Source organism: Aptenodytes patagonicus, chromosome 14 (assembly GCF_965638725.1).
Source record: "Aptenodytes patagonicus chromosome 14, bAptPat1.pri.cur, whole genome shotgun sequence".
In the NCBI taxonomy this organism is placed as follows: domain Eukaryota; kingdom Metazoa; phylum Chordata; class Aves; order Sphenisciformes; family Spheniscidae; genus Aptenodytes; species Aptenodytes patagonicus.
In genome coordinates, this window is record NC_134962.1 from 2,296,427 (window position 1) to 2,366,761 (window position 70,335).

General features: G+C 48.5%; 2 protein-coding genes across 3 annotated transcripts; one reads left to right on the top strand and one right to left on the bottom strand.

Annotated features, from left to right (window-relative positions):
* Positions 1 to 9,768: 9,768 nt before the first annotated feature.
* On the top strand, positions 9,769 to 24,007 carry OPRL1 (opioid related nociceptin receptor 1). Of its 2 annotated transcripts, XM_076352136.1 has the most exons (4): positions 10,295 to 10,421; positions 10,924 to 11,177; positions 20,257 to 20,612; positions 20,888 to 24,007. In XM_076352136.1, the coding sequence occupies exons 2-4, from the start codon at positions 10,951 to 10,953 to the stop codon at positions 21,409 to 21,411; spliced, it is 1,107 nt and encodes a 368-aa protein (XP_076208251.1). In that variant the 5' UTR covers positions 10,295 to 10,421; positions 10,924 to 10,950; the 3' UTR covers positions 21,412 to 24,007. The 2 variants fall into 2 exon arrangements, with proteins under 2 accessions (XP_076208252.1, XP_076208251.1); XM_076352137.1 differs by lacking the exons at positions 10,295 to 10,421; positions 10,924 to 11,177 and adding an exon at positions 9,769 to 9,806.
* Positions 24,008 to 34,794: 10,787 nt separating this feature from the next.
* NPBWR2 (neuropeptides B and W receptor 2) lies at positions 34,795 to 35,793 on the bottom strand. The gene has a single exon (XM_076352163.1). The coding sequence runs from the start codon at positions 35,791 to 35,793 to the stop codon at positions 34,795 to 34,797; it is 999 nt and encodes a 332-aa protein (XP_076208278.1).
* Positions 35,794 to 70,335: the final 34,542 nt, after the last annotated feature.

Genomic DNA, 70,335 nt, shown 5'->3' on the forward strand with positions numbered 1-70,335 from the left:
GTCATGGCTCAGAGGTTGTTGGGGCAGGGAGGAGAAATTGCTCCCAGGATTGTCCCCGACCTGTGCAGCATTTTTATTATGTTAGAACTAGAAAGTTTCAATCGCACATCAGGGGTGGTAGCTGGAAGCGTTCAACATATATAGTAATAATAAAAAATAAAAGACGTGTGGCAAAGCTCTCCCAAAGTGTCCTCAGAAATGAATTCAGTGGAATTCATTCATTCCCAGAGGAATTAGATGGCTGAGACTGTTTCTGCATTCTCCAAGGCAGCTCTGTCACTACTTTATCACTCCAAAACATGCAGGTTTGGTGCTCAGACGACTAGGTGAGACCTGAGGAGGGAATAGGTTCCCTGTCCCACAGAATATGCCGAACGATTAGAGAACCTCCCTTACTTACTGGATTGAATGAGAGACACTTCTGGGTAGTGCAAAAAAACCCCAAATCAATAGTAAGATTTCACAAAAGCATGTGAAATTTCCCAGTTTCATGTGTCACAGCTGTTCCACCCTTTGATGTTGCTGAGATCTGAGCAACATGATATCTGGGCATGCCCGTGGTCTCAGAAAGCTTTAGCACTTGCGGATGCTATCAGAATTTCTCGGCAATCTGGGATGGTTTCCAGGGGAAATCTGATCTGGTTTGTATTAGGGTTGGACTGTTTGGAACAGAGCAAATAAAAATTCCTTGAGAGGTTGTGATGTGAACTGAGCAGGGGATGTGATAAATGGGAGGGGGAGTGGGGATCCTCGTGCCTGGGCTGCTGCTGGCGAGGGGATGGGTGGGAAAACCATTCGGGGTGGGTGCCCTCGTCCGTCCAGCTCACTGGTGGGACGCTGCTTTCAGATGACGGTGCCCTCGATTTGGATGGCTCTCACGACTGCAGATCTTCTGGCCTGGCAACAGCACTTTGGAAGGCTGGGACGTTTTTACCTCTCTGGGACGCTCCTTTGCTCTCACCTCCCGCATTTTAGCCCCAGGGTCCTGGTATCTCTCCCCCTCCATCCATCTTGTAAATGAGTTTGCAGAGTTTGCAGCACTGTCTGGGTTTCTGCAGGAGAAGCACAGTATAAAAAGTCAATCCTTATTTCTGTGATTAGTGTACCTGGCAGATCCTGCCTCCGGCACTGAGCTCATGCTGCTCTGGGAGATGGACTCAACCCGACACTGCCTCAGAGAAGGTGACAGAGGGTGCAAGTCTGGAAAAAGCAGAAGATATGAAGCAAAATGGTCTTGAGGGCAATTTGGGAGAAGTAATGAGAGGTTCAGAACTGGGACTGAGCTGGGGACGGGCCTGGCAGGAGCATCTCCCTGTGTCTGAAGGAGTGGATGAGGTGCCGAAGTGCAGCTGTACGCCGCCGACCACCCAGGGTGGCTTCTGAGACTTGCGATGGTTAGCAAGCGATCCAACCATTTCTGCAGTGGATCACTCTTTGGGAAGGTCTCAGTCTCTTCACCTCTGAGAAGCGTCTGATATGACTCCTCTCCGAGGCTGCCTTGCTCTGACTAGACACACCTTCGGCACCTCCAGCGTCTTCCTCAACTGCTTGCTGCTCCTCGGGCTGAGCCGAAGGGGAAGCAGGGGACAGCACGGGGGAGCAGAGCAGGGTGTGAAATGGCTGATGCCCGAGAGCTGGGTGCAATGCCAGGGGCTCATCCATCCCTTCCCACTGCCAGGAACATTTCCAGAGCACTGTTCCCGTCCCTCCTGCTGCCTCCAGTCCCTCCTCCAGCGCTAACCTGCAGCTCGGCACACTCATGCACAGATCTGATCGGGGCAGAGCTGTCCCTCGCCCCAGCTCCTCTGTGAAAGAAATCACCCGAGAGTGCAGGCAGGGACCTTGCAGCCCTTCTTCTCCCTTCCGCACAGCCACTTCTCTCCAACCCCTATCTTGGTGGTTAACCAGATTTGCCAGCGCATCTGGTCTTGTTTATGCTCAGCGCTGGCATCCCCTTGGTCCTGCAGCTGCTCGCCCTGCACAGGCTGCCCACGAAAGCACGGAGGGAGCCATGGCAGGGACCAGAGCCAGGCTGATGAGTCCTGACCCGGGGTAATGCACGGACATACAGAGGGGTTTCAACTGGAGTTCCCAATTCCCTTTGACTTGGGAGCTGGGTCCCTATCCCACACCCCAAAGTGTCCAGATCTCTTTGCAAGGATGGCCGGGAGCCCGGTGTTAGACGTCTCTGTGAAGAACCAATCTTGCTCTTGTTCGTGCCAGAAGCAAGGTATTCCTATGCCACCCATAATTTCCCAGCTCCACGGCTGTGCCCAGCTCTCATTTACTCCTCATCCCAGCCCTCGAGTCAACCACAGCATGAACTGGATGCAGGGCAACGCTGTGCTGAGAGCTGCCCCGTCGCAAGAGGACCTCTAAGGATCTTTATGCCTCCTGGTTGGAAAACACTTAAATAACAGCCCCAAATTTGTTCCTTCTGTGTTTCTGAGGGCCCAGTAGTGAAAATTGTGGTAGGGTATCTATTTCTTAAAGACCTTTCACACAATTTTTCACATTCAGAAGAGGAAATTGCAATAGGATATGTGTTTCTCAGGGACTTTTCACACAATTTTTCACATTCAAAAGCCTGGCCTAATCACACACACTCAGTCCCACCATCGGTGCTTTTGCTGAAGCAGGTCTGAAAGCCTCTCACAGTTCCCAAGCCACCATTGCACCATTTGTGCACCAAGCTTTGCCGAGGCTGGAAAGATCCCATGGAGAGGAGCAGCCCCAGGTGACACGATTTCATCCCATGATGAGCGCAGGTGATGTGGGTTGGGTGGGCGAGGAATAAAAGGGCTGTGTGGGGCTAGGGAAGGAGCTTTGATGGTGTGGAGGGTGGGGGGTATGTGGAAACAGATCAGCCCTGGTGAGACCAAGCAGCTTCTAGGTAAGGCTTTGGCTTGGGGCAAGGCAGGAGAGGTTCTTGATGGAGGTTAATTTTTTTTTTTTGTGGGAATGGTACAATTTCCCTAGCTGGGAGTGACAGCTGAGCAGCCCAGGATGCTGGATAGCCCCTCTCACGGTCACCAGTGCACTTCTGCACACTCAGTGCATGTGTGCTCATGGTCCTGTGGCCAGGTGTGGCTGGGCGCAGTCATTGGCATCTCTGTGACACAAATTTAGAAGTGTTTTCCTATTCTGTCAAACCTTCAGGCCCTGGTTTTTGGCTCCTGTGAAGCAGCACAGCTTTGCTGGAACCAACTTATCTCAGCAGGGCCATTGACTCTCAATCCCACATAAAATTATGGGGATCTGGAGCGTATGTACAGTACTTCTGGCATGGCTCTTTGCATGACATCTTCAGAGTGAGCATGACAGATGCGTAAATAGCATATGTGAGGAGACATTCCATATCTGCTGCTTGTTGCATATTATTTACATACATATCCTCTACCTAGCTGATGGGTCTTCCTAGTTATAGATTTGTTAAAGACTGGAGTCTTTTCGAGCCTTTGAAAAACTGATGGAAATATATTTCCCTCTACAGCTGCTTGAAATTTTCAGTAAACATCTATTGTTTCCTCTTGCTAGAGAATGGAACAAGGGAAGGCTTCTGAGACTGCATTTAGGTGGTTAAAAACTGTGAAAACAAACTGCCCAACAGTGAATTATCAGGTATCAGCTGCTATTGATCAAAATAACAGCAAGATCTTGAGTGATAGCTCTTTGGGGAAAGCAAGCTCAGAGGGAAGCAAACAGCAAATGGACGCTGAAAAGTGCTAGACTTTTTTTGCAGTGAATTTGTTGCTCTCAAAGCTGTTCACTATGTAAGATGACTTCAGTACAGAGGTGATAAGCAGATCCTTACTTTGAAGGACTTCTGTGAAAATCACCATCTGAATACAGAGATGTTTTCCTCCCTAAGGGATAAGAGGTTAAAGTGCTAGGATGGAGTTTGGAGGATCTGAATTCAGCATCTGCTTCTGTTTCTTACCGAGTACCTGTGTAAATCATGCAACCATCATTTTCTTTCCCTAAATCAGAGGCCCTTCCTCTTTCAGCGTCTGGGCCGTGGGGACCCCCAAACAGTGAGCCCTGGATGCGGGGTGCCCACTCCCAAAATGGTGGGGGGAAAACAAAATCAGTGTCCTGGGCAAGGGGATAGCGGGGGGAAGCAGAGTTTCTGTCTTGCAAGAGTGGAGGCATTTGCTCACTTTAAGGTCCACGGGTTTGAGATGCAAAGAGGAATAAGACTGTAAAAAAGAACATAATGTTGTAGAGAGGATTGTTAATGGCCTCAACCACAGTCACCTGAAATGATCAGTCCCTGGAAAATTGCAAATAATGATGGCAAACAATAGAATATCAGTGAAGTGGGTAGCATTGTGTGCTCTCTTTTTCCTGTTAGAGCTTGAGGGATTATGCTCTAAATGAATTTTTGGTGAAAACAGGACCTATTCTAATTATTTGTAAGTAGCGAGGATCAGGCTCACCACCGTACATGGTATTCTTCAAAATGCAGGTGGCTGCTGGCATTAAGTGCATCTGGTCATTCTCCTTACCGTGGACCTTGTAGCTTAAGGGGGTGTAGGACCTCTGATCTTGGTGGCTGCTGTCCTTTGGACGTGACTGAAGGGCATGAGCAAGTCATGGAAACACGGGGGAGACTGGAATAGGACTGAAGCAACTCTTCCTGTGAGTTCGTCCTCAGGTTTTGGGAGCTAAATGGCTCTTTCTTCTCCCAGTGCGTGGTCCCAGGGAACGTGGCAGGAGCTGATGTATTTCTTGGCATGGTAACTCCATGGCTTTGGGAGCTGGAGAGCAAATGAAAGGAAAAAGATGGGTAGAAGGGAAGTGGGGAGATTTCCTTTGTATTTGTGCTTGAAATGGGCATGAATGATACTTGTTTGTCCTGCTATTTTAGAAAGAGGAATCAGTTGACTGCAGCTCTGTTAGCTAGGTGCCCCTGGGGATCAGCTGTCTCTTGCAGGAGATTGTTTTATTGTATAATATGCCTGTTCCTATGGATTAGTTCCTTGCTTGCAGCCTCAGGAATGGGCAGGGAGGTACCCAGCCAGCAGCAATGTTGGGTTTTCAGGGTACGGAGGGTAGCAGGCACTGACCCCATGGCTCTGGCACAGCAAGCATCGAGAGCAGGCAGGTGGAGCTGCCTTTCAGGGATGTGGGGATGGATGAGCTCAGCTGCCTTTCTCTGCTGGCTTGAGCTAAAGGCTGTGTGCAAGTGTCTGGGCTTATATTTATGGCGAGGTCCAAGAGTAGATGGGATGTACTGGGATCAGTCCCCTGTGATGTGGATTGGACCCTCGCCATCACCCTGCCATGTGCATCCTGAGATCTTGTCTCAAATGTGCTCTCCCCAAGAAGTTCAATGATCATGGAAGGGAAACAGGGACTTTGAAAGAGGTGGGGACATGGCCTGTGATGTCCTGCTGATCCCATTCCCCTCGGTGGCTCTGGGTTTTAAGTAGTGTCCCAATGCAAGCTGAAGTCAGTAGGAACCTTTTTTTCCCCACAGTGTGTTTGTTCCCAAGCCTCTGTTTGCTCCTTGTGAAAGCTATTCTGTTCTTTCTTTGTTCTGATGCTTAGCATTGCAAAAGAGGGTCTGCAGAGATTTCTGTCATCTCTAAAAGGAGTCTGATGGAGCAAATACAGAAGCTACAATGAATATGTATTATTGCAAATATTGAAGAAGCCAGTGTCCCCCTTCTTAACAGATTTTTTTCTCATTCTTTGAACAAATCCATCAGTGATAGAAAGCAGATAGTCCACTTCTGGAATCTCTCTTGCCTTGCATTGTTACGTGATTTGTAACATCATGCAAGGAACAGAATTTGTCACCACCATCTCTGTGAAGGACCGCTGAATCCCCTTGTAGAGGGGACTCTGGGGAAGTGGGTTTTGGGGCTCGAGAGACAATTTTTATCATTTTGTTATGACTTTTCATTCATTACTTCCTGCCAGTTTCTCTGATGCTCTAGTTGTTTGCCATAGATCTGATATTATGTAAAGCAGTTGGAGTGTTCATGTACTGAACCCAACACCTCTTGCTCTTCTGGAGCTGGTGCACGGCTGAGCAGTGACTTTCCTGTGCTCTTCCATAGTGCTCTGGTTCTCCATTTCACCCTCTTCACCATCCTAGACATCATTTTCCATGTCTGTTTTGCAGGTTTTCCAGCTCTGGAAAAGAGCCCTTGCTCTAACTTCTCTAGCTGTAATGCAGTTTCTTCTTTTTTTTTTTTTAAACTAAAACCCAGTACCTGCTCTGGTTGTTTCCTTAGTGTTTAATGGTTTGCTGAAAGATGCAGTGCCTGCTGGCGCTGCTCTGCCTGCTCAGCTGCAGACATAATTAATGTCCCTGCTCAGCACCAACCCAGTGAAGGGAGCAGTGATGCTCAAGGACCTCCCAGTGCTCGCTGGTAACGCTGGCCTTGGGGAGGCCACGGCTAGCCCAAGCCACTGCTGGGCTTTCCTTGACTTGTACATATGCTTAGCAAAACCAGAAAGCTGGGAGAGAGTGAGCAGAGCTCAGGGAAGCACTTGCGAGGCCGAGGCTGAAGAGGGTGAAATGGGGAACCAGAGGGAATGGTCTGAGGATGCACTTCTTGCTGGAGGGGTGAATCTTGGGGGGTTTTGAGCAGCCAACAGCTGACTATTGAAAAGCGTGAACAGTTGATCAGGAAGACAAGACCTTTTGTGCTTTTTTGCATAAATGTTTAACAGCAAATAACAATTCTATCTGCCTGTCGTATCTGTTTCTCATCCTACCAAACACCTTGAGCACAGTTTTATGATACTCGAAATGAATGGGTTCACCAATGGTAATGCACTGCCAGTGCCATCAGTTTTGATGAGTGGTGGTTGTGTGTATTAACCAGAGATGTTTTCAGTGTTTATGGTTTGGACAGTGGTGGGAGAAATGAAGCTGTGTGTCTCCCTGTGTGTGCCTGTTCTTGGTTGCTGAATTTGTGTGATCATTAATGTCCAAAGAACAAATTTCACCCACCACCAGTGGCTGTGGTACAAACTTAGCTAATTAGCCTTTGGCATGTGGTTGGCAGGTGCCCATCATTGCAGGAGTGATGGCTGCATTTTTGAACCTTTGCTTTCCAGGCTCTCCAGCACACTCTATCCCCCCCCGAGCCTTCCTCCCTCTCTTCTCCAGCCCAGGTGCTTGTTCCCTGCATCAGAAATGATTTCACGTCTTGCAAAATTAATTCTCTGCTCATGATGGCCTTGATTAAACAGATTAGCAAACTGTGCTAAAGGTGGCAAAACAGCTCTGATGTGCAGATGTCTTCACCTCCTGAAAGGAAAGGCAAAAACCTGTGGGCTGTTGCTATTAGGAAATGCAGGTGGCCATGGGCTGTTTGCTGCAAAAGCAGCAAAAATTCTTCACGTTTAGGAGCAGTGCCTGTAAAGTTAACCTGGTTGAAACAATGGTAGATGTGATTATTGGCACTAGAACTAGATCAGCTTGAAATAGATAAGGTTTGTTCATCCACAGCTGGATGGACTGTACTGATGCTCCAGGAGTTTGGAGATAGATATGTTCTAGGTATGTGGGGAAAGCCCAGGGTCCTGCCTCTACCAAGATATATCCATTAACCAAGCAGAGAACAAGCCTACTTGGGCCCCAGCTGTGGTTCTTTATCATGTAAGCCTCTGAAAATTTGCAAACAAACTCCAAATATGCACAAGGCTCATTTTCAGACAAGTTTTAATTTTCAATGGATATTCTAATTATTTACCCAATTCATCAAAAACCTTTTGTATCCTTTTGAATCTTATTTTGTGGATATTTAATAGAAAGTGGGGTTGAGGAAAAAAAGTTATTTGCACCATGAATGTTGTTTTGACATGTTGATGCTCTGGACACTTTCTTGTAAATCTAGCACCTATTCATGGCGTGTCACCTGCTGCCTTCATGCGCGTTTTCTGGGCAATCATCGCCTGGAAGAAGGGTGGCATTTTTGGCTTGTTCTTTCTTGGCTTTGTTTACCTTGCTGTCTGCATGGAAACCTTCAGGCAGAAGAGTTGATCTGTTTTTCTAAGAAATAGGCTGGGAAAAGTCCTTTTGGATCATGCAGATGAAATCTTGGTGGCCTTCCTTCTCAGCCTTGGTGCATAGACCCCAATGGACACAGGGAAGACTTCTGATGAGCAAGAAATCTGGCCAGTCTCCTGCCCTTGAAATGACTGTCCCCCTCTCTTTCCAGGGACCCTGGGAAGAGTGGAAGGTAAGGTATCATGAGATGTTCTGGAAGGACAGATCTCTTCATGGTTGAATTAGGATTGGGGTCAAATCATGTAGAACAGCAGGACTGGGACTGAAAATGCAACATGAACATCCTGGGCTTTTTCCTGTGCAAGAGAACAGGGCTGAACAGCGTGAAGATGCTAGATGGACAGCAGGAGAATTTTTGGAAGAGTTTTTGTCCCAGACACAAAACATGTCTTGGCTGTCAGTAGTTCAAGGTGGCAATCCTGATCCCCTTTTACAGCATCATTCCAAAACACTAGGCTGTGTCGAGTCAAAACAAGCACCGCAACAAGATAAATAGGTGAACACGCTGTATTTGCTGCACTGAATTAACATAAAATGAGTATGTGAAGGGCTAAGTGCATTTATTGGGGTGGGAGCCAGCAGAGAGGAGCAGAGCTGAATTTGCAAACACTCTCTTCCCGTAGACTCCTGGGCTGTCCAGCCGGGCGCTCTCGCACTGATTTACTGCTGTCCTTCCTTCAGCCTTTGAAAATCAATCCATTAACAATTAAAGTAATGTCTAGTCTAGTATTTATTTCACACTCTCGTTAATGGACTGACCAAAAGAAAAAACTTCTTCAAGCACTAAGACTCTTGTGAAATACCAGAGGGCTGTGTCTCTGGGTCATGCTTTTACCCTTGTTACCTGTTAGAGCCGAGACCTGCTCTTATGGAAGCATTTGGGAAAATTACCATGTGTTACCATACCATACTGTTACATTTCTTGTAAAGAAGGTGCAGCTTCTGTGCTAAATATCCCCAGACATCCATTAAAGGAGAATTAGAGCCAAAAGGGCTAGCCCTGGATGTGTCTGCTGGGCCCAAGCAGCTCTGCGTTGGACTGCCTGTGGGCTCTGGAAGAGAAGAAGCATTTGCTGCCCAAGAGCTCATTTTCCTTTTCTCCTTCTCCTGGGCAATAGCAATGTGCCCCAAATTGGATCTGACCCATGTGTCTCTGCTCGTGTCCCCAACACAAACTGTTGGGAAATGGCTTCAGGGAAACACCACAGATGGCCAGAGACACCAGACCATGAGGGTCTAGTTCTCAGCGGTCAGTCTGCCCCTGATCTGGGATCAAGCTGGGGATGGACCCAAAAGACCTCTCTGCAGTCTGTTTGGAGGGGTGGCATACCTGGGGGGCTCTGCAGCTCCTGGGCACTGATTCTATCAGGGTCAATGTCCCATGGCCAGATTGGGGAGGGCAGGGACCTGTGGGGTCTGCATGGATCACCCCACGCTAAGGTAATGAATTTGCCACTGCGGCTTCTTAAAATAAATGTGCTACTCTAACTCTGATCCGAAGTGCAGGATGTTTTGGGTTACAAAAATGACCTTTAGCGAATGCCACTATAAGAATACTAAATAATAACAATTTTCTCCCTCCTCAGTTCTCAGTCCTCCTTGTATTTGTGCCAGTTTCTAGGTCAAATTCCCCACTCTGCTTCTCCTGCGCTAGCACAGCGTTCAGGTTGCACAATTGCAGAGGAGGGAGGAATTTGCTTCCCGAAGCGGTATCTTTCCCAGTGCCCCGATCCTTCCCTTCTTCCCAGCGCGTCTGGCTGGGAGCCCGCCCCAGGTAGGATGCGGGTCCCCTCCGCAGCTGGGGGCTGCGGCAGGGTTTGGGGGAGGGGGGGGGGGCGGCGCTGGACCCCCCCCTTCCCGCTCCGGGGGTGGGACGGGGGGGGCCGCGGGGGGCCGCCAGCAGGTCGGAGCGCCTCTGGGAGCGGGGAGAGGACGCTGCCCTTGGGCTCGCAGGTGCGGGCTCGCTTTCCGTTTGGTGCCTTTGGTTATTTATTATTTCCCCCCCCCTTTCCTCCTTTCTCCCCCCCCCGCCCCGCTTTTCTCTTACGCAGTGGGAGAAGCCAGGCAGCCGGGGCTGGCTCTGCCCAGCCGCCGTCCGTCCTCCCTCCCTCTCCCCCATCCCTCCCTTTTCGTTAAAAACGTGGGCTCCGGGGTGCAGCCCCCTGCTCCGGCAGCATCCCTGCCTGCGAGGAGCAGCCCCTTACACCCCCCCCGCCTCACCTTCCCCTCCACCGGCTGCCTCCGAAGCGGAGCCTCCGGCCGTGCCCGCAGCCCGGCTTTGTTCCCCCCCGCCCCAGCCCGGGGGGTGCCTGGATGCGGCCCCGGGGAGCGCAGCCTCGCCCGGAGCCGCGGGGCAGCGAGCCGCGTTAGAGGGGAAACCCGCACGCAGGTAAGCAGCCAGCGGGGGCTTATTTTCAACTTTGGGCTTTTCCTGCCATTTTATCGGGGCGGGGGGGGGGGGGGGGAGATCGTGCCCCAGCGGCGGGGCGAGCCCCCAGCCCCGGTGGGAGGCTGCGGAGGCTCTCGGAGGGGGGGGTGGGAGGTTTGGGGGCACAAAGCCGTGTGTGGGGACTCACCGACCCGGCAGGGCTGGGAAAGGCAGGTAGGAGCATCCAACGCTTGGGAGGGATGGCGTTGTGCAGCCCGCATGTCCCCTGAGCTGACGGTGTGGAGATATGCGTGAGCTCCCTGTGTGCTGAGGATGCACCGAGCTCTCAGGGTTGCATCCCATTAAAATGCTCTTGGGGAGGTTTGGGGGGGGGGGGGGGGCTGTGCTCTCCCCGGCAATAAATCGTCCTTCTCCCCCCGCGTTTCTCTCACACATGCTTTGCTACGGTCCTGTCCCACCCGATTGATCAGCGGATCTTAAAACTGTCTCTTTGGTGCCCCAGGTCCTTGGCACAGGCTGGTGCTTCAGGATGGACCCGCTCTTCCCTGCCCATATTTTAGAAGACCCTGACCTGAGAAAGCTGCTGAACGACTCCTCTATGCTGAACCTGAGCTTTCTCCCCAGTAACTGGTTCAACAACGGCACGGGGGACAGCTTCCTGCCGCTGAGCATCAAGATCACCATTGTGGTTGTCTACTCCATTGTGTGCATTGTGGGGCTGGTGGGCAACTGCTCCGTCATGTATGTGATCGTCAGGTAGGACACGCAGGCAGCACTCCAGGGAGGCTCCGGGGAGGGCTGCGAGTGGGGCAGACCTTCCCCCCCCCCTAAATCCCTGCTGCGGGTGAAGCAGGCAGGCGCTTCCCTGGTAATTGTGGTGTGCTTTAGAGGTAACGATGTGGCATTCGTTTTATTGTTTTGGTTTTATTTGTTTTTCTCCCTTCCTAGGCTGTGATAAAGGTTCCCACCAGCTTTCAGCTGCCCTCTAGTGCCTCCTAATGTTTAACCCAGAGAATGGAACAGAGCGATCAGATCTGCTCAAAAAAATGGGACTTTTTTTGCAAACAGCCAGGCGGGGGGCTGGATGTCCCTGGGGGGGACAATGTGCTAGGAGCATCCTGCTGCCGGGGTGTGCTGGATCTTTAATGGGACCTCTCCCTCCTGTGCCGTGTCCGGCACCCCAGCTGTGGCTGCAGGTGCTGCTCCATCTGGGAGCTGGCACTTTCCAAAGCTGAATCTAGCTGCAAAGGAAAAAGCCTGCTGGGAGGCTCAGTCTTACTTTTACAGGGGAAAAATCACGAATGTAGCTCTTCCAACTCTTTGGAAACTACAGACATAAGAAAGATGTGTCAGGATGCTGCAGAGATGAGGGCAACTTCTCTGGCTTTTCCCGCTGAAGTGGGGAGAGCCGGGGGGGACCTTTGCAGAGGGACAGAGCACGGAGCCTGCACCACTCCAGCAGCACTGTCCAGCCTCCCTGCATGTTCCTGGCACTTTAAGTGTCCCTGTCTGGTTCTGCTGGGGTTCAAACCACCCTATTTCCTGGAATTGGAAACCCTCTTCCCCCCGTAAGTAGAAAATAAGTTTATGCAACCATTAGGGCTGTGATTCTGTGTCAAACACCAGCAACCCCCTTCTAATCTCTGTACCCTGTATGTTAGGAGTGAGCTTCCATTTTATACATGTCTCAGAGCAGAATCCTGGTGCAGGTGGATGCTGCCAGCACAGAAAAGACAGGATCAATTTGTTTTCTCCTCCAACAGAGGACAAAAATATTTAGCAGGTATTCAGACACTGAGATTAAGTCTCGCTCCTGCCAGGAGCCCTGCTGCTTCCCAAGCGTCTTTCCCTTGAATACACACAACTCGGCTGGGGGAGATGCTGCAAAATGAAGCCTGGTATCAGAGGCTGGTGAACAGCAGCCAAAGGGCAAGGCGACATGTCTGTTCGTCAGGCTGCCTGTCTGTGCTCTTCCTGCCGAGGAGTTTATGGCAGGGAGAAGGGATCACATTAGTCTCGGGGAGTCTGGAGATGGAGAGAGGAGGTTTGCAGTGCAGCAGTGCCGCGTTTGGAGAGCTCGTGTTTCTGAGTGCAGTAGCAATCATTCGAGTAGGCACGGTGTTTGTGGGTGCATGCAAGTGTGGTGAGCAGTGAGGCTCTGGGAGTGAGAAATCCTTGTCCCACGGTGATGCAGCTCCCTGGAAATGCCAGCCAGTGTGCACGCAGGGGAAGGGAGTCCGTGCCCCATGCGTGAACCTTAGACGTGTATAAGAAGTAGTCTTGGCAGAAACCTTCTCCCTGTCTGCAAAGGTCTCGTGGGATGTGGAGAGCAGGACCTGCTGGCCCCTGCCCGGGGCTGTGACCAGTGTATGACCAAGAATATGAATGTCCCAAACTGGCATCTTGGTCAGGGTGAATGTGTGCTGTGGCTGTGCGGGGCCACGCTTGCAAAATGGTGGCTTCTGTTCTGCTCCTTTTTGGCTTTGATACCTTCCAGTTGGATAAATGGGACCCAAGAAAAGAAAGCGGGATTTAGCACTGGCTACCTCAGCTTTTTTTGTGTCCTCTGGTTTTACTGGTTCTAAACAATTGAAAACTGAAGACAGGTGTCACCCCGATCTCCCCCAGGCCTTTTCCGCTTCTGTTTCCCCTTTATCCAGTAAATCCCTATATATACAAAAGAGCTAATAGAAGTTTTAATTATTTGGGTACTCCTTTTGGGGGATTCACCTCTTTTTCCCAAAAAACTTCTATGTGAGCCTGGAGGGGCCACTTGAGTAATGTGTGCTGGGGAAGTTATAACTGAGCTAGAACACGTGTAGAAGAAGCTACTGTTTCTCTCCACCAGTGTCTCCTGGGAGCTCAGTGCGGGCTGAGACTAATGCTGAGTTACACCCAGGGAAATGACCCTTCTTGGTTTCGTGAGTAACTGCAACTTCTGGTTATTTCTGCCCAGGATTTTTCTCTCCTTGCCCTGTCCGTTAAGGTCAGGAGCAGGTTTGGTGATAAACTGGATGCAGTATCTCAAACTCTTGATCCTGGGTGTATACGCAGGTTCAGGCAGAGCTGCCAAATTAGTGGCCATGCAAGGAGGATGTTGATGACTTCTCAAGCACAGGTTTTCTCCCCAGGCTGGAGCGTTGGTGCTTCTGGGCTTCATGCCTTAAATAACATCTTTTTTCAGTAGGTTGAATGTTGGTTGCTGGTAAGTCAACACGGGGCTTTGGGACTCTTTTCCATTAATGGAAGACATGTATCATTAAAAGACTGGCAAACCTTCTGTGCTGCACCCCTACCATCTATAGGTATGGTGCGCCCTACAAAAGCTGGTTTTTTTCTTTCCATGCTTATATTTCACCAGGGATAACCAGACTTCAGCATGCTACACAACCTATAAGAAATCGGTGTATTATCTTCCAGAAAAAGAATAGTACAGTGATGTAGACAGTAATTGTTTCCTGTTTAAGAGGGAGTTGGGAAATACAGAGACTCTAATATCAGCACTCGAGGAAATTGGAGGCGTCAGGAAGGCTTGTTTTCTGTTCCTCTTGAATGAGTTTTTTGCAGCACCAAGGGAAAAGTTTAAAATCTCCCGGTATTTCGCACAAAAACACAAATTCAAAGCCTCCTCTGGGTTTTCCCCTCTGTTGCGGAACCCGGGCTACATCTCTATTATATTTGGAGTGATTTAACATTTGGAATGACTTATTTATAGAGACAGTCATCATGTGACTGTCAATCCCCTTCTAGTGCCGAACAGCACTAATTGGATAAGACCGAGAAGGGCTCTCGTCAGGAACACGATTTCCTGGACAGTAAAGGGCCTATTGTGGAAACCTGCCTTGTCTGCGGCTTTGTTCTGCTTGCTCATTGTGGAGTTCCTTGCCAGTGGAGATAATGCCTCCCCTCCCTCCTTCTCCTTCTGCTGTTTGCTCTCTTCTGCATATATTTCCTGTACTGCTTTTTAATGAATGTGAAACAAGGAGTAGAACAGCACGAGGCAGAGAGGGTTTGGGGGGAGAGTGGGGGGAAAACAGGCTGCCGAGGTCGCTCTTATCTATTAACTGAATGCTGCAAGGCTGGATGCCCGAGAGCTTTGTTTTTAAGAAGAAAAGAGAAGGGGAATGTATTGCTCCTGCGATGGCCATGGGGTTGGATGGGCCATGGGGCTGGAGGTGATGCTGGCCCATACATGAGAGCAACCAAAGTGTAGCTGCACGGGGTGTGACGGACCCCCAAGCCTCCACCGGTGTGTCGGGGAAGGGACCAGGGACAACGTGCAGCTTCTGGCCCAGGAAGTCCTCTGTTGTCCCCTGCTCCATCACGCTGCTGCGATGCTCAGCAGTGATGATCTGGAGGACTCCCTTCCTCAGTGCTGGCTCTGCTTGCCTGGATCAGGCCCCTGGGGGAATGATGCCTGGTTCTAGGGCACTTCTCTTTGCCGTGGCAGCTCTCTGTTGGGAGCTTGGCAAAGTACTGGGGATGCTCAGCTCTCCCTATTGAAGAACACTGTTTCAGAGCATTTTAAGCAGCTGTTTAGGCAGATTAGGGCTGTTAGGCCCCTACACTTTTATTTGCCGCTTCCAGGTGAAGCTTTAGGAAGAAGGCTGTGATGGGGAGGTGTCTGCACCGAGCAGCTGCCTGGGGATGGCTGTGCCAGCCGTATTCTGCTTGAAAACTGCATCGTTCCCTGAGAATAGGGTGAGGGCAGCTGGTTGTGATGAGACAGGGAAAACGAAGTTAACTATGACATTGCAGAGATGCTGATTTCTTAATAGAAAGCTTTCTAAGGGAAGAGCCTCGACCAGCTGTGTGTCTCAGAGCTGAAATCGAGTGAGCGTTTAATGTGGCGTGGACCCAGCGGATACTGGCAGGGCCATCTGAGACCTCAGCTCTCTCCTGATCCCCCTCTTCCAGGTTTTCCTGGCCAAAAAAAAAAAGGACAATTGTTGCAATTTGTAGAGAAGGGAAACCCATGCCAAGGGCTCTGTGCTGTGCAGAGTGATTGGAGCGGGGGGAGGATGGCAAGGTGAGCAGGAAGGGGACCTGCTGCAAAGGGCAGGTCTGCAGCTCCCCAATTTCCAGGCCCCCATGAGCCCAGGTGAGCCGGGCTCAGCCATGTGGTTCATAGCAGCCGTGTGTGGCCCCTGCTAACACAGTTCCTGTGACTCCAATGTGTGCCGGAGGGCTCTTGGTTTCCCCTGGCTTCGGTGGGATGAGCGGAAAGGAATTACCCATGTGCAGCAGTAATTCTGTGATGTTTAATGTGGGACTCTGTTCCCAGTGCTTTTCAGGGACTGGGCGATTCCCAGCAGCATTTAGGACACAAGCAGTTCAGCAGAGGCAGATCCAGCACACCAACAGGGATGGGAGCATCTTGCTGCAGGACGGATGCTGGCAAATGCCCTCCTTAGACTGAAGCACTATTCCTGGTGGCCATGCGCCCGCTTGGGGTTGCATGAGCATCCCTGCGAGCCCCCGGGCAAGTTGCAGAGGCTTTTCCAGCAGCAGCCACCCAGCCTCTGCCTTTGGCATGGCAGTGATCAGGGTCATGCAGTGTCCCCGTCTGCGCTGGTCCCCAGGGCACCAGTGTCACCCAGACATGGCAGCAAGACTTAAAGGGCAAGAAAATCAACTGTCCCAAAGTATTGCTGCTTACCCTGGCTGGTGGCAGGCTCCTTAAGCCCTGCTAGTCAGTCACTGTTGTGCCAGGTAATTAATAGGCTTTTACGTGCTGGTGTTGGCTGGCTGGTTTTGCTGTAGCGTCTGGCTTCATGGTCCAAAGTGATTTAAATTTGTCCTTCTTAAATTCTCTGGGTGTTTTTTTTTGTGGCCTGTTGAACCATTAAAAATAAACTGGCTTGAATTGGGTAATTTCAGGATGAGGGGGCTTTGAAAAGGTGATCAGAGTGGCAGAGACACGGAGAGCATGGTGTGGGTGTATGGCTGGGAGGACACAAATCACGATGGTACGTGCCAAATCAAATATCAGCTTCATACAACCTGTGGGCTAAGAGCAGGTTGGGAGCAGAGATGTCAGTGAACTGGTGCTGATTTCCACCGTCAGAGGTTGGGAGCAGCTTGGCAAAAAACCTCCCTGAGCCTTTTCTGCTCTGTTTTGCTCCCCTGCGTGTGTCCAGGAAGGGCAGCGAAGGCTGTCTCTGATGCCAGGGCATGGGGTGGGAATGGAGGGAGCTGCTCAAGGTGAACAGCACTGTCTGCATACCAATTAGCTGGAGCTACGAATATCAATCAAGAGGCAGAGAGCTCCTGGAGATAATGCTCACAGTTCCCCAGGGCTGAAGGCTTTGCTCTGGTCCCTCCGCCCCTGGTGCCTGCAGCCCCATTTTGGGTTGTAGGTTCGCTGCAGCCGGCTGGTCCTTAGCCCTGGGGAATCTGGAGCTGCTTGCTGCCCTGCAGCCTCGCGGTGGCGGGGTGGAAAGGAGGGAGTCATGCTAAAACAAGAGGTTTGCAGCTCAGCCAGGGACAGAATCTGTCCTTGTGAAAAACAGGACCTCAAAGCCCAGTATGTGGAAGAGCTGTTTTCTACCCATCTCCTCCTCTCCAAAACTGTGGGTTCCCCTCGCTGTAGCACAGCTTTGTTCCAGGTAACGCTGCTTGAGGTCCACTTAGCAAAAAGGAGGGGGAAGCCAAGTGCTGAGCTGATATCCAGATGTTTTTCCTCTTAGGCTTCAGCAGCCGGGAGAACAGGAGAGCAGAGCAAAGCGATTACTTTTGTGACAAAGGTGGAGCTGGATGGAGAGCTGAGAACCGCCCTGTGGGAGATGCTCCATTAGGAAATTGCCTCCGTGACCAAGTGCAAGAAAGTGGCTCAGCGGGGAGCTAGTGTCCTCCTTAGAGGCCACAGGCTTATCTGCCTCGGAGCTGTGCTGTGGGGGCGACCTTAGGTGCCTCCTAAAGCCCGAGAGTTTAATTTCTTTTTTGTGCAGATTAAGAAAGAGAACACTCAGTTCCTGGAGGAAAAGAAAAAAAGGTTAATCCACAGAGAAGTGGCTAATTGATTTTTTGTTTGTACTGAACATTCTGGAAGTGTTTGGGAATATTGGTTGGTTGGGATAATGGCTGTTGGCTTGCTGAAGAGAAAGTGGAGCTAGAAGTAATCAATTAGGTGTAAATTAATTTCCCCACGTTTTGAGAACACAAAAAGCTTCAAAATCCACTTGAGGGTGGGTTGAAGGAGGTAAGCGGTGGGCCAGTCACCCCAGCATGTCCCCACCTCGGAGGGAGCAAGGGAAGGCAGCTCTGCTGTCACCTCGGAGGGAGTGAGGAAAGGGGCAGCAGAGAGATCTGTGCACTGGGGGAGAGCGGATTTTGCAATTGCACCTGGACTCTGAATTCTTGCTGAGAAGTGTCTCGGAGGAGAGGGACCAGCAAGGTCCCCTGGTGTGGAGGGGAGCAAGGGGAAGCTGAAGGTTTGCAATCTGCACACCCCAAGCTCAGGGTTATCTGAGATGCCCCAAACTTCTTACTGTGCTGGGGACACAGGAGTGTGTGTGGAGGCAATTTTGTCCCCTGTGGATGCTGGATGGGTGGTAGAAGTGGGTGGATCGCTGCTTGTTTCTTCCACTAGTAAAAAAAAACCCAAAACTTTTAATTTTTTTCTGTTTCACAGTGGTGAAGTTGCCCATCATGGTTCAAAAATGCAGTTGTTATCCCCTCGAGTTATAACATCAGTAAAAGCAGTCAGGGTTAGAGGCATGTTGATGAATTGCCACCAAGTCCAGTCCTTCTGGAAGGATGGACCAGAACAAGCTTGACCTTTGGGAAGCTTGGGTGAGCCCAGCCAGGTCTGTGGTATGCAGAGGATGACTGCAGCTCCTAGGAGACCTTTGCTAACAGTCTTAGGTGACTGAATAATTTCCTGAAGCCTAAGCTGACAATTTTTGTCTGGGCTGATAAAGAACAGTGATTTAATTTCTTAATTTCAATTACCCCCCCTGCTGACCTAGAGGGGAAAGTGTCTGAATCCATTCACAGACCCATCTCGTGCTCCCTGTGTGCATTGCCTCATTTATGCCAACTGCATGAATTCGAACAAAAAAGCAAAACTCGCCCACCCTGAGGTGCTGCTGCTCTGGGGTTCACAGCACTGGAGTCTGTTTCTGGGTAATTCTGCTTAGGAAGTCCCGAAGCTTTAAAGCGCTGGCAGCTGCCTGGTTGTGTTGGATTTGCAAAGTGTTTTGCTTGTTCATCCCTTCACAATAGGAAAGACACTGGTATTTTTCCTCTACTGCTTTTGGTTATAAAAGTTTATCTGATCTGGGCTGGCTTTCTAGGAACCCGCTGTCTTGCTCGGCTGCTGTGATTTCTGGTCCAGGAGGAGCCTGACTCAGGCTTATGTGGGGACCTCAAGTGCTTCCATCAACATTCACCTGCTCCAAAAGCTTCCCTTGGCTTTCAAGGTCAAATGTAGGATTGTTTGTTCTTGCTTTCCGAAGCCACTTTCAAACATCTGACTTCTAATACAAACACAGCTTAGAGCTCTAAGAGGGGTAAAAAAGGTAGACTTTATATTCTGGATTGTGGATCCCCTGGCTGTTATTCTTGCAAACCTGGCTATGTCGCCATGTGTCTCAACAGAGTTCAGAGCGTGGCAGTGATGATGTTCCTCCAAGCATTCAAATAATCTATCAAGAGCTGAAGCTCAGATTATCAGACGGGGGGGTGGTACAGTGCTGAGGAGTGCAGTTGTGGGTTTGCTGTTCTGAACCAATTTGACAAAAAGAGCTTTTTTTAGGTCAAATCAGACCCCATGATATTCCAATGCATATCAAACTGCACATAGTGCAGTAGCTTATGGGTTTAAGTGTTACCCTCAAATGAACTTGCCCTCTGTTAATAACACACATCATTGTCTGCCATTTCTGGCAACGTTTCTGCAAAGGCCGTTAGTTTAGTAAATGATAGATGAGCTGTAGTTTTAAAATTATACCTATTTGAGCTCTTATTTTGCCCATGAAAGGGAACATCCTGGAGCTGAAATGTTAGATTCAGTCAGAGAGTCACCATTGAATTTCCATTTCTGCAGACTCTGCGTGTATCCTTGGGTAGGTAATCACATCTTTGCATCATTTCCCATGTGTAAAAAGGAGATGACTACCATTAGAGCAAGGTGAATCTTCTTTTGGGGCAGTTGGTTCATGCGATCAAAGGGGTTTTGTCATTTCTATATGACTTTTAAGTAGAGTTGACTCATGACTTTATCCGCAAGCTACCTCTTTCTTTAGAAAGATCCATTATGATATTTTGATTTCTGATACAAACCTCATTCCTCACCAGTTTTTAGCTGCCACTGGCCAGGGCTGGCCATCTTGCCCAATCTGATTTGATAGCTCGCATTACCCATAGTCTTTGGCTATGAGCCCGTATAAAATGGCTAATCAACATACCCCTGGACCATATGATGCCTTTCAAATCAGCTTACTGGGTACAGCTCTCACCAATATTTATAATAATGAAGCCATATGTGATGAAATCCCAGATTAGCCTTACTGAAGTCATTTTTCAAAAAACATGGTCTGAGTTGACAGCCTCAGGCTTTCATGGTCCTTGCTTGCAGTCTAAGGGGATAAGCTTCTCCTGCCCGTGAAACGTTGTGAAGGTGCCACTTGTATTGTTGTAGGCGCTGGGTTGAGCTGTGTGTTGATAAGCACGTGGGAGGTAGAAAGGAAAAAGTGGTGTTCAGTCTCTTGTTACAGAAGAAAAATACAGCATCTCCTTCCTAAAGTGGCAGAATGCCCTCTTCAGTAGGCTTCAATGTCTTACCCATCGTGGTCAGGTGGAGCTCTAACCATTGCTCATTCCTACATTTCAGATTCACCAAGATGAAGACAGCAACCAACATTTACATCTTTAACCTCGCTCTGGCTGATACCTTGTGTCTGATGACCTTACCCTTCCAGGGTACAGACACGTTCCTGGGCTTCTGGCCCTTTGGCAATGTCCTCTGCAAGATTGCCATCTCTATAGACTACTACAACATGTTCACAAGCACCTTCACCCTGACGATGATGAGCGTGGACCGCTACATTGCGATCTGCCACCCTATCAAAGCACTAGACATCCGCACTCCCCACAAGGCCAAGGTGGTGAATGTCTGCATCTGGGCGCTGGCTTCTGTCTTCGGCATCCCTGCAATGGTGATGGGGTCTGCAGAGAATGAAAACAACGGTTAGTAAAAACGCATCCAACAGGTGGGAGGTGTTGGTGGCCAGGAGAGCCCGTGGGCTTGGGGAGCCATTGGAGAGGGGTACCAGTTTCGTCAGTACGGTGAGCTCTCTGCTGTAAAGCCATCTTAACCCTTTCCGTTCTGCCCTTGCCTCTCTGCATCAATGCTACTGCTTTTCCGGTATTAAACATGCCTATACTAAGCTGAATGTGCAGACGCTTTTCTTCTTGATATGGGTTTGCTGATCTTTCCTTCCTTTTTATTTTTTGACTTGCAGAAATTGATTGTCTAATTAAACTCCCTTCACCCGTGGATTACTGGGATCCAGTGTTTGGCATCTGTGTCTTTCTCTTCTCCTTTATGATCCCCGTGTTGATCATCACCATTTGCTACAGTCTCATGATCAGACGACTCAAGAACGTCCGTGTCCTCTCAGGCTCCAAGGAGAAGGACCGAAACCTGAGGCGCATCACCCGAATGGTCCTGGTGGTGGTGGCAGTCTTCATCATTTGCTGGACTCCCATCCAGATTTTCGTGCTGGTCCAGTGCTTGGGTGCCAAGGCAGAAAGCGAGCTCGAGCTGGCCATCTCCTGCTTCTGCACCGCGCTGGGGTACGCCAACAGCAGCCTGAACCCCGTGCTCTACGCCTTCTTAGATGAGAACTTCAAGGCGTGCTTCAAGAAGTTCTGCTTCCCCACTGCCTTCAGGACCGAGCTCCAGATGTCCAACAGGATGTGCAGCATCGCCAAGGATGTGGCCTATGCCTGCAAGAACTCGGAGGGGACTAACAATCCGGCCTGACTAGGCATGGAAATTCCCATGGTGGCTGTCGCCCAGCAGAGTCCAACCACCCCCACGTCAGAGCTAACTCAGATAACGGCTCTTTAGCAGGACCTCAAAACTGAGAGGCAAGAAACCAAGGAAACAATTTTGGGGGTTGGGAAAACCAGATACTGCAAGAGCATGCAGAAAAAGTGAGCCCATTTGATGCTTTTTTAGTTCCAGTGCACCCTGCACTAAGGAATGTGTTTGAAATCAGCTCTTTGATTCCTGTGAAACCCTGGTGGTTTGCAACAGTATTGAGAATTCGGGAATTAAGGGTTTAAAACAGGCATTGCTCCTGGGACTTACACTTTTGCTGCTGGGAGACAGACAAAATGCAAACTATTCCGTTTCTTTTTTCCCTCCCTGAGTTGTTTAAGGCGCTAAAAGCTCATGTGGCTCACCAGGCGCTCGGGTGCGGGTTTTATTCTTGCGGCATCGCTCTGAAATTAGACTTTGCTGAAGACAAAGTGGGCAGCAGCTGTCAGACAAAAACCCAAGATCGTCTCCAGGATGAGTCATCACAAAGGGAAGGATGCGGAGAGGGAGAGGAGGGAGCTGGTGGAAGGGAAATGCAAACTGCCCTGAGCCAGGGCTAGGAGCCTGGGGAGGACAATGTCAGCTCCCGCGGACGGCGTCTGCAGTGAAACCCTCCGCCTCGCCAGGGGAGGAGGGTGGTGAGAAGGGACTGTCAAAACTGAACGTAGCTCGGAAGAGGAGGAAGAAAAGACAGATGAAATGAACACAAACCCTTGTTTACATGCTGCTATTGCTTTTTTTTAACCCCGTATTTCGACTGTAATAATGGACAGAATGTGTCTGTATATACACATCTCTCTAGTGCTATATGTACAGCTATAACGTAGGATTTCATCTTGCCAAGCATGCCTTGGGGGTCTTCCTCAGTGAGAGGAGGAAGGAATGAAGTGGCCTATGTATACATGTATTTATGTATCGGGGAAAGCCATTTTGGAGAAGTCAGAACAGCAGCTCCTCCAGAAGACAGGGACATTTCTGGTAGGAGGGGCGGCCTAAAACAGTCCCACCAGCTCCACACAAGATAAGTGGTGCACAAACCATACAAAAGGTGATTGTTTTGTTTTGTTTTTTAATAAAATGCTGAGAGCACTTGGGAAATGCTACCAAGGTACCACCCCTCCTGCCAACTATAGATTGATTTTTTTCCTCTTCCAGTAGGCCAGAGCTTTGTGTAAAATGAAATGCCCAGTCATTTCATTTGATAATGAAAGCATTCCCCGAGAGTTTAACCACTGAGTGCCCTCCGTGCTGGCAGGGACAGCAGACTTGTATTCTCCCTGTAGCACAAACCCCCAGGGAAATCTGGGCAGTGGTGGCCAGTGGTGCTGATGGGGGAAGCAAAGCAACGACCTCCATTTGGAGGTGGGAGGTCAGCTCTAACGTGAGAACCGGCAGTGTTGTCCGGACTGTACAGATTTCATGTGAATATTTCTTGTGCTCTGGTTTATGAGATTCTGTATTTTTAATGTATTGATTTGCCAATATTTTAATGCTGTCATGTTCTTTATATATGCTGTATAAAAGAATCTAGTGTTATATTTCTATGTAGAGTGTTTCCCTTATGGCTGGGCTTAAAATATAGATGCAATTCTAGTGTCCCATGTATAGGACCCAGATCCCTTGTAAACTGCTCAAGCTGGGAGGATTTTCATGCTGATTAGCATTTGATTGGGAATCTGGAGGGATACCAGAGCAAACTTCGCAATTAGCGCTTCCCCTGAATAACGTAGAGGGGAGGAGGAAATGTGGGCACTTTAAGCACTTTGCAATGGATGTTTATCCCCAAGCACTCACTAGGAAATCTCATACAACCGCCAAGCATGCTAAGAAGAACTCCCCAAGAACCCCGCTGCTGGCAAGCTGTATCCGCGCCCTTGGAAAAAAATGAGTTTGGTGGGCTGTTGTGTTCGTGGATACAATAACAGCGTTGGTCAGTGAGCAACCTTGAGTCTTCTCGGCCCCTCAGCCGTCACGCGGTCTGACGGGATGCTGAGTATGGTCGTACATGAAGCTGGGAAGCGACTGCTGGGCTCTTCTTGCAGTGCCATCAGGGAGCAGGAGAGCGTTCGTTAGTGGCTGGCTAAGGAACAGCCACCCTCCCTTTGTAGTTCTCGGTTGGGTTTTTAAATAGATTTGTCCTCTGAAAAATGTACCGGTGTTTGGCATTTTTTTAATAAGGATTTTGTTATAATGCCTATGCTGCAATGATCTTACATAATCAAGTACTCAATAAATGTGTGTTTACTAAGCTTTTGGGTAATTCTGTGGCCCTTGCAGTGAATGTGTTCAGGCATTCTGTTCAATGCTCGGTGGAGTTTATTATAAGAAGAGCAACAAAAACCTGGAAGCAAAAGCTTTATTGTACTGTGCCTATGGAGTTAAAGGCTTGTGATCGGCTGGCCGGCTGAAGCGCAGGCTCTTTAATTCCCTTCTGAAATGTTGGTGTTGGTATGATTTTACAATTGCCGCAGTGTAAATGACAATTTCCTAGATGGCTACTTGTGTGCTTTAATAAAGGAAAATAAAAACCCCTGTACTTTGAATGATGTGGAGTCTGAAAGACTTAGCTGCGTGGATCAGGGGGTTGTTTCAACCCTGGTGCTGCCGGGATCTTTGCACGTGGGCTTATTTTTCCAGTCGAAACCACTGCTGGGCGCGTGCAGTTACACTAAGGCATCCGATCCCTTTTTATTGAGGTCAGTGGGAACTTTTGTTTTGCAGGCAACCTGGAAGCGGAAGATATGAAAATGCTAGAAAATCAGCGGTTGGAGATGAGCACGAGCTGCCTGCACCCTGCCAGCCTCCGCAGCTGCTCTGGGTCTCGCACCAGGCAGCTCTCGCGAGCGGGCAGGGCAGTGATGCTGGCAGCTGCCTGCTGTTAGAGGTGAAGTCTTATGTGGGACTGAAACAAGCTCTTCCCACTTACTCCCCACACACTTCCCAGGAGTTATGGGGTTAGGCATGATCATGGAGAACAATGAATTACAGAACTGCTCTGAAAATAAAGCCAAAGCCATATTCTGTAGCCAGGAAAGATGGATTAGCCAGTGAGATGCGCAATAAGGAAAGCACCTTCTGTCTGCACAGAGGTCAATATTGCTACCCAGGCAGGTAAATATAAGGAGAGGTTTTTTTATTAGCAGTGGTGATTTTCTTCTTTTTTTAAAAAAAAAAAGAGAAAGAAAATTGGTGGGAAAAAATTGAAATCTTTATTTCTTTTCTAGTTCAGCTAATTATAAGTACCCAGGGGTGAGTTCTTATAGCAAAACCATAAACCAAAGTGCTTTATTCAATATCATAGGATTTATTAATGTCCTAAGCGTTCTCCCTGCTGCTGCTGGCTGGAGTCAACTGCTGGAAAGGCTGAGGAATGGATGAGCTGGGGGCTGAGCTCTCCCCCGGGGAGCCCCTTGGCTCAGGGCACTGGCACACCTGGGCAAAGCTCTGGCTTTTGAAGGGTGCTTTGCACCTCCCTGCCCAGGCTGTTCAGCCAACAGTTTTCCCCCAACACGGTTCACAATTTCTAAAAGCAGAAATAAGGTGCAGAATTTGCACCCTCCGTGAAGTTTGGATGGTTTTATGCCGTGGGAAGAACTTACCCAGGGAGGTGCTGAGTTATCCTTTATCGAGCTACCGGTCAGACTGAGGTTGGTTGGTTTGGGTGAGTATTCAGTTGAAATCACCCTCCTCATGCCCATTGCCCGTAGGAACCACAAAGCCTTTCACCCGCTCCGAATTCCTCTGTCCCCCACTGAGCTTGGCCCCCAGCGCTGAAGACAATTTTAGCAGGTGGGAGAAACCCCGACTGCAGAAAGGCAAAAGCTGCATTTGCCTCTCGTGGTGCCCATTGCTCTGCAGCTCGGGACTTGCCCTGATGAAGACACTATCTGATGCTGAGCAGTTGCCATGTCTATTTTTCCAAGGTGTTTTCGTGAGGAGCTAGACTGTAAATACATCTTTTTTTTTTTTTTTTCCCCCTTTTCTCCACCCCCTGCCCCCCCCGGAAGATTTGTTAAGTCCTTGAAGAGCTGTAACCGGGCTCTGATCTCTCAGTACTTTGGAATATCATTGCTGGGTAGGACAATGCGTGCCCAGAGAGGGATGCCTCTCACCCTGCAACGCTTTATAGGGAAAGTAGGTGCTCTCCATAGTTGCAGCTTCTTTGTTTAAATGAAAAGGATCTCCAGAAGCAGCTGGTGCTGGTGCAGCCTTTGCTACCTGCTCAGAAGAGGGACTCTTAGACTGGCAGCAAAGCGGGCTCTGCCAGAAAACATCCAGTTTGCATTCCCGCTCATTTCCCTGTGCTTTCCTTCAGCTATTTTTGTGGATGTTTATGCATAAACAAATTTCTCCTTCCTTCAACAGGGAGAATCTCCTTTGGACAGATCCTGAGCTGTAGCCCTGATTGTGCATTCATGGCTTCACGCCGTGTTCCCATGTGAATCTCTGTGGCGGCAGAGCTTCATCGCTGTGACTTTGCAGAATCAGCTGGTAATTCACATCCCTGATCTTCACCTCCCAAACCCTGCCCAGGGCTGTCTGAAGGACCAGTTCTTACTCCCTGGCCTTCTCCTGCGTTGAGGAGAACCACGCAGCTGAGATGGGAGGGATGGAGGGTTGCAGGAGGGAAAAGTGTCTCAGCTTCATGGTAAAAAAGGCTTGTGAGGTGGTGAGGCTGGAAGAAGGGAGAGAAAATGGAAGGTGGACCTGAGGCTTCAGCATCAGCCCATAACCCAAGAGCTGTGGTGCTGCATGAGGAACAGATGGACTATAAGAAAGTAGAACGTATGCTGTGTGATGTCAATGGGTGTTTGGCATAGAGTTTTTTGGGGGATGGGGATGTGATGTGACAGGATCTGTAGCCCCTCCTTGCCATGGCTGAGCTGATGCACATCTATTTTGAGTGGCATATATTTGACTGCATGCACCTGCCCTCTTGCCCATTCAGGCTGGGTCTACATGCCACCTTTGCTCAAAACGTGATAACAGATGTGTTAAGGCCATAACTCATTTTGAAAGAAGGAATTTTAGGATTATTTCAAGCAAAGGGACTGCTTTTGGGGTGGGTGCGCTTTAGGTCAAAGAGCCCTGTGCCTCACAAACTCCCTTTGTTCCTTTTTTCAGTACCCTGAAGCCTGGATAAATTACATGACAGAATGAAATAATCAATAAATAGAGCAACATGGTTATGTATCTTGGCAACGATGATGCTAATCAACCATGTAAACCAACTTTGCTCTCTCTCTCTCTCCCTTAATGCAGTGAAATCCCAGCTGTCTGGAGTAAAGGAGTGATGCTGGCTCTCTGCAGTGCTGGGGGACAGAGACAGCCCTTTCCCCCACCTGCTGCCTCTCCTACTACACACAAGGTTTCTGCTTCAGCAACCCAAAAATTCGCTAAATGCTCCCTGGGGTAGAAAGTGCACAATAATATCCAACACCAGCTGGGATCACCTTCACCCCCCTGGAGAACATCTCTCATGTTCGGATTCTTGGGAATTTGGCCCTCCCGTGGTTAAGCTGCTGGAAGGGCCTCCGGGAGTGAACCCCGTCGCTCCGTGCTGGCACGTGGCATCACTTGGGGTATTCCTGAGTAATGAGCAGGGTGGATCATTTGTGGGTCTGTATAGCGCGGTGTTATACGTGTCCTTGCCTCTTGCTCCGGCTTTGCTCTCAAATCCTTGTGCCTTTTGCAGTATATAGGTGCTGGGTGGGAAATCCTACCTGCAGAGCCCATGCAGGCAGCTGTTACTGGGAGGTCTTGTAACCTATGCAGCCAGCCCACTCTTGCAGCAAAAGGTATTTTTCCTCCAGTACATGTTATTGCTGCAAGGGGATGTAGCTCCTGTGCGGATGGAGTCCTCCTGTCTGCCTGCAGTGGTCAGGGAGAGCATCCACCGCTTCCCTCCCCTCCGGGCCTGCAGCCAGGCAGGATGGGCTGGAGCCAAAAGCCGAGCAGCACCAGCCCTGCCAAACAGCAGATTTTCAGCGTGGTGAAGTGAAGGATGAATCCGCAAGAAACCAAGCAGGAAACTTGATTTTTTCCAAGGAAACCACTGACAGAATTAACATCTTCCCACAGTCTGGTTTTTGGTTGCATCAGATCACCTTTCTCCTGGCCACAGAGAGGAGACCAGACAAAGTTTGAGCTGGCTCTGTCCATTCTATAAACATTGATTTCTCTGTGTGTTTTCAGTCTGTCATGTGCAGTGAGTGCTCCGAAAAGCTCATGCCGTGCTGATTCATTCAGTGACGGGGAATAAAACCACAAGCTATGTGGTCAATACGAAGTCAAGATTAATGGCTTTTCGGCTTGATTTCCTCTGTGTGAAATGAATCCCGTGTTGTGATTTGGTTATTTAATGTTTGTTCAATGTTAGGCATTAATAGCAACTTCTCCGCGTGCACAGGTCATTTGTTCACATATTTTGGACTTTCCCTCATCTCAGCCTTGGACTGCTCTTGCTTTGCTTAACCACAGAGAAAATTCCTGGAGATAATCACTTGCCTCCAGGGATTAAGCACAGAAGAGCAGAAAATGAGTCCAACCTCTGGTGTTGGTGTTTATCCTTGCTCCCTGCATTCCTGCGGCAGCTCAGAGGTGGGTATGGAAAGCCGACCAGGGCGGCTCTCTCTGCAGTTTGCTTTGGCATCTGCCCTGGGGTTTAGTTTGAGTGTGCTCGGCTGGAAAACTGCCTCTTGTCTTTTGATGAGTGTGTGTTAGCGATGCCACTGAGCCCTTCTGCCTTGGGGTTATCCGCCAGGATGGTGTACGATGAGCTGCCTGGCTCTGACCTGTCCGGTCCACCGTGAAACGGTGGCTATCAGCCTCATCTCCCTGGCTTATGATCAGCTTGGAAGGAAGAAGCTCGGCTGAGAGCAGCCCACGGCACAGAGGAGCTCGCTGTCTCCATCGCACAGCTAAGAGAAATGTAATTACATCCGTAGCATTTCCATCAATACCAAGCAGCAGCAGGCTGAGTCTCAGGGGAGGTTTTTCATTGCGTTGAAATCTGACTTTATTAATTACCAGCCTCTGATCTCATTTGAGGGTTAAGTTTATGAAACGGAATCCTTATTTCTCTGCTTTCCTTATTCAGCTGCCTTATTGAGTTTTGTACAGTGGATGGTTTGGACCTTGGAAACTCCCAAGGTGTCTTGTTTTTCAGGCATGAGCTGTGCAGGGGAAGCGATGGAGCAAGGGGAGATGACGGAGACATACAGAAGTCCTGGTGAAAGACAGAGAAAGAAATTACATCTCAAGAAAACTGAAAATGGGGACAGTTGCCCGCTGTCGAAGGTCTTACTCCCAAAGTATAGTTTATTTTCCCCTCATCCGGGAATTCCCCCTTCCCACATGGGATGCTGGTGGCAGCACCCAGAGCCCCCCCGCATGCCCAGGGAGGGGACACTGCGGTGGGGTGCTTTAGCAGAGCCACCATCAGCCTTCGGTGCAGCCCGGGTGGCTCACCTCCTCCCAGGAAGAGCTTTCCAGCCTCTCTCTGTTTATCCAGTGAGCACTGGACTTGGCTGTAGGCACTTACGGGAGTGCCTGTTTTTTATCTAGACATCAAATATTATTTTATTTTAAAAGGGAAAATTGCCACTAAATGGCCCTTGAAGCTTCGGGCTAGTGTCTAATTCCACTTGAAGAGCTTTGTTAGATAATTGTAATACTTTTCTGAGAGAAAATAGAGCAATTGAGGCTCATAATTAGAAGCTATTCAGACCAGCTTTGATCTTTCCCTCTGCATCTTCACTTACCAAAACCAAATGCCAACGAGAAATTCTTGGCAATATTTACTGTCACTATTCTTGGCGTTTGCCTTAAATTAACTCCTCTTCCTCCCTTCCAGCAAAAGGGAGGTAGGGGAAGAGAAATGTGGCAATGTGGCATGTGGCTTTTCAAGAGGGGTTTCTTTGGAAAGCTTATTTTTTTGGGGGGGTGCCTGGTGTCCTGTCACTCCATGATGACAGCAAGTATGGAGCTCCTCCGGAGGCCTCAGAGCTGCCCTGGATCAAGGATTTATCACCCCGAAACCAGCTCCGGGCATAGCCTCGGCTGCAGTGGTGGTGTAGATGGGGTAAGACCCGACACGGTCTGCCCCAGGCATGGGGCAGGGAGCTGCCAGTGCTGTGTCCCCACAGCCCACAGAAGCACCTCAGATGACCTCCTGACTCACCGTGAAAGGGACCCCAGCCTGGGGTGTCCCTTTCTCTTCAGGAGCAGGTGGAAATGTCAAACCTTGAGGTGCTGAGACCCTCTGAAGGCACCAAACTGGGTTCGTTTCTCCCAGAACTAGCAGTAAAGCCGGAGGGTCACCGTTTCCTCGAGTTTGCAGTGGGAGCATCAGTGGCACATTAGCACATGACACCCAGGGGCTCCCAGCACCCCATAGGCGACAAGACGAGTGCTATGGATAAGAGGCTGTACAGAAAAGGGACAAATTCTCTCTCCTGGATTGCTTTTAACAGTATCCTCTAGAGATGCTTCTGCTTCATATCTTCTATATTCCAAGTTTTTGCTCATCCATTTTTAATCTCTCTTTTCTTTTTTTTCCCATCTGAAGATGCTTCTGAGAGCCTGGCCTTCATCCCTCAGTGGGGTATTATTTGTTTTCTCACTCGAAATCGTGACCAGCAGTAGGAGACAGTGCGAGACTGCATAAGTATCAGGGGATTATGGCTTCGCGGGGGAACAAGCTGCAGCACAGCTTGGATGAGGACAATTGATTGAAACAACCATTATTACTTGCTGCAGCACAAAGACTTAAAAAGCAATAGTAATTTCCGATCCCCACCTCTTATCTCAGATGCCTGCGTTTAAAGCCTGCGGTGGGAATACGAGCCCTGTATGAACCCTAATTCCTGTTTCTGGGGTGGAAAACGGCTTCTTCTCCCTCTCCCAGGGATGATGAAGCAAAGTCCGCCAGGGCTGTCTGTCCTCGTGGGTGCAGCCGGAGTGGGGAAGGCGATGTCCTTCCCGGAGAGGAGGCAGGCAGGAGCCTGCTGCCTTCCTCCATGCTGCTGCAGTGGGCAGGAGCAAGCAGAAAGACTTCAGCTCCTGCTGTAACCAGGGAGCTGCGAGGTTACCCGGCACCTTTGCACTCATGAAGACATCCCGGACTGTCCTGGAAGGAAATTTCCCTGGCTTTGGGGCTGAGCTGGCTTCCCCACTCGATGCACAGCTGGCTGGGAAGGGGGTTGGGATGGGAAGGAGCCATGCGGGTCACTGATTCAGCCTCCTGCAACCCTGCAGACCCTGAAAGGGATGCTTGGTTTAGAAGGGGATTTATTCGGTGAATTGTTAAGGGGATTTATTTTCCCGCTTCCAGCCTTCAATTTGTGGCTAACGTGGGCTGGTGTGATCCGCAGCAAGCCAGTCCCAGCAGCCTGATGAAATTCAAACGAATGAGCGGGCGTGCAGGTTTTCTCTGGGGTGAACTTGTACAACGAGTGGGCGAGTGTCTCCTCGAATGCGGTTTCTGCTCTCCCAGAAACAGCCGTAGCAGCCTGGCCTCGGGTGCTGTGCTCAGAGGGTCTGCCCGGGCACGGACAGCCCGAGTTTGCAGCCTTCCCCGCAGAAGCAGGGTACCAGCCTGGGTGTGAGGCTGAGCAGCACTGCGGGAGAGCCAGCGATGCTGAGCTGAAAGCAGAGAGTGCCGCTTAGTGCCGCCGGGCTGAAACACAGGGCCCCGCCGGCCGCTCCGCCGGCCGGCACACCGGCCAGCTCAGTGCACCCATGGGAGCCGGAGCCCCTCCTAAGCACAGGAGGAGACCTTGACCAGGGCAAGCCCCTTCTCCCCGTGTAGCCTTGCACCCCGTGAGAGCAAAGAGGAGCCGACACGCCCGTCTTAAGCATTTTACATAGAGAAAAGCACAGAGGCAGGCAGGATGCTGTCATAAGAGGAGATGCTGAGAGATGGGGCTGCTCGTCCTCAGGGAGAGAGGGCTCGGGGGGATCTCAGCAATGTCTGTAAATGCCTGATGGAGGGTGCAGGGAAGAGGGAGCCAGACTCTTCTCAGTGGTGTCCAGTGGCGGGACAGGAGGCACAAACTGAAATACAGGAAATTCCATTTAAACATAGGAAAAAGCTTGTACTGTGAGAGTGGTGAAATACTGGAACAGGTTGCCCAAAGATATTTTGGTGTCTCTATCCTTGGAGACATTCAAACCCAAGTGGACATGGTCCTGGGCAACCTGCTGTAGGTGACCCTGCTTGAGCAGGGGGGTTGGACTGGGTGATCTCCAGAGGTGCCTCCAACCTCAGCCACTCTGCGATTCTGTGACAATCATGACATTTGAGTCAAAGGGGAAACGCGCCAGCAATGGCACTGTCAGGTCTGAAAGTGGGCGACTTACACTCGAAAGGTCCTTTCCACCTAATGAATATATAGGTTTTCCACCTAATAAACTATGTTGCGTTTCCTACAGCCCTAACACCAATGAACAGTGACGTTGCAGCTAACTAGACAATTTGTGTGTGAGGTGGCATCATTTGAGTCAGTTTTCTGCGCTCAGAGAGGTTTTTCCACCTGGGGAGCCCACCGCCAGCAGGTGGCAACCGTGCTAAAGCAGTGGGTGCCCGTGGTGCCTGCCTGCGCAGGCTGGCTCTGCTCCCTGGCCTTGCCTGGGCTGCTCCAAGGGGTGGTGCAACACCTCTGCACTCCTTCATCTGCTGATGGCACCTGCCTCCTTCCCCGTGAAGGTCGGTGGGGACCACAGCACCCAGCTGTCCTTCCAGAATCGGCCGCCTGTATGGTCCCCAGTCCTCCATCTGCCAGGTCTTCCCCCTCTCCTCCAAATTCTTTGAGTCATTTGATACCTCTTGAGAGCCATCAGCACCTTCTAAGTGGAGCTGATCTCTTCTCCAGGTGCCTCCCTGTTCCTCCTCTTGTGACTGGGGCTTGCTAGTGATCACCCCACACACCTGCACATGCCAACACACACACACACACACACTGTCAGGACCGGCTTTTGAAAAATCCTTGTGTTTGCTGGTAGTTGCAAGGTGCAGCTAATGCGAAACAGAGATGAGCCATGAAACTTGGCTCTGGGAACCTTGTGGGCACTAAGTCTAGGGGGTTTAAGATTGTGGGATTAAGGACCCACCGCTGTGGTCTGTTCCTCATCAGGCTGGCTGAGACAGGGGATTCAGCTCTTGATCTTTACAGCAAGTTAATGCTACAGTTGGTATAAAATAAAAAGTTCCTGGAGAAGTTTCACCTAGAAAAATGTGTTCTCCTTCATTGTTCTTCCAAAGTTAACACCTTTAATATGGACAAGGCAACACAAGTGATCTTGTATTCGCAAATCTCTTTCAGTTTTCTAAAAGGGAAAAATGAAATTGCCATCATGATGTATTGAAGGCTGTTAATTTTGGTGTCAGAGCCCCGAGAGCACTGATAGGACTGAATTGCCCTGAATGGCCTCACCTGGGGTCTCCACCCACACCCTCACCCATTGCTCCAGGAGCCCATTTAAGCTGAGCCCTACAGCCTCCTTCCTTACTTTTTGGAGGGATACCTGCTTCCAGCCCTGCATCCTGGATGGACCTTAGACTCATGTTGCAGCCTTGTCTTCAGCCCCATTTTCTGGATAGACCTTGGATGACTGCTGTAGGTAGCTTGTCTCCTGGGTGGGCTCTGGTACGTGCGATATAGCTGGTCTCTAGCCCCACTTTCTTTCCTTTTACTTGTCCTGTACTTTCCTGGTGGAGTTTGGAGAGGTAAGAGCCCAGCTTGGTGCTTGTGGATCTGGGGAAAGCTGGAGAGGAAAACATTAACTGAGACAGCCTCCCTTAAATGAGTAATATATACACCCTACAGGGATTAAAGGGTGTGAGAATAAGCTTTTCACAGACCTCCCACTCACCACAGCCCTACAAGATAGCTTACTGCTGTATTCAGCTGGGCATCGCCCTCTAGGACAAGAGCTGGGAGCAGTTAGGCTTTTGCAGAGGTGATGAGGGGAGGTAGTCTCTGGCACTGCTTTGGCAAAAAAAGTCTACTTGCATTTAACAGGGTGCTTTGGTGGCTAATACAGAGCCAAAATAAGGGAGCTGTGGCACACGCACTGTCCTGGCTGTGGTAGATCACTACTAAGGACTGAATGTGGCAACGAGCTCAGCTCACCTCCGCAGGTGGACGGTGGAGGTGAGACTTTCCCATGACCGTGAAAGCTGGAAGATGTGGTGTGCTCGCCCCACTGTCTATCAGTGAGGGTCCCTTGCTGGGGGAGGGAGGATGGCGTTTCAACATGTTTATGATAGTTCTTGAAGCATTCAGTACTGTATTTCTGATGGCCAGAGTCTTCCTTTCAGGCCCTGGTTCCCTTGAAATACTTTGAGTTACTATTTACCTGTTAAAGAAGGAATTTTATCTGCAGTGCTTGTTAGGGTTTTTCTTGTGGCTTACAAAACACCTTAATTTTGTTATAAATCTACAATATTTTATTTTACAGTAGGTAAAATGCAATATATATAGCAAAGACATAGGACAAGTAACACAAGTTTTCTCTGGTGAAAGAAGGACCAGTCTCTTTTCTTCCCATGAGGTTTATTTCATTAATTGCTCTTAAATAAATATATATTTGACACTTCACAGGAACAACTAGTTAAAAATAATTTTGAACACAAATTCCCACAGTTGCTGTACTATTTGCGTTGTGTGTTGTTTAACACTATTTTTTGAGACCCAAATCTTGCTTTTGGTTTAAATTTAACTTGTGTTAACAGTTCAGGAAAGACGGAATTTGGGGTAGAAAACAGACATCCCTCAAAATAAAAAACGAAGCCGTAGCACACACATGCACATACGCGGACATGAAAATGGTTAGTTTTCTCTTCCGAATACTCATCTTGCATCCTCTGTCCGTTTTATTGATATGTCATTGAAAGTGCTTGTTAGCTCTGCTCCATGAAACAACCCTCCGAATAACATAGCTGTTAAGAACTGAGCGTTACGTTAATCTGAAAGCTGGGCTCCAGCTTGTCTGTGCTGTACAGCAGATGGCAATAAAGGACCGCTATGTAGAAGTACACCTCTGAAAAGGAAGTTTCCTGTCCCTAATGCTTCAGGGTGTGTGATTAGAAACTAGAATACAGAAATGCAACTTTGAGAAGTTGGGAGGTGCAGAGAGCAGAAAAGGCAAGGCTCGCAAGTAAGCAGGACAAACCATGTGAATGATAATGATAACCAGACACATACATCGCATGTAAATGAAAGAAAGAACATTGTGCATTCATCAGCCGCCCCTTCAGTCTGCAAAGGTGCCCCTGCAAAGCCATGGGAGGGAAGGGATCTGCGAGCCCCAACCCACTGTTCAAGAAGTTCTGCATTCTAGCATCTTCCGGAAACTTTTCCGAAAACTGTCATCCAGGAAAGCATACAAGAAAGGATTCAAGCATGAATTGGCATAGCTTAGGCTGGTGATGAAGTAGGATATACCGATGACCATGGAGGTCTGGGGCAAGTCAGTAGTCAAAGCCACAATGGTGGCCAGGTGGAAGGGGGTCCAACAGAAGAGGCACACAGCTAGGACTATGAAGACCATAATAGTGACTTTCTTCTTGGCTTTGTCCAGGGCTTTAGCATTAGAGTTCAAGTGCATGTTCCTTAGCTTGTAGAGCATCATGGTGTAGAGGATGCAGATGGTGGATACTGGAATGGCGAAGCCAAGAATGAGGGTATAGATCCTGCTGGCTTTGAACCAAAACCTTTCAGGCTTGGGGAAATTGAGACCACAACTCTTGATCTCCAGGTCATCTATGTAGACATTGGCAAAGATGACGAAAGGGAGAACTATGATGGTGACTAGGATCCAGATGCACAAACTGACGATCCTGGCTGCTCGGTACGTACGATGTGGCATCCTCTTGGACCTGACTGTAGCCAGTACTACCAGATACCTGTCTATGCTCATCACTGTTAGGAAGTAAATGCTGGAGAAGATATTGTAGTGGTCTATGGACAAGATAACCTTGCAGAGGACTTCTCCAAAAGGCCAGTAGTGGAGGAGGTGTTCAGCAATATTAATGGGCAAGACAAGTGTGAACAAGTCATCAGCTATAGCAAGGTTCAGGATGAACATGTTTGTGACAGTCTTCATCTTGGGGGCCTTGAGGATCACATAAATGACAGCAGTGTTGCCTGTGAGCCCAACAGCACAGATCACAGAGTAAATCACAGGGAGGACAACATAGAAATCGGCTGCCTGTTCTTGGAAGGTTAAGTTGAACCTCATACCGTTGTCCAGGTAGCAGCTGTTGCCTGCATTGCTGCAGGTGCTGTTCAGATCATCCCAAAGAGAGCTGTTTCCCATGCCTGCTGGTCACAAACTACCCTCAGATGTCACTGAAAGCCTTGCTAGCCCAGGAGGAAAAGCCTTTTTTCTGTCTGAGAAACAGCTGCTATCTCATTTAGAAGTGGGTTATTTCCAAAGAGTGGGTTGTGAGGCAGCATGGACCATCTAACTTACCTCTCCTGTCCCCCACCATTGGGGAAGTTAGATTTTGAAGTGATCAGGGGGGAAAAAAAGATTGAAAGACACATAAGGCTCCATGAACAAAGCAAATGAGAATTATAACTCCCTATGTAAGTCAAGGAACTCTTCTCTCTGAGAGCATCCTGGTGAGCTGTGGCTTTTCTCTGCTGGGGAAGTCAAGCGTCTCTGGTTCAGCTCTCTGCAGCAAGAGTCCTTCTCGGGGCTGGCAGGAACAGGGAGGGCAGAGAGGAAGCTTTGTGCTTGGTCGGCTGTTCACAGCCCTTGGAGGACTTGAGGGATGGCTGCTGTTTCACTTGCACAGTGCTTGCTTTTCCATCCAGTAGCAGAAGCGTTGCAGTGTTTAATTAGTGCCTTTCTTTGTGTCGGAGTTCAGACTCTTTTCATTGACTGAGATTTCACAAACAATGAAGAAGTTTCTGACACGGTTACTCCCCGCTCCCAGGGTCCCCTAGCAAAAGAAGAAGGGGGGGGGGAACAGAGTTCAAGGAGTATTTCCAAAACCAAGGGTTAAAGGGGCTTAACGCACAATTAAAGTAACTCTGTAACCAAGAGTAGTTTATGATCTTATTCAATATGAAGACCCATCCCCATTGCAAACAACTGTGGCAGCACAAAAAACTTGGCACAGATGGACAGACAAACCTGTAAATCTCAAAAGTTCAGGATTATTCAGGGAAGGGGGGAGAGAGAAGTACCCTGAAAGCAAATCCACTTTTGAGTCAAAGCAAGAATTACCCCATCTGTTTACATCTCTACCAGTTGCCACATCCATCGCTATTGCCGGACCCATATTTCCAAGAATTCCTGTGGAGGGAAATGAACAAACAATGGACCCCCCGTGAAGATCAAAGATTTGGCAACTGGTCCCCAGGCTCTGCAAAGAGAAGTGCCTCGCTTCACTTGCATTTTGTTCTTGCACAGCAATAAAGTGAGCAGGAAAGCCGGCGTTGGGAATAGAGGGTCAAAGTGCCCCTTACCTGGTGAGCGGCTCTGGCTGCCTCCTCCGGCACCTGCTGCTCGGCACTGTTGAGCCTCTTCTCTCTAATCCGAGTTGGAGGAGGGTCTCTGGGATGCTGACGTTACCCGGCTTTGCAATCATATCGACATGGTGGCTCTGTGTGTGCACTGCATGTCTGAGCAATTAGCACTTGTTCACAACAGGGAATGGGGGGGGAAAAAAGTTTTCTCTCTGCAGGGCTATTTAAATCGTAAGTAAGGTAGATGCTGGTGAGCAGCTGATGCTCCAGGGCTGTTCTCTTCAGGAATGAAGGAGATGTTGAGGGGCATGGGCAGCACTCGGGGCTGGCAAGCTGTGGCTGGCTGAATGAGGGATGTGTGAAACGGTGGGAAGGGGGGGTGGGGTGGGGTATTAAACTGCTTCGGTAGGGAACACTGGCTGGTTTTAACAAAGGAAGATGCACGTGTGTGTGTGGGGAGGGAGTGGGAGGAGGGTGCACAACACTATGGCGCTCAGAGTGAACAAATAAACAGACATACCTTGCCAGATCTGTGCTGGTTTTCCCCAGCTGGGTCTCTGGTCCAGCTTTGGAAATGCAGCTAAATCCTTCAGATGTGCATCACAAGATGCAGCAGTCCTGTGAAGCTTGACAGAAATGCACCCCAGGTTATACAGCAAAACCAGCAACGATGCAAGATCACTTTACCTTCATGTCCCTATAAAAAGAGGAAAAAAGAAATCAAGGGTCTTTTGATTCTCCTTTGGTCTTTTAAATGTATCGCCCACCTGCAGGTTGCCTGACTTTTGTTTCAATACCAGGCGAGAGAAAATGCAGGCATCCATCAGCGCTATGCCTGGCAGTGTGCGGTGTCGTTTAACCAAGCGGGTCAGCTCATTTATATAAGCCACGTAGCGAAGAGCTGTGTTTGACTTTGCTCCTCTTCTGTAGACGTTTACCCTTTTCTGGCAAGATTACTGTGCACCAGTGACGGGGTGGGAACAAAACACTTCATTGCACTCAGGGATGTCACTCCTTAAGGCCGTGGGTATAATGGACTTTTCAGCAGATGGTAATTTTTTAATGCCCAATGTAGAACTCTTGCAGATATTTTCTGTATCTTAGCCAAAATCTGACCAGCCGTTAGGCCTAAGCAAAATTAAACAGAAAACGATTGCCCAAGAAGATCCATAGGAATGATATGGAAGATATTTCTTCAGACGAAAGACCTCCAGAGTCCTCCTCTTGCCTGTTTTGGGAAAGCTGGCAGTGTTGGTAAGTAGTTGTAAGGGAAAGGGGGGTTTGAGAGGTCTGTAGGGGGAAGGCAGTTTTCCAGGAATTGCTATTGTCTTTGTCAAAGAGAAGAAAATACTGGAAGATAGAGAATTTCAGGAGAATGCGATGTTAAATTTACTGATCAGTAACAATTCCCCAGGGCAAAAGGGTGTAAAAGTATTTTGCATTGAAAATGCTTCCATTGTGGCTTTCTGTTTTTCAAACGTAAAGCACATCTCTTGGTCTCTGGGAGAGCTTAAAAGCTGTCCTTTCACTCCCCAAACTGTTATCTTGGAATTGGCTGTCACGCTGCCTTGGCCAGTGGCTGTGTGCCTGGGTGCTGTGTGTTTTGGGACGTACTCCTAAGGGGATGGGAGTTTGGGGGCTGGGGAGGGCTGCAGGGGTGGCTGTGCTCTTGCAGATCACGCGTGGGCTGTACCCTGAACCGGGGCCACATCCCTCCCCGGCTGCCTTACTTCTCATTATCCATAGTGAGCACGGTCTCGTGCATGCCTTGGTTAGGATGCGTTTGATTAAAACAACTTTGTCAGAGATGAGATGGAGACTAAGAATTTAATCTCGTTGTCTGATGTGAGTAGAGGGGCTTTTGTTTCTTTTATATCCCCAAGCGGATGCATGGCGCCTGCTTTCTCAGCTGTGCTCCTTGCCTGGTTCCTCTAACAGATTTGCAGTAAAACTCACCTGTTTTGGGGAGAGCAATTGCAAACAGATCTAAATTCACACATGAAATTGCATTGCAGCAGGAGCACCTCCATCAACAAAGAGAAAATCTTTCCCTTGTGTCGGCTCTGGATCCAGCCAGAGCTGGTGGCTGAGCAGAGGAGGCACGTTGTGTGTATTGGCATGATGTGAAACGGGGCGTGCCTGGAGGGAAGGCTGAAAGGATGGTTTATTCATCTTGTTTTCTCTGGCTGGGTGTCTCTTCCACTTGATGATGAATGTTACAGTGGCACAAAGCCCTGAAAATCAAGCACTAGTTCAAGTTGCTGCTATGAAGGACACGAGCTGTATTTTCCCTCTGAGCCACTTGGAGCTGCCCACACAAGAATAGGTCCATCACCAGCGCGGTGCAAGAGGGACAAAGTTTCTATCCCTGGCAAATCCATGCTGTGGAGATGGACTTTGCCTCTTGAAACCCACGTTCACACTATGCAGCTTGAGTCAGCTGTGCAAACAGAAAGAAAAGGCAGTAAATTAGGGAGGGGGAAATCCCTTGCAATGCTAAATCAATGGTGCTTTATTGCCTTCATAAAGCTGATGTGCTGCTGACTCCAGACAAAGGCCACCCATCATTTTGGAGTTACGGAGAACTGTGCTGCCGCCGGTGCCTGGGGGACATCAGGAGTGGCCGGCGCCGGCAGGGCTGAGCCGCAGCAGCAGCAGATCGCACCTCGCTGGGGACAGGCAGGGCAGAAGCTGTCTTTGCCTGGGTTGTGTTTGGAGAGAACTGCAAAATGCCTGCTTGAACGATGGGATTATTTCCCCACCAACAGTGTGAGTGATGCTGTCCGAGCCCTCTGAGATGCTTCAGCCCTCTAGTGAGGGTACGTTGTCTAAAGGGCTGTCGTCGAAGGCGGAAGGCTGCCCCCTCTAACCAGGTTTCAGTCCTTTTGAGGAGAACCTCTCCGGGTCACTAGGAGTGAAGCCTACCTCACCTCCCTTGTTAATCCACAGGGGCAATTAAAGAGGATGAGTTACTCTGGATCAGCCCCTGAGATGGACACCCTTTTCCTTCTCCTTTTTCAAAGTCACAGTAATCTTGGCGGGATTTAACTGTCAAACTTTGCTGAATTAAGGCTGCTTTTTATTCCATGCAGGAGCACCAGGGGAGACGAAGCCAGGCTTGCTGGAGGGGTGACTTCACCGGGGAAGGGAATGAGTGTGTCCTTCCTGCAAGGGATCACAGGGATAGGAGACATGTTCAACCGTTTAAAATGAAATGGCTGAACCGTGGGAAAGCAAGCTGAGAACTGATGCTCTGCTCTGCTCGGGTTTGGTAATGTTGGAAATCTGTAATGCACCTGTGCTACTGCTGCCTAAAGGCACAGATCACCTGCTGATCAGGCAGTAGCTTCCCAGGGCTTTTTCACCCTCTTTGAAAAGTATATTTTTGTCTTTGGAGTAGAGTTCAAGGAGAGCTGCTAAATAAAGCAAAGTGAAGATGGCTTCTTAGTCACCCAAGGTACACCTCAGGGTGCACCTTGCTTTTGGCATTCTCGCTTTGGGGACAAGGTATGATCATCTCCCCATGGTCACAGTGCTGGTAGTCCTTGCCTTTTCTGGGGCAGGGTTTGAGCCTCACCTCCATGTCTGTGACAGTCATCCTGGGAAGATCCGTAGACAATTTGCAAAGACAGAGCAGAGGTTTGTCTGAAAAGCTGGCCCTCATTGGAGCGTGTAATCACATGAACAGGACAGATCTGGATTGGGATTGCTGTTCTAGGACTCCAGCTTTTCCAGAAATCTAAAGGGATTGTTTTCCACTTGGCTTCACTTCCCAGCGTCGGAGGAAGGGGTTGTGCAGTGCTGGGCTCAGCATCTCTCCCAGCGGCTAAACCAGGGAGCAGCAGCCCTCTGCTTCACAGGCCCTGGGCATGACCATGGAGCTCCTGCAGCCACCAGAGAAGTCCTGTGACCAGGTCCAGTTTGATAGGACTGCTTTGCTTCCCACCCCTGCTCCTTGAGGGATTAGCAAGGGAGATAATTGTGTTTTCTTGGGCTCCGGCTGCTGTCAAAGAGTCAAGTTCATCTCAAGGACACAGATACACAATCAATACTCGTTGCTCACCAAAACAAAATGTTCTTGGCTGACTATCTTGCGGTTGCTGGTTATTAGGGTGATTTATGTGTATGAGGTGTTCAGGCTTTTTGAAAAGTGGTACAGCACTGCAGGTTAATATCCAGAACTGATTATGTCGAACGGTCGGTAAGTGATGGCTTCTCATGAGTAAAGCCAGTGTGCCTGGTGAGGTTATTTATTGTAGGATAACTGTCGCTATGCTGTAACCTCTGTCTTGGCTGAGTCTCCCCTGAGCTGCTCTGCTCCCAGCCTGCGGGTGCATAGAGGTTGGCCACCACATCCCCGAGGAACCATCTGCTCCTCCTTGGTATGGTGCTGGCTCAGCAAAGGAGCAGTTGGTGGGTGTTGGGGTGAGCTGGAAAGGAGAAACCTGAGCTTATTCATCACCCCTGTGCTGGGTGCTTCCCCCTTTGCCACAAGCTGGGACATGTCCTCCTGCTTCCTTAACCCTTCCCAGCCAAAGCGAGCCAGGTTGGCTTAGGCAGATGATGGTGCTCACCTTGTGGAACTCCCCTGGGAACCAAGCAAGGGGTGTAGGTGCTGATTTTTCTGGGCGATGAGGATAGAGCAGATGCCTCCGTGAGTGAACTGGTGAATTGTGGGTGAAGAAAGTGCCTCTGAATGGTAATAATAGCAATGGATCCAGCAGCTGGTGATACATCCAACCTGCCACAAGCTGCAGTGAAGGCAAAGTGGTACTGGAGGTGCTTTAAAGAAAATCAGAGTGATGAGTCTTACTTATAAATGGCTTGTTTTTGCCAGGCAAGGGATGTATCAATAACGGTCCCATCTCTGCCTCTGCAGGGGAACAATCAAGACAAATGCCACATGAATAATTTCCTCAGACCAGAGGTGATGGGGAATAAAGGCTGTAGCACCGGGAGGTGGTGGGTGGGTGGCTGGAGCTGTTTACTCCCTTCCTGCAAGCCAGAAAGGAGGCTGTGAAGCTCCTGCAATGGGTCAGCCCTCATTCCCACCAGCTTTTGGAGACCCTGGCTCTTCTGCAGGACCTGCCCAGTCCCGTGGTGCTGGCACAGCCTGGCCTAGGCATGTTCCCAAAGGTGTGATCCAGCTGTGGAGGGCGAGTGGCGTTGCAAGAGGCTGCCTGGCTCCCAGCAAGGAGCCTGTGCTGTCAGAGTGCCTCTGCCGTGCTGGCAGCAGCGTGTTAATTAATAGAGCTCTGGCAGTGTATCTGCGGCTGTACGAGCAAGGACACGGTGCCAGTCTTGCTGCGATTTGTATGTATCTGTGAGGATTTAAAGAGTGCAGGCGGAACAATATGCAGCTTCTTTGAACACCTTCATTTCCTCGCCCCCACCTTGGTCTGGCTTCAAACAGCCTTGTTCCAGAGAGAAATTAAAATAGGTTTCCATTCCAGGATGCTTTTATTTTCCAATATTTTTTCCTGCTTTTCCCTAGGGCTGGAAGTGAGTCTGTACTTTGGTTTGTTTTCTGCCCTAAGCCAGTTGAGTCTGTCCAGACCAGAGCCCTTTGGGAGAGGAACGTTTCTGGAAGGGGACTGTCACTCCTTTCAATGCTGCCCATCTCCTTTGTGGGGCTCAGGGCAGCTGCTGGAGGTGCCAGGCAGCAGCCTGTGGCTCCCCTTGTTGTGTTGGTGCTGCCACGAGCAGTGGGTAAAAGCTGTCCTGCAGTGTGTCCTGCGATGCAGGGATGCTGCTGCCTCATCCTCCTTAACCGTATCTGGAATCAGGGGAAATCAATCTGCTGGATCAATCAATGGAGCGATTTGTCTTCTGGGCTTTGAGTTTTTGCTGTTCGCTATCTTGGGTTTCTTCTGTCAGCCCATGTGAGTCACGGCTTTCGTGTAATCTGACTATGGGACCTGTGCCTGTGAGGAAAAAGCATCGTATGTGACAGTACCTTGTGCTGCAGTACTCTACAGTAGAGTTAATTGCTTACTTTTGCAGCTGTCTTGGAATGCTGTTAACTCTTGAAACTATCAATGACCATTGAAATGTTAACAGGATTCTGTTTTCCTGCTGGTTGCCTTTAGCAGATGTGCATGGCATGTCTACAAGGGGGTTCTCCAGCACAGTTGTTGGATTGCAGAGGTAACAAGCAAGACATAAGGAGGAATCCTAGTTGTGCTGGTTTTGGCTGGGATAGAGTTAATTTTCTCCACAGTAGCTGGTACGGGGCTGTGTTTGGGATTTGTGCTGGAAACAGTGTTGATAATAACACAGGGATGTTTTTGTTACTGCTGAGCAGTGCTGACACACAGTCAAGGCCTGTTCTGCCTCTCACCCCACCCCACCAGCGAGCAGGCTGGGGGGCACAAGAAGCTGGGGAGGGGACACGGCCGGGACAGCTGACCCCAACTGACCCAAGGGATGTCCCACACCTTATGGCGTCGTGCTCGGCATAGAAAGCTGGGGGAAGAAGGGGGAAGGAGGGGATGTTCGGAGTGATGGCGTTTGTCTTCTCAAGTCACTGTTAGGCGTGATGGAGCCCTGCTGTCCTGGAGATGGCTGAACACCTGCCTGCCGATGGGAAGCAGTGAATGAATGCCTTGTTTTGCTTTGCTTGCGTGCGTGGTTTTTGCTTTCCCTATTAAACTGTCTTTATCTCAACCCACAAATTTTCTCACTTTTACCCTTCCGACTCTCTCCCCCATCCCACCGAGGGGGGAGTGAGGAAGCGGCTGCGTGGGGCTCAGTTGCTGGCTGGGGTTAAACCATGACACTAGTTTAAAAGGATCGGAGTAAAAGAGAAATAAAAGGATGTTAGTTGCCCTAATTGGGTGGGAAAAGAAATGGGTGTGAGTCAGCAGGTAGAGATCTGCTCTTCTCCTGGGTCCCCATCCACACTGTGCTTTCTCGTGCTGTGCTGCTGGCAGATGAGGGTTGTACAGGACACGCGTGCTGTCTAGTGCTGCAACCCATTGGCATCCCATGCAGGAACTATACATTATTTAGTTGCTATTAAGCTGGTTATTATACAGCTGCGAAGAGCCCTTGGTATCTGTGCCACTTCCAGGTGGTATGAGTTGTCGCTTTGACTTTTTTAATGACATTTGAACTGTCGCTTCTGAAAAGTCACCCTTTCTGTCGTGGCTTGACCCGCTTTGAAAGCTATGAGGCTTTGCAAACAATGGTGTTGCAATAGGTTTATAATGCATCCTCGGAAAACCAGCACGGAGTCCTTTGGGGATGCTCTCCAGGGAGCAGGCTGTGTGCAATATATTCCAATATCTCTAAGCAACAGCTAAATGTGCCACCTCATCTGCTTAGGTAGCAGAGCTCCTCTGGCCTAAAAGCCTAATCATCGGAGGGTAAATTGCTGCTGAATTAATTTGCTGCTTTGTTCACTCCAGTTTCCCCTCCCTGCCTGTGTTATGACAGTGAAATGACTCATCTTCACCTTAATATCATGTTTCAGAAAAATGTTTTAATATTTTGTACGGTGTTCATTGTTTAAAAAAAAAAACCTCACATGAAATCTGTCTTCTGGCACAACATTTTCCAGTGCAATTATACAGGGCAGACACGTTTCTCTGTACGCTCTTCAGGCCAACAAACAGAGTGGAGCACAAGGTTTACGATACCATTGATTATTCTAAGGAAAAAAGGGAAAAGCAGGAGGCCTGATTTGAGCTTAGAGAAACTTGACTCTATGGTTTTGGACTACAATCACTTATTACAGCTCACTTTTGCAATTAATACCAGCCTGACCTGCTTATATAGGTCGTCATAATTCATGTGGCCAAATATTTGCTAAAGAAAATTCAGTTTTAAGAGCGTGATCCTTGTTGGATGTGTCAGCCTGATGGAGAAAATGGAAGTTGGATAACTGAGGTGAACTTAGTAGGAAATGGTGTGCTAGGAAACACCAAGCGAGAAGGGAAGGGAAGGCATTGCTGCAAAGTGAGGTTTACGGCTGGTGCTGTCTGCTCATCTGCACCCCGTGGTCATGGATATAGCGGGGACATTTGGCTCTGAGCAAGTGAGGGAGGGAGCGGATTCAGTGTGTGCACCAGAAATAACCAAAAGAGCAGCAACAGTCAGTAGGACCTGGCTCTTCTCTCTTTAAAATCTAACCTGGACCCCAAAGCAAAGCCCCAGAATTTAATTCCCCGGGGAACTGAAGCTGCCAGGTCACCGACTGGGGTTTTCACAGCGTGCTGGGAAAAAGGGGTCCCCATCAGAAATCCTATTGACGCAAATTTAATTACAGACAACCACGCCACAGAGAAGATGTTTCAGATGCTTGGGGAGGAGAAGCAGAAAAAGAAAATAAATAAAAATATACCTTTGCGTTTTCCACTGGGAATAATTTCTGAAGCACAAAGCTCCCTGGGCCATGCAGGGCCTCCTGCCAGGTCAGTAACTTCAGACAAGAGCTGAATGAGCAGGAGAAGGTGTTTTCTTTTGGAGGGCTGAGTTATGACCAAATAAGTCTTTCCACTTCTAATACCAGTGATCTTCAGTAATATCAGTGTCATTCTATCGATAAGGAGCACACTCGGGCTCTGTGAGACCTCTCCATCTCCACCTCCTTTTCAATTCCATTGGAAGGCAAAGGAAAATGGTTTCCTTGTAAATGGCCCGTTTCCACCAACTTCTGCAAACTCTCATTGAGGCTTCTTGCCAGGAAGTTGATTTTTTTTTTTGTGATAAGAATTGCTTTCTTCTCGTAAATGTTGTCATGCGTTTCCCTGCCTCGGATGTCAGGAGGTACAGGAGCACATGCTGTACAGAAACATTCCCCAGCTGCATCGATAATCTTTTTGTGTTGCTTAGTGAGTCCTAGATAACTGCAGAGTAGTTGTGTGTCTCTGCAGGTTACTTGGCAATCAATTAATACATCTCCAATACATCCTAATTTACAGGGACGGTGTGATGAACTCTCTACGCTGCAATCGGGTGCTGGCAGTGCCTGTTCTCTTGCAGGTTTATGGGCTCAGCAGAATAACACCATGCTCAGCAGCCAGGTTGTGCAGGAATTGAGGTGCTTTTTATCTTTGAGACTTTGAATCTCCCTGTTATCTGGCCAGGATTTAAGGTGGGAAGAGCTTTTGGGCTGTAGTAGCATCTCCCCCGTTTTCCCCGTGCAGCTCTGCAGCACTCCTGCTTGGCTTGCTCCTCGTTGTGTAGGGCAGCCAGGATCCTTCTACGGCCCTACAAGGGACAGGGGATTTTCTGGGTTGGAAAGAAAAACATCCATGAGAGAGGCAGAATATGATGCTGTTACCCGTGGCTGGTGTTCCCACCTCTGCTCTCGGTTTTTCCCTTCCATGCTGCCCTGGAGCACCCGAATCATGGAGGTTTTATAGTTTTGTTGTCCGTATTGAAATTGGTAGAGTTTATGGACTTGTTTCCAGCATGAAAACAAGCTCTATTTTGCCCATTATATGAGGGGAAAATATCGGGCAGAAAGGGGTGAGAAAAAGACGGGTGATCAGCAGATCTTTTTCATGTGGCTGCAGGGAGGAAAAACACAATTGTGGTGTGCGAGATGCGTCGTTAACATAAAAGCAACAGAAATGACCCAAATAGCGAGCGAGCATCAATTGAGCTGGCATCATTGTCAGTAATGGAGCATCTCCGATCTCTGCCGGCTGGGATCTCTGCCGCCGCGCCTGCTCCTTCGCCTGCCGAGAGGCGCTTGTGTTGCGGCTGATTGTGCCTGTCACTTACGTTTCGATTGCACAGCCGGTTCTTAGAAAAACAGGTTGGCTTTTTGAATTCTCTTGAGCATTCAAGTGAGTCCAGGAGATGCGGGGATGGGACGGTAAGTGGGTTTGTATTGTCTTGGCTGGTAGGTATTTCGCTGCTTCCCAGCGCTCCTACCAGTGATGGAGCTATTTGCTCTGAAGCAATCCCAGGCACGCTGCTTTTGTGGAAGGCAGAATAGCTGAAGAGAAACACGGGCTGGAAATTACCCGTTCTGGGGAAATGCAGTCACTGTGAATTTTCTTCTGGGACCTGCACGGGAGCAAAGACGGAGCCTGAACGGGGATCTGCTCTCGTGGGGGTCACTTACGCTCACACGATGCTCTCCGTGCGTCTACAGAGGGTTGTCACCCCCTGGAAACGTGTTCCTGCAGGAACCTCCTGGCAGGGGGAGATTTGACATTGCAGGCGTGCGGCTTGGAAAAAACATGGAGGCAAATTTTCCCTTTCATCTCCCTTTCTCGCCAGGAAAGCCAGGACGTCTGCCTGCTGTATTTCACGAGTAGGAAATCAATTGCTGAGGGATTCCTGCTGGGAGACTTGTGCTTTATGAAATTCATGCTGGGGTGCAGAGAGGCAGGCTGGGGAGCTGGAAATGATAGCTCTGTCTTCCTCCCCTCTGCTGCTTTAATTGTTTGTAATGACTTAATAAGGAGCACTAAACAGGGAAGCTGATCCTTCCCTGCAGCAAACACAGGCATGCAGCATTTTATTAGCTTTTCTAGGGCCTCTGTTTGGAATTTCTTTGCTCTATATTCTTCTTTACGGGCTTGATCCAAAGCCTTGGGAGATCAGTAGGAAAACTGTTGTTGACTTTGTGGTGGCAAGGCTCTGAGTGTCGAGCCAGCACCAAATCCATGCAAGGATCTGGAAAGAAAATAATAGGGAGAAATGGCATAATTTAAGCAATGAAATGCTCTCTGCCTTGGCACCCTATGTATAGAAATGCACACCACGGAGCAGAAAAGCAAATTAGGTACAAAACCCCCAGTATTTGTAAAAGAAAGAATAGAAATAGCTTGCCATTTAGGTTGGAAATGAGGAGAAATTTTGTGCCCAACAGAAGGGTGCAGACATGGACCAGCTGCCCAGTGACAACGGGCAGATAGAGAAGCGAAATCCCAAACTGAAGACTTTTAAGGTGGAGCTTTTTGGATGTGGGGGCTGTAGAGGCAGATCTTGAGTCCCGCGGCCAATGCAGGCAGCTTCCCGGGGGGAGCATCCCTGCCCTGCAGCCGGGGAGCTGCCGCCCGGCCGGCAGCAGGTCTGGTCCCACAGAGACGATTTGGTTTGTACCTGGTGGCTCAGCAGAGCTTGGGGAAATACCCCAGCCTCTCTGACCTGCTTGGATTTGAAAGGCATTTGGGTCAAAGTGATGTATTTCCTCTCTGAGGGATGGAGTCTTGAGCTCTCACTGGTTTTGCTTGAATACAGTGGTGTTTCTCCAATCTGCCCCCCAAAAAAGCCCCAGCAGACCCCCTGCTCCTCCCACTCTGTCTTTCCCACAGCTCTGACCCTCAGAGTTTTCTCCCTTAGACCACAAGAACTGAAAATTGGGTGGGTTTTGCTGCCTCTTGGTATTGTGCAGCTCAGGGAAAGAAATAACTTCCTCCCTTCGTTTTTCTGCAACAAAGGATTTTGCTCCTCTCTCTGAAGGAGCAGGAAGAAACACTTTTTTTTTAAAGCTAACGGAGCCAAATCAAATTCCCTTATCATTTGGAACAAAATGACAAATTTATGTTAAAAATAATTGCAAGTTTTTGAAGAGATCTTCTGAGAAAATATTTCTCTTGGTGACTGATTACAAGTGGGTATGGGAAGAAACTCTTTGTCTCCAACCACTCAAAGCAGTCATTTTTTTCAAGAGTAGATGCAATTACATTTTCTGGATGAAAAAAAAAGATGTAGTGGACCAAACGAGCTCCAAGCTGATCTTAATTTGCTGTCAATGACCGGATTACAGCACATGGTTACTACCAGCTCCGCCGGACAAAACATTGCCTCTGGGTTATTAGGGGTTTTGTCAGAAATCTTTGTAGCATTGAATAGTTCATGTACTCATCTGTTGGCCTCAGCCGCTCCTGCCGCCCATCGTACTTTTCTATTGTAAGGCAGCTCATTTAATTATGTTGTCCTTTAATTCAGACATGTGCAACGTTTTCAGCTTCTAGCCCCAGTTTTCAGCCGGACAGGCATTTTCTTACCTGTGAGTGTAGTCAGTGATGGCCACACAAGTGAAGGGAAGGAGTTGGCAGGTGATAATTTATGGAACTTTCTACAACGGCTGGAAAACCCAGCCTTCGATTTCCATCTCCTTAAAAAATGTCTGTAGCCTTTGTTTCTTCTCCTGCCTGCTCGTTATGCCTCTGTGCTTGTGGTCTTTGCGGCTGGTCTGAATTTAGTGCTTGGAAATGCAATTATATTGCTCCCAATTATTTTCACATGGAAGAATTTTGTACATAAATCAAACAAATTTAACCTTCCAGTATTTTGAAGTCACTTTTAAAACTTACAATGTTTGGGATTTCCCAGTTTTAACTAGGCAAGTGTTAATTCCTGCTTCATGGCCTTATTGTCATTTATCTAAACAAACAAAAACTACCGTGCCCAGCAGATCCTTCTCTGGCACAAAATGATGGAGGACGAGGCATTGCCCATCACCCTTCCAAGGCTATAAACCTTTGCCCTCTAATTTGTTCTCCGTAATGGACTTGCAGGGCTCAGCAATGAATGGATGCTTTTCTATTCCGAGTGGGCATTTATCACTCGGGGGTCACCCTGCAGCCACGATGTGCAAGAAAAGTTTGATGTGAAGAAACTCATTTGTTGTTCCTTACATCATAAGACCAACAGCTGAGCTGCGTTCTTTGTGTTTTTTCCCTTCTCCAAATATCTTTTCTAGCCCAACAGACACGGATGGAGGGCAGAGGAAGGAGCAGGCATGTTAAAGAAGGGGATCCAGGTGGGAGTAATATTTATGGGAAGATCGCCTGCACCTTGGCTCTGCCACTGTGTGAGCTATTGGAGCGGATGGAATTTAAGTAAATGACTTTTCACTTCTTTTGATGCTTCTTTTTAAGTTTTCAAGCCCCTCTTGTGTGCGTTATCTCCTGTTTGTTGGCGAGGTAAGGGATCGAGGAGATATCAGCACATCCTGAGGATCAAACAAACCTGCCTATATGCAAAGTGTCTGACTTGCTGGAAGGGAGCTCTCCATGCATGAAAGTCAGCCAGAAAAGAAATAATTTGGTGGCAGAGGAGGGAGACAAAAAGATGGGGGAAGCAATCCCTGGCCTGGTTTAAATGGCATAGCACCTGCTTGGCTGCCCGGGACCCCAGCAGCCTGCTGAGATGCCCTGGCACCAGCTGCCCTTCTGCTGGGCCATCCCTGTCCTCTGGGCTGTAAACGTGCTGTTGCTGGATGTGATCGACAGCGAACACAGCCGGATCCTTGTTGTCCCCATCCCACTCAGGGCAGGCTTATTAATCACTCCTTTTCCTGGCATGTCCCCATCATCCTTGGAAGCAGGGCTGAATCTGAGGGGAAACTGGAGGACTGAATTGCTCCTTTCATGGAGAGAAAAGGAAGGCTTTGCAATTTGCTGAGCTCCTATTTGCAGGAGGAGAGGGATGCTTCCAGGTCTGGGGCTGTTCCTGCTGCGCTCCCCCCTTGCTGCAGGAGCTGTGCCTTGGGACACGGCTACCTTCTCCCCCAGAGCCCAGCACTTGGGTCAGGCTGTTAAGTGACACCATCAGCTCCACTTCATAATGAAATGATGGCAGTTTGACATCCAGGCAGCTTTGGCATGGGGGCCTGGCAGTGGTTACTGCCTGGCCAGCTTCAGAGCAAAGAGGTTACCTCGTTTAGCTGAAATCTCTTTCATTGTGGACTGAGTAAAATTGCCTCATATTTGCTCAGCGCTAAAAATCCATCGGAAGCCAATTGCCAAGCCCTGCTGCAGCTGCTGAGCAATGGGATAACCGCCTGCAACGGCACCACGAAATGGGAGACTGGGATAGAAATATAAAGAAATGACATTTCCAACCGTTTGCGCGTTCTGATGTTGGCTTGATGTTGTCAAAGGGGTTGACTTTAATGATTTTAGAGGCATTCACTTGAAGGGCAGTGAAATGCACCTGAGGCAGCAATTGCACCTCTGGTCTCCGCAAGTACCTCCATCTCCCTTCATGCTCCTCAGCACTGAAATCCTGCAAGGACCAAGCAAATCTGGGGCTCTGGGAAGACTCATTAGTGTCAGATTTTGGAGACATTTGAGGCAGAACATGGAAGCAGCAGCAGAAGATGGTGTAACCCTTCATTCCTGTGCTCTCCTGCATGCTGATGCAGCCTGAAGGAGGCAGGGATTCTGTAAAACACCTTCTGTATCTCCTGTGGGGGGGGGAAAACAAGTGGCAAAGCCCTTAATTTCTTGGAGCTTCAGGCATGTGTTGGATGGCTGCGCTGCACCCCAGGGCCCACACTCTGCTGCTCTTTGCACTGGCTGGTGCTTCCAAGCTGTCCTCTGAGATTTTATTTGCAAACCACCTCTCCTACCAGCCTGCACTTTGCTTTAAAAATTCAGCACTGTGTTGGCAGCTGAATCGGCCCCAGAACTGGGGAGAAGGATTTGAGATGCGATTTGCATTGCAGACTTGTTAAAGCAGGGGAAATGCTGCGTTCCTCCTGTGCCCGGAGCTGCTAATCTTGTTCTGAACATTGAAAACCTCTCCAGCTTCTCTCATTATAGCTAAATTTGATTATTGTTTTGACTTCACACCTCTCATGCAGGCTTTTCCTCCCTCCTTGGCTGGAAATATCAGCCCTGAGAAGAGAAATTTTGCTGAGCCTGGGACTTGCACACATCGCCCATCCCCACTCCTAATGCTGCTTTTAATTATCTTGGGAATCTGAGCATGGGGGGAGCTGGTGGTGACTTTAGAGAGGGGGAAAAATAAGGCACACAGGCAAAAGTGTAAATGCAGTGTCTGGGTTACTGCAGTCTGCACCACCCTGGGGATTCGGACTGAGAGAATTAATGTTTTTCTCTGTGAATTGATGACTCCTGTGCTGTCTCCTCCTGAAATTCCTACGTAAATGGCAATGGGATGTGAATCTGTTATCGCAGGTGGTGAACTGAGCCTGACGAACAGCACGGCCTGTCCCTGCCCTGTGTCCAAAGGCGACCGGGAGCAGATGTTCCCAGCCTGGCATGAGGATGAAATCCTGCCAGCACGGAGGAGCATCTCCTGAGCCAGGTGTGTTTAAAGACTTATCACCTTCTTGGCCTTGCCCATGTGCCTTTAATGCATCCTTCCTTTCAGAACGTAATTGAAATGTCTAAATATTAAATGGGCTGTTTTCAGCTCATCCTGTGAATTATTCCAGAGCGAGTTTGGCTCTTTTTCTGCAGATGAAGAGTTACTCGACATTTTTGGCACAACTTTTTCTTCTTAGTGAAAATATTGCCTGTCTTCGACTCCTGTCATCCCTCTTCTGGAAGCAGGCAATACGCTGGGACCCTGCACCAGGATCCTGAGGGGGGTCCCTGCTATTGCCCCTTGCTGCTGCAGCCAAAATGCCCCGCAGGCAGAGGTGTCTGTGCTGCTGAGTGGCCCCCTCCTCTGCCTGGAGAACAGGGCAATTTCCAGCTGCTAGATGGCTGTGTTTTTGTTTTTTAAAAAAAACCAAAATCCACCACATTTTGCAATCAGCTCTTTGTTCTGCTGGTATCAAATAGCGAACCCCTTGAGAATGTGCCATTTTGGAGAGTGACCAGAGCTCGCTGGGGCACTTCAGGCTCCCGCTAATTGCCTGTCATTACAACCCAGTCGCTCGCTGATTTTTAAAAGCTGTAGGTGGCTGTGCTGGGCAATGAGGCCGCCTCCTGCGGCAGAAGGGCTGGGGATGAGCTATCAAGGGCGATTCACAGCAGCGCTCTTGTCCCCAAGCTCTGCTCCCCGAGGAGCTGCCCTGGGCGGTTGCAAGGGGTTGCTTAAAGGAAATAAATTTATTTCAAAGTCCTCAGGAACTGGGGTGGGTGTAAGCTACTGTGTTAGGGAGCTCTGCGCCAGCTCTGCTTGAACTCATGCATGTCATGCAGAGCAACTCCGCTCAGATATTAGTTCAGATCTGAAGAGTGCTGTAATTGGACTCATCTCCTTGCCGTGGATCTGAGTTTAGGCACAGCATCCTGTGGACACGCTGCAGCGGGCTTTGGCTTGTGCACCAAGCTTGGAGCTGTGGTGCCACGGGGGCCTCGTTAAGGAGCTGCGTCTCTGCTTGGGCAAATAATTCATGATGAAAAACTGTTGTGGATTTGGTCTTTTTCTATGTGTTCACGAATTTCTCACGTGCCAACCATTTTCTATTCTGCTGCTCAAAAGTAGTACTTCCTGGGAGAAACACGTGTTGTCCTGGGAGCAGCCCAGGAGCAACTCCTGGGGTTCCAGGCAGGAGGAGAGGTGGCAGCAGAGCAAGGGAAGACACCGCTGCCAAGCGGGGACCCAAGTGAGAGCCCAGCTCCTGAAGGAGGATCACTGCGCCGTAGTGAAGCTATTTGGTAGAAGTGCCCTTGGAGAGTAATTCGGTGTAAAGCAGTAGTCCAGCACTGATATTAATTCTAGCTGATCTGTCAAATCTGCCTTTGTGAGGTTAGGGGCTTGTAATTGTACTTCTCGTCAAGTTGAGTTGGTTCCTTGGGTCTTGGCAGACTTCTCTGGACCACAAACCAAGAAAAGACAATTGGGTCAGCTGGTCATTTTAAACATTTTTTTAAATATACATCTTTGTGTCTCCAAAACCTGATTATTATTCACTTATTTTCTGATAAGGTTTCTGTTTGCTAGTTTAATGGTTTGCTAAAAAGTAGGTAAAACCATATAAAAGCATGCAAGGTGCAGGTCCTGCCAAACTCCAGCAGAGCTCTGCATTGCTGCTGTTTTCCCCAGGAGACCCCCAGCTCCACGCTGCAGAGCGGCTGCGTTACCTGTGCGAGCCTCATCCCAGCAGCATCGTGCTCGGGCCAGGCCCCACCTCATCCCTTGGGTGCCCCTGGCTGGGTTTCACCTGTGCACCAGGGCTCATGCTGGAGTTGCAGCCACGCAGAGTCCCCATGGGGCTGTGTGGGACCCGGCGCGAATTGTTTGTTTGCTGCTCTTGACAAAAAGTTGTGACATGCGCCTTGGTGTCAACAAGGTGATACTTTAATGCTGCTGCTGTCGGCTTGTCAGGCAGTGCCCACACACCGTGTCTGAAGATGGCTCGGGAGGAGAAGGTGAAGGAAAGCTGGGATGAAATGCCATGTGCTACTTAATGCTATCAATAATTGCTTGGGAGTGAGATCTGCGAAGGGACTTGGGAGAGCCGGGCAGAAGGGACAGCTCTGAGAAGTGCATGGCACATTGGTGACGTACTAATAATTATCTTTACACAGGGTGAAAAAAGTATCAGTTTGCATGGCCTAAATGTCTGGATCTGAAAATTCACTTCGTGTGTTGCAGAAGCCGTGCTGAGCTCATCTTGCTCTGAAATATTATCTCTGCATCTTAACCAGGAACAATATTAGAGTCCTGAACCTACTAATAAAAGTCAGTCATAACCCGGGAGCAAACCTTTGCAATACGCATTCGTGGCAGATGAGGACACCTAAAGCTTTTGTTAGGTTTATTGTTCTTGGAGAAAGAATTCAGCATTAAAAAACTGCCTCCTTGGTGTTAAAATACTCTCTCCATGGTTTCAGCTATGACCCAGACTATCGATGTGAAGTATTTTATTTCTCCCTGTTGTTGCTGGTGGCACGTTCTCCCCCTGTAGCTGTCTGCAGGTAGGTGTTAATTAAAGATGTGCCAGGGGGTTCATTTGTTTTGGTGCCTGAGCGGGGACTGCAGAACAGGGATTATGAGCGCTGACATTTGCTGCAGTATAAAGTCCAAGGAGCAAATTCATGCTAATTAACTTCAGACTTCTAACTAGGAAGATCAAGTCGTGTTATGCTTGTGACAGAGGTGGTCTCTAAAGGGAAACTTGGTCCATGTAGGACCTGGTGGTGCTTTTCCTCTCTGCTCCGTATGGACAGCGGTGAGTTAGATCAGTGGGAGACAAAGCTGGAGGGTGGCAAATAGTACGAGAAACTGAAAGGAGAAATGGGAGCGTTAGACCCAGATTTGTCTCTAAATGTCTAATAAAAGCAGAGGGGCAGATGGTGGGATGATCTCTCTGCTCTGAGCTGATTAATATTGCCTTATTTTTCTTCCTGCTTTTGTCTGTCATGCTGACCCAGGTTTTGCCATTTGAAAAGGAGCTTGGTGCGGCATCCGTCATCCTCTCGCGTTGTGCAGCGCCGAGCACACGGACCCCAGGCAGGCTGATGGTATAGAGCAAAACCTGCAAATATATTGGTGATCCTGAGCCTGGCTATACCTGGGGATGCAGCTAAACCCAGTCAAAAGTCATTTCTGGTAAGTCAGGCCTGGTTTACATTTTCTTGAGTTTGGCATTGTAAACCTCAACAGTCATTCCTTTAGGAAAAAAAAAAAAAGAAAAAAAAAAAAAAAGAAGGAATTAGGTATTGGTATTAGTTGTGTGGGTATCACAGCCTGCGAATGGCTGCTTCCCACAGGATCATCAGGAAAAGCCATATATACCAGCTGCTCAAAAATAAATGTGACAGGAGAAATATAAAAAGTGATACATGGTGACTTTGGGGGCAAACGGCAGCCCCAGCTGCGGTGGCTCCGCATTAAGGTGAAAGATGGGCACGGGGTGGGCTGGATCCAGCGCTCCCCGCCCCCCAGGCTGCTGTTTGCTCCTGATGAAAGACTCCCGCATGACCTCGGCCCCTCTCAATGCGATATAAATCATTCCCACAGCTCTTGGTTGAGCGGCTGGTATTTCCAGAGAGGGATTCAGGTGGAATCCTGCTGGCTGCTAAGCGTCTGTGGAAGGTTCTGAACATCTTCACCCCCAGAACCACGAGACAGCTCAAGCTCTCCCTGAATCAGGTCTTCATGGGAGGTTTCCAGTCTGTCTGCGAGACTTTCTTCCCTCAACAAACATGATTTTATTTATGTACTGTGCTGCATTTGGGTTCCTTCCCTTATTCATGTGTGCCTGTGAGTAATCAATCATGTATCCAAATTATACTGTGTATAGAAAAATATATTCCTGGATTGTCATTTTACTTCACTGTCACTCAGATGAACATGGTCTTCATCTAACCAGGCAAGAAATCTGTAGGAATTTTGGCTCAGCAAGGAGCAGAAAGCACGCTTTCTAAACCAGATTCCCAGCCGATGCGGTTTCACTGGCAAAACAGCGATTCCAGTTCATCTCCCTGGGAGGGACGCAAAGGCTCATTCACAGATTCAGCTGGCCTCTGATTTAGTGTACCTTATTTCACACATCCAATTTCAAGGGCCATTAAAATAGGCTTGTGTTTGCTTTGCCACACAGAAGTGCTATAGTTATTCACAGGAGGACAATAAATGACTGTCCGTCGTGGTTTAACCTCAGTCGGCAACTGAGCACCACCCAGCCGCTCGCTCACTCCCCCCGGCCCTGGTGGGATGGGGGAGAGAAGCGGAAGAGTAAAAGTGAGAAAACTCGTGGGTTGAGATAAAAGCAGTTTAATAATTGAAATAAAATAAAATCCTAATAATAATATACAAAGCAAGTGATGCACAATGCAATTGCTCACCACCCGCTGACCGATGCCCAGCCAGTCCCTGAGCAGCAGTCACACCCCCCACCCCCTGGCTAATTCCCCCCAGTTTCTGTACTGAGCTTGACGTCCCATGGTATGGAATATCCCCTTGGCCAGTTTGGGTCAGCTCTCCTGGCTGTGCCCCCTCCCAGCTTCTCGCTGGCAGGGCAGGAGAAGCTGAAAAGTCCTTGACTAGTGTAAGCACTGCTCAGCAACAACTAAACCATCGGTGTGTTATCAACATTGTTCTCATACTAAATCCAAAACGCAGCGCTGTGCCAGCTACTAGGAAGAAAATTAACTCTATCCCAGCCGAAACCAGGATGCTGTCCCATGGGAGGTCTAGTACTAATCTCCCATGTACAGATAACCTGCGTGGTCACACAGCAGCCGGACATTTCTGGGGACAAAGAGGACCCCAGCTGACTGTGGCTGCCAACGAATGTAAAGCACAGCGGCTGCATTGCTGCTACGGAGTGATGGTGGGTCCTGGTAAGTCAGAATTGGGGCTGCTGAAGTCCCTGATATATTTTTTTTTTTTTTTTTTTCCCGTGGTCAGTAAGCATACAGTCCCTACCTCAACCCAACCCCCAAAATCTGGCTTTGTTTTTGGAAAAGCTTATTTCAAAGCAAACTTTTCTTTCTGAGCTTGCTATTTGGATAAGTGCATGAGAACAAGGTAAATAGTCATGAATTGCCACAGTCTCTCTTTGTAGAAATTCCCCGGTGCTCACCCCTGGTTTTCAGAGACTTTTGTCACCCTCCTGAGATTACAGCTCCTCTCTGGGGTGGTAAAGCTCAGCGCAGGCTCTTGGCTGTGCACCCAGACCTGAGGACGATGGCGTTACCTTTCCTGCTTTGCAAAATCTGGTAGAGTGGCCACTGCGCCCCCTCCCCTTCTACCATCTTGGAGACAAATCCCAGTCCCGAAAGCTGCGAAGATCAGGAGGAATTTGTGCACAGACGCACACGAGGTTGTGTATTTCCCCGCTGACGTTTCAGCTGCCCCGGACCACGCAGCATCCAGCCACTGCAAACAGCTGCACAGCGACAGCCTGTCAGACGCGGTGTGGCTCTGCACCCTCCGACACTGCTCCCCATCTGCTCCCATCATTGCTTTCATGGCCCAATATCAATACAGCGAAAGTGCTTTAAAAATAAATTGTCAGGAGGGGAAGGAGTGCTCCAACCTGGATATTGATGGACTGCTGCCAGAAGGTGCTAGGCTTGCCTGCCTGGGCTGCTTTGAAGTCAGGGGGCTGTGACTTTACATCTAGTCAGAATTAATTGGTTTCTCTTCTGTACACTTATCATGACAAATCCCAGCTCTTTCAAACCAGTGGGTGTTTTGCTCCCAACCCCAGTGGTATCCACATGAGGTACAACAAAGATCCTGGTTATCGCATGGGGAGCCCATTGCATTTTCTCATTGTCAGCAATGAAACCAGCTATTAAATAATTATTCACTGCTCGTGATTTATTTTCTGCTTTACCCCTAGCTTGTATCTGGCTCCCAGTTACCTTCTGTCCATCTGCAGATATACGAACAGTGTGCCATGGCCAAATAGGCATGAAGGGACGAACCTGATTTTGCAATGCTCCATGCAAACAGGAGTACGGGGGTGATGGAGTGGGAGCCTACGGCACGGAACGATAAATCTTTCAGCAGAAGTTTGAAGATTGGTTTTGACGCCACATGTGCCTCTGGGAGAGTTTTGGGGTTGAAATCTGAAAGGTGAGCCAATTTTTTCGTCTGCTTCCTCCAATGCTGTAGGGGAGGTGGAAATGCAGTTGCTGCCTCCTGGGAAGCAGCAACCTGCTACTGGGTTGGTACCTTTGGGTAGGAGTCCCACCACGACCGCTGCAACTCCTTGAGCAAACACAGCTAGTGCATTTTGGGGCTGGGGCTGTAACAGCCCAGAATGTGGCAGAGCAGTTTTATATTATTTTTAGAGGTTTGAAAACATTGTTCCCAAAACAATCTTCCTCTCCTGTCTTCTGTCATAAATTGTGGAACAGAGAAAAAGAAAAATAGTAGAGGTTTGGTTAAACTGGCTTTTTTCAGTCTTAAAATAGTGTCAGCTTGATGCCTGATATTTTAGAAATTGGATTAGTAGCATCTATTTTATCCTACCAGAGAGGTGGGATTTAAGGCTTCCAACAACAGAAACACTGGATGCGCAAGAGCAGAGTTTTCCATCCCTAGCACCCTGGTATCTCGTTGTACTATTTTAAGCAGCCGCAGCCAGATATATAAATATACTGCTACAAACAACAACAATAGAAAGAAAATGTTCTACCAAATGGGGAAAAATAAGAAAAGGGGGTGGCAGCCCTTTCTGAAGAGCTTGTGTTGATTTTGAAGAGTTGGATGCAAACAAAAGAGAGTTCTCTATATTCCTTTCCTTGGAAAATGTAGATATTTCATAGAAATATATCTCTGAGGCTGTTGATAAGTTTGGTATGATTTTAGGTCTGGGAGGAACAAGACAAACATTCTGTTTTCCTGAGATGTTGCCTTTGCAAGGGGAGATCACAAATATCCCATGTAGTTTTGCAATGTAGACCTAAGCAGCACCCTGCCGCGCTCTCCCCTGGGTGCTGAGGGATTTCATGACTTGCATTTTATGGGGGATTTTCACGCGGCAGTGAAAGAGCAGCCATGTGTGTTTGACAGGCAAAGAGGACTGGTGTGTCCGTAGCTTAATTCAGCAGAGCTTTTTCCTTCTGCGATCATTTGTAACCTGAGGCACTCCGGAGCTCTTGAACTCAGCGGCTGGGGAAGTTAATCAGTGTAATTAGTGATAAATGAACCTGTTCCCTTCCCCTTAGCACGGGTGTGATGAGCATTAGGTAACCCTGGGAGCGCTTGCCAAGAGGGGGGCTTGTTATCTGGCAGGGAGGAAGAAGAAAATATTGCTTGTAGTAACTAGGGCAACTTGGCTTCCCCGTGAAAAGGAAAAGAAGCAATTAAAGATGTGAGCACTGCATGGAATCGTTTGCATCATTAGCCTCAGCGTTTGCAAATGAGGCGGCTATCTTGAGCTCCCCAGCACACAGCACGTCCCTGAACTGCCGTAACCACCGGGCAGCGCAGCCGCCGTCCTGGCTCATTGCAGGCTGAGCCGGTGGAAACCGTGGGTCTAAAATTGTCCGTGCAGGAGCGAGGAAGAAAACTCTTGTGTTTTCTAAGACCCTTTTTCTTTCTCTCTGCTTCTTTCTTGATCTCACTGAGATGTTGCACTACGCAGACATGACCCTGCTGTTGCTTGAGGTTGTATCTTGTCTACTATGCAGGAATATTCTCAATAAACCATGCTTCTCCTAACCTTTACTCGCATGTTCCTGGATTTCTGTCGCATGATACAAGAAAACCATAGGTTAAAAAAAACTAGTGGGCAGGGAATCGATTAGATGCTTAGGAAGAGTGCAGAGGCATCTTTTTCCTTTCTTCAGGCTGCCTATTCCTTTTGTTCCCCTTTCACACGAGCTCACTTCACTTCTGTTGCTTGGAGCACACGCTTAGCTCTTTCCTGATCTCCCTGGGCTTGTTTTGGCTCTGGGTGTCATGCTCACTATTTGTTAATTGGGTTGTTTTTTGTTTTTCCCCAGCTACCTATGCATTTCTTTAAATTGTTTACCTTCATTTACTTGTTGGAGTGATGGATTTTTTTTTTCTTACCTTTTTATTACTTAGTGTTTTTTCTGTATTCCCTTCATTCTCTGAATTCAACTTTTCACTTGCTTTGTGGCTGTTAGGTGCCGGTCATGTGAGTGTTAATTCTTCCTCCGCTGCTTGCCTTAGCTTTCGCGAGGAGGTGAGTAGCTCTCTTGGGTTAAACTCAGCTCACTTAAATGACTTCCTTGATACTGCCTATCTCCTTGCACAACTTTAGTGGGATATATCTCTGTGCAGAGATTATAGGTGTGATGTGATGACTCTTCTTGAGAGGAGAAGAACGCTATTATCCAGCTTTTTAGGGATAAATTGACCATCTCATTTTGGGGAGGAATAGGTTTAGATCAGCACAGAGGTGCCCATTGCAGGTACCCAGGCTTGAAGGGACAGCAGCAGCTCCTCGGGGCCGTGTCTACGCGGCACCGTAAGGTTTTGTGTTGGGATGCTGGGGCAGTGGGAACACACACCCCTGTGAGGTGCACATAAGGAAATGGGGTGTGCAAAAGGGTCTGAGAAGCCGACCTGCTTTGCTTAGATTGCTAAGACTTGCATAGGAAAAAATATTTTTACTAATATTTTGGAGAATTTGAGGCTCCTTCTCATATTCTTTGCCTGCCAAATCTTCCCCCTTGGTAAGAAAGCTGGAAATCCAGAGCTCATGTGATGAAAATCCCTGATTATTTTTTTTTTCTTTTCCCAATGTTTTCATCACAGCAGGAGTCGGAGTAAAAGGATATGTGTAATCTGCCTGTCTTTGTCTTAGCGACAGGAATGATGACATGGGGAAGCTGGTCAGAGCAGCGTCACTGCTCTGTCCTTAATTTTCCTTGCGCAACTGATGGTGATTTAATAAATGAGGCAGAGCCAAGACCTTTCGCTCCTCTTACGCGCTCATCAAGCAATCATTGCCCCGTCACGCTTCGGCTTCAAATACCTCATTTGCATCTGGCTGACCTTGACTCTCCTCCATGGATGGGAGGATGAAGAGGTGGGAGTGTAAAGGCTGGGGCTGGCTTTTATGGGTGAATCATGAAACAGTGGCCGGTGCAGGCTCATGCACGGGAGGTGCTGTGGAAACGTCATGTGCTGTGCCATGAAAGATGATAGTAAATGGATTAAACAGGAGATAAAAAGGGGGAGGAGGGTACCTGGTTAGCTATTGTTGAAGAAAATGTGGAAAGAAAAAAAATAATTAAAAAATATGCCAGAGATGGGCATTAACTGCACTGCAGGTCCATGGCTCTTTTAATAATTGACTATGTAGCGAATGCTAGAAATGATATAAAAAGCTCTTAAGCGAGTGAGGGCTTTTAGTGAATGGTTGGGTGAAACAAAGAAATACTGATTCTGGCAGAACTTTTATTCTAATTTAAGCAAGACCCTTTTTTCTGAGATAATAGCTGCATTATATATACTGAAATATCTTCTCCATTAGCTCCAGCAGGAACTGGATAAAGCTCTCATTCAGGTAAACTTTAATCCAACATGTGTCTGTGTACTAATGGGTTAAGTGGGAGCCATCAAACTGTTGTAGGAATAAGAATGGTGCTTAGGGCTAAGATAACTAGCTCTTGTACAAGTAGGAAGAGTAAATTAGGAGTGGATGAGCCATGAGTTTTAGCAGAGCAATTACAGTTTATGCCAGCTCAGGGGGAACATTTAACTAAATCAAGCTAAGGATCTGTCTTCGTTGCAAGCTAAGCTTTAAAACAGATCTCTACTAAAGAGGACTTAGTAGTCCTGGGCTCCAAACAGACCTTTAGATCCAAGTTTTCCTGTGGTTTGAGAAAGCTTGGGGCTTGAGCAAAGTTTTATGGCCTTGGTCTTGACTCTTGGGCTGTAAACGATCCTGTAAAATGAATGCCAAAGTTACAACTTCCACAGATTTCTAAGAGCTCCAAGGGAGAAAGGTCCACCTGGATATTGGGGACAGGGTCGCAGAGCAGAACACTTTCAAGTGCTATTAAACTGCAATAAACCTCCTTTTTATGGCGGAGTTAATTTCAAACATCAGTCTATCAACCTGACACATTCTTCAAGAAGGAACAAACTTTACAAGGCATATTTAAAATAATTTCACTGACAGGTTTACAGCTGTGAGAACATCAATAAACTGAAATGGCTATTCACCATGCAGTAGCCACTAAGCAATTATGTTTTGTCTGTAGGCAGCCTAATGAAACCAGCAGTTAACAACCTAATGAGAATTAAACCAGCCCACTGCTCCACGGAGACATCCCTTTTCTGTCCCTGGTTATCTTGCACCCAGTGTTTTCCAGAGAAGTTTAGTGCTACTCGATGTTCAGGTAAAAACTGCTTTATTTTGTAGAAGTGGTGATGTACTTTTTCTGTGGTGGTGTTTCACAGATGTGTGCCCAGATGCTGCCACGTTGGGGCCACATCACAAAGTCCAATGTTTCTGCAGGAGCTGGTGAGCAGGGAGATGTCCAATAGCATGGCACGGGAAAATCAGGGTGGTGGGATTTTGTTTTAGTGTTTCCCTCAGTGCCAGGCAGCATATTAATATCACAAATAAGGCAGCGGAGAAATAAGGCAGCGGAGGGCTAAGGGATGTATTAATCAACAGGAGATGGATGCAGAGCCCAAATGATGACCCACGGAGGCCCACTGCTCCCAAAAATGATGCCTTTGGAAAGCGTCCACCTCCTTTTTTTTTGCACTGCTGGAGTGCTCGGATCCTCTTTTCTTTTGCAAGAGGCAGCTGGAAGGGTCACGCTGCTAGCAAGCAAACTTGTACAATCCTTCTCCAGCTCATCAGCGAGGAGAGGACAAAGTCATTAGCCATCTGTGTGTGGGTAATTAAGCAGCGCAGCCTGGCAGGCAGCCAGCGAGCAGGCCGGGGGCTGCAGGATGCTCCGGGCAGGGAGGGGGACTGATGCCGATTTTCTTGTCCTGGGTACAAGGTAGCACTGGCAAAGGGGCTCAGGATGTGGAACGGCCAGTTGTCCCCTCGAGTGCAGGTATCGTCCCATCCCTCCAAGCCACTCCGAACGCTCCTGTAGATATCAAAGCTCCCAGCTGAGCTGATGGAGACAGGCATGTGCAAAGAAGGTGCTGGATAAGGGCGGTCCGATGACTAGCAAGTAAAGCAGTGTTAAAGAATAGGTATGCCAAGTAATTTTAGCGCCTATTTTGAGCAGGGCAGGGTCAGAAGTTGAGGAGACATGGCCACGCGGTAGCGAACTGGGTTTGCAGACTGCAGCTTGTGCCGGTGTGTTTGTGCTCATCTCACCCTGCCTTGCAAAGGAGCCTGAGCAGAGCTGTGCACGGAGACCTGGGGGATGAGCTCAGGCGCTCTATTGTCCCTCTCTTACCCAGTTGCTGATTGCAACAGCCTGGAAGGCGCAGGCTTGCATCCTTCTCTGCCCCGGTTCAGTGTGGATATCATGCTACCTATATGAGTATCTAAGCCTTTATCTCTATATCGATAAATCTGTAGATCAAAGATAGGAAATTGCTGTTTTGGTTCTAATTCTTTCAGTATAGGTTTCTTTCAGTATAGTTTTCCCCTGACAATAATGTATTGGTTTTCGGTTTCTTTGAACAGTCTGTCATTCTTTTGATATGCAGTGAATAGCAGCATCTATTTTACCCTCATTATACACATTATAATAATGACGTCTAGCCTTTTTAGGTTCATTCTTCTCCAAGTCCTAATCGCTATGCTCACTCCTATATGCTTTTAATTATTTCTATTTCTTATCGGTGGACTTCAGTTCTGCCACCCACGTTTTGAGCGAGGTGCCTGTGACTCACTACACTGTGTGCTAGACATCAGGTCAGTCTAAAGAATAGCATTAGGATGTATTCAGCCATATTTTCTCTTCCTCCCTCTGTGTACATGCTAATGTTTTGTTACGAGCACTCTTGCTTTCTGAGCTCTCTCTCATGGCTTGATCCTTTTCCAGAACAATCAGAGCGATGTCAGGATTTAATCTCCTCTCAGCTCTGAGGTCTGGCTTTTGAAAAGCCCCAGTCACGCTCTCCTACTCGTCTCGTCCTGTCCTTGATGGAAATATTAGACCTTCGTGGATCATTTTTCAAGTTTGTGTATGCTGGCACTGTTTCCCAAGGAAGGTTTTTGAGTCTTTGAAGGGTTTTCTGGTGTGAGAATGACAATCCTAATGCTTGATGGAGGTTGCAGTTGTCCGAGTTGTGAAACCTGCTGGAAAAATGCTGTTTCTTTCCTTTCAGGTGACTGTTTTCATCAACAGATTATGAGCTTTTGGGATTTCTTTCCAAAGGGAATTTCAGTGAGTCTCCGTTTTGGGTTTCAAAGGGGAATGGTGTTTTTTGACCAGCACTTGCTTATAATCCAGTTAGCTAACTGCCTTTGGTAATTAACTGTAACGTATTTCAGGAAAACAGAATAACAACAGGACAAAAATCAAGTAGTGACAACCCTGTGAGAGTCTTGACTGAATTTGGACCCACCCTTTCCCAGGTGCAGGATCCTGAACTGCCATCTCCTTTGAGCCCTGTCATGCAGTGCCTTGAAATGCTGGGGGGGAAAAAAAAAGCATCCTGTCACCCTGCTCCACGTTCACATGTGCACAATCACCTGCAAACCCCAAGAGGCCAGTGGGTATTTCTGCCTGTGGTTCGTGTGCCTGGGCTTTGCACACAGGATCTTTTCTTTTGAAAATGTGGCCGGCCTGGCTGCTAGGGCACAGAGCTCTCTGGCTGAGAGCCTTTGGGCTCTCTCCTCTGCAAGAAGTGCTTGCATCTGTTCTTTCCTCACCTGGTTTTCCCTCTCATCTGGAGGTTCCTTGGTGGAAGCCTTTGCAGACAGGAAAGCATGGCAGGATTGCTAGAATGAAACAGGCTTGGTTTTTCATGTGATGTGCAGTGACTGGCTTTTAGGTGGCTGATTCATCCCTTAGCTGCTGAGCTTAAAAACTCTTTAAACTCTACAGCTGGTCTCCTGTTACCTATCTGGGGCCGAGAACACTGGGCTTTTCTTGAGTTAGCTGAACACACTATTGCACATCTAAACCGTGCACATCAGTACTAACTCGAGGCTTCATCCCGCTCGTACAAACACGAGTGGATGGTTGCTTATACTGGTCCTCTCCACCACTGGAAGAGATGCATTCAGAGAATTGGGCACCCCGTAGGTATCTGGTTATGTGTTTTCCTCAAAAATGTGGTTAGATGAGGTATGTGGGACTTACTTCTTTAGAAATAGCTGATGCTCCTCACGATGGGCCTCCCTGCCTAGCAGTCTGGCACAGATGTGCTTCTGAAGAGCTTTATAATTTGTCCTTATTATGTTCTATGTATGATTTAATGAAAGAATTTTTAATGAAAGACCCTTTCTGTACTGTAATTGAGCTCTTAATCTCATCTGAAAAGCAGCGCACAATCCCTTCAGAAATGGTGTTTGAGTAACAGCCTATTTGCATTTCCTGCGCCGTGGAGGAGCTCACAGGAGCTGCTCGCTCTTTATTTAAAAGCAGACAATAAGCAGATTTCTTTGACTCAAAAATACATCAGTGATGCCATATGGAGTAGGTTTGAGAAACAAACTATCTCACTTCCCAACTGAGCAAGCAAGATCTTCCCTGGTCCTGAAAAGCAAGAAGTGAGCTTTCCCTTAGGGAGCACCTGAGTCTTCATGCTCAGCAAATGGTACATGCTGATGAGTAGGTGTCAGCAAAATGAGTTAGTCTGGGCAGGTAAAAGTTGACAGGAGATAAAAGCGGGAATTCAAAATAACAGGATGTTGAAAAAATTGTGAGACATACGATGTGTCCCGTGAAAATCTCTCCTTCATCTTAAACCTTCAAAAAACATTTTTACAAGAATCCACAAAAATGTCCTGCTTTTGATCAATCTGATCTTCCTAAAAAGCATTTCACAATCAGAATTATGAGTTAGAGTTTAAAGAAGGCTTAGCACAGGATTTTTCATTGTGACCTTAGTAGATTTTTTTTTTTTAATGTGCTGTAGGTTGGAGGGAGGCCACAAGCCCCCACTCCAGGCTGATGAGACCCTGTTGACCTAAGCACTGATGGACACTCCCAAAACCTAGTGTTGGACTGGCCCGAAACCAAAATCTGGATGAAGCAGCTAACGCTAGAAAATACTCGAAGCTTGATGGTGATCCACAGTTCCCACGCCAAAACCACGGGCAATGCAAATAGTGACCGGTTTGCTGCCTGCTCTGTGCAGAACTGATGGTCATGAGTGGCAGAGCCATGGGATGAATCGGCTGCTGGTTTGTTGGGGTACCCAAAACCTCACATCTCTACTGCTTTGTGTAGAGTGCATTTTACTAGACAAACACCTGGAGAGTGGGAAGGATGAAGAGGCAAGCCTGCCACTGCCCATCGGTTGATGTTGTGCTCGTTGCAAACACACGAGTCATATCTTGTACAAGTCCGTGAAGTCGATGTAGAGGATTCCAGGCTGAGCTCAGATCAGCTGTGTTATTTACCAGGCGGGTGAGGACTAGACTTTGCACCACATTTCCACAGCTGGAGATGAGTGGGTTGAATTGCATCCATTGACAAGATGAGAAATGTTGTGTCTTGCCCTGTACAGCAGATATCCTAATTTAAAGCAGTGCTGTCTTCTCAGCTTCTGCGTATTCCTCTGCCTCCTTGCACTGATGCACACCTCTAGTGAGAAGACTCATCTGTTTCAGTCCCGTCACTTCATCTCTCCCACCCATGCTTCCCTTTGTACTAATCCACTCATCCCTGAGAAGACCTCCATTACTGGAGTAATAGGCACTATTGGATCGGCCTTTGATGTGACGAGCAGTGGATTTTTGCAGTCAACAGGTCAATTTAAATTGCTACAAATAAAAGATCAATTCCTTCTTTCCTGGAGAAGAAACTAAGGAAAAACCTTTTCAAGTTATGAAATGAGTGCACGAGGCTGAAGAGGGTGAAGGTGAAGATGAGGTTGTCTCCTGAGAGGAGTAAATTTGTCAATTTAGCAAATTAGAGAGAATATGCTTGCACCTTTTAAGTAGTCAGGTACCAAAATAATGTCACTTGAGTAAGCAGGGCTGGGGTGGGAATCGCTCACACTGCTAAGCAAAGCCATGGATTTTGACAGATCTGTTCACACAAGAGCCTGTTTGCTAATGCCAGCTCCGCAAAGCAGAGCCCAGAGAGACGGCTGGTCAAGGACAATTTCTTTGCCTGATTTTAGACCGTGTTGCTACAAGGCTGTTCGGTAGCGTTTTCCATTCCCTTTGCATCCCTGTGAAAGGCATCCTTGATGAGACCATCCTGCCGCACTCTTACTGCCTCTGCAGTGGCACCGACATGGCTTGCACGATGCACCAATGTCTTGCGAAGGCTCGGTCCCCTTTTCATTCAAAGCTCTGATAGGTTAGAGGGAATCTGACGAATTATTCATTAGCATCAAAGGCCCTGCGAGGAAATAATTAGTGGCTGTGGTTATGTAAGGTGAAAAAGGAGGATTTCACACGTTTGGCAGAGGAGTGGGTGCTGCTGCAGAAGGTCCGATCCAGGGTGCAGCACCTGGGGACATCGTGGAAAGGGGCAGGAGGTCCCCTATGGCACCTCGGTCCCACCTGGCACAGCTTCCCATCCAAAATCAGCCCAGCCCCCATCCCCTCCCAATGTAAAGAACTGCTCTTTGTGCTTTCTGCCAGAAACAGGAGGAAATGAGGGGGGGGGGGAACCCCAGCCAAGCAATGCTGAGGGCGAGAGCTCAATTCTGCAGGGATGCTGGGGGCGGGCTGGAGGCAGCACCCTGCCCATGCTCATGGGTGCTCACACAGCATGTGCCACCCGGCGAGTCCTTTCCGCAACCGCTAACACGCTCCTGATTACATTTAATTAATTAGCAGCAGGTTGAGATTCTGGAATCAGAATTGTGCCGGTGGAGGAACACGAAACAACATGTTCTCTTGGCGTGGGAGCTCCTCTAATGGTACCCGCGACTACATTTGCCAAGGTAACGGGGGGCGATGACTCAGAAGATGCGCAGGCAGAAGCTGGCAGCACAGTGCCGGCTCCACGGAGGCTGAGCACTCGGATTTGGTGCTCCCAAGCATGGACCTCATGTCCCTGCAGCGTCTTTCCATCCAGGAATGGCACGGAAAAGGGTGACGAGTCCCCAGGGACGTGGTGCCAAGAGGTGATGCGATGAGATGAATTTTCCACATCAGCCCTTTCTCACTGTGCTATTTCCTCCCCTTGCGAGACAACGCGCTGGGGTGTTTTCTCTTTTCTGCTCCTTCACCATTGCACTCCGGAAATCTGAACCAAAAAAAGGCGTTCTTGGGTTTTTGTTCTTTTTAATTACACTGACCTGTACATCAGGAACATCTCTAGAGCTTTCAGTGGGATTTGTTACTGTATGAAACTTTGAGGCTTTTTCTGCTTTTTGGCCCTGATTTTGTGACTTGGCAGGTGTGAGCTTAATTTAAAGAAATGCGGTCAGTCCTGTCACCCTCTCAGGAGCTGCTCATGTTCCTGAAGTTAAGCAGGTTTGTATTGCCCAGGTACCTACAGCTGTAATTACAATGTAAAATAACTTCTTCCTTTCAGTTTCATAAGACTGATCTATTCTTTGGTCTCTGGTACATCCTTAGCTTGGTTAATTCCTGTTAGTCCCCTTCAAGTCCCTGTGAATACTAAAAAGAGGCTAAAACTAAATACTTGAGAGCATCAGAAAAAGGTTTGGGGATATTTAAAAGCCCTCATTGTGTTTTATGGCTCTACCCTCCCTCAGTTATAGTTCCTTCCATTTTTTTTTGTGTGATTTTTTTTTCCTCTTTTTTTGCTAACTGTGCTTCTGCTATCTCCCTGACAAGCTCACAAAAGAAACCCAAGAAACCAGCCAGCCAAGCAGATAAGGAAACAGATGTTGTAGAGTGCAAAGGTCAAATAAATACAGACAGCTCAGGAAAAAGGCTTTGCAAAATGGTGGGAAGCTGAATAGGTGAAAAGGAAGGTTTTTCTGAATGGGATTACAAAGGGGAAAACCTTTTCTGCGCAGAAAAAATACACCTTAGCCTCCAAAAAATGTCTCAATGAATTCAAGGCAATAAAAGAGAAGGAATAATAACTTGCATTTTGGTAAATGCGAAGCTCTGCTGTGCCTCTGGACTCGCTGTGGGAGCACACGCAACCTCTGCAACCCTGCAAAATTGTGCCTTGTGCATTTAGCCTCTGATTTTCTCACCATTTTATGGCCTCTGCCACACGAGGAATAATATGGAAATGCTCTAGTCTAGGAAAGCATTTAAAAAACTGCAGTAAGTAGGACTTAGATGTACCAGTCTAGCTGGCTGCTGACCTGGGATTGTTTGCTTTACTCCCCGTTTCCGAGTAATTCAGCTTATTTCTAGCTTATTAGGAAAGAGACAAGTCTTTAATTAAAATGCAGTTAATACCAGCCTCATTAGCCTGGATCATATTTCACTGTTCCTTGTATTGTAGGCAGAGATAGGACTCGTACTTATTTCATTAAAAATGCAAAATGCCACCAGGTGGTCGCTCTCCGGTACAGGCAGTGACTTATGCTACAGCGTTTGTCACGGACGACTGCAAAACCGTGACCCAGATCCATCCTAACGACTCCATCAGCCCAACCTGCCACCCCAAATGGGACTGGTGGCAAGGGGCATGGCTAAAAATGCTTGGGTCTCTCTGTCCTTCTTGTAGCTTGGCCGTGTACCCTGGCAATGCTGACGCCTCCTCGCGATGCACAGCTGCAGTGTGGGAGGGATGCAGAGCTGGTCTCAGGTCTGCTCCCACCGAACCACAGTGCTTGATGGTTCCCGTGTCATTTCAGCGTGGCGATAAAAATTAATGAGCAACATAGCTCTCGTCCCTCAGTTATTGAACTATGGCTGCGCTCTGAAATGGTGAAGCGCACGTCTGGGCTGCTAAACCCATGCTAAAGAAAAAGTAACGTTGCAGAGGTAAAATGCAAAGGGAGATTAAAACCACCTGTGTTTGCTATTTAAATCCCTTCAAACATCAATTATGATTGTCCCGATAAAGACAGGGCAGCATTCAAACAGACGCTGAACATGGTTCCTCTAGTGCATCTCTAGATAAGATTACAAAGAAGCTATTGTTGTTCCTTAGTCACAGCTGAATTCTAAATCTCAGCAAGTGCAGCTTGGAGGGTGAAATGTGTGCTGGCACTGGGGGCCACAGTATGGGATTTGTTTTCAAAGAATCAGGAAATGCAGAAGCAGAGGTTCCTGAAAACAGTA

Coding starts and splice junctions, on each gene's coding strand:
- OPRL1 (XM_076352136.1), top strand. CDS start 10,951: ATGGACCCGCTCTTCCCTGCCCATATTTTAGAAGACCCTGACCTGAGA. Junction 11,178..20,256: donor GTCATGTATGTGATCGTCAG/GTAGGACACGCA, acceptor CCTACATTTCAG/ATTCACCAAGATGAAGACAG. Junction 20,613..20,887: donor TGCAGAGAATGAAAACAACG/GTTAGTAAAAAC, acceptor TTTGACTTGCAG/AAATTGATTGTCTAATTAAA.
- NPBWR2 (XM_076352163.1), bottom strand. CDS start 35,793: ATGGGAAACAGCTCTCTTTGGGATGATCTGAACAGCACCTGCAGCAAT.